The sequence below is a fragment of the Heptranchias perlo genome, chromosome 27 (genome assembly GCF_035084215.1).
Source record: "Heptranchias perlo isolate sHepPer1 chromosome 27, sHepPer1.hap1, whole genome shotgun sequence".
In the NCBI taxonomy this organism is placed as follows: Eukaryota; Metazoa; Chordata; class Chondrichthyes; order Hexanchiformes; family Hexanchidae; genus Heptranchias; species Heptranchias perlo.
The window spans coordinates 29977116-30049204 of record NC_090351.1 but is presented as its reverse complement, the minus strand read 5'-3'; the positions used below and the strand labels follow the sequence as shown (position 1 = coordinate 30049204).

General features: G+C 41.4%; 2 protein-coding genes across 2 annotated transcripts; one reads left to right on the top strand and one right to left on the bottom strand.

The window, feature by feature from the left end:
- Window positions 1–23450: 23450 nt before the first annotated feature.
- Window positions 23451–37908, top strand: LOC137344515 (acidic mammalian chitinase-like). Its single transcript, XM_068007551.1, has 12 exons — window positions 23451–23547; window positions 23690–23797; window positions 24414–24446; window positions 26221–26425; window positions 26654–26710; window positions 28823–28988; window positions 29465–29589; window positions 32029–32152; window positions 32288–32470; window positions 34043–34159; window positions 35922–36057; window positions 37269–37908. Exons 2-12 carry the CDS (start codon window positions 23773–23775, stop codon window positions 37523–37525), a joined length of 1428 nt encoding a protein of 475 aa, XP_067863652.1. The 5' UTR covers window positions 23451–23547; window positions 23690–23772; the 3' UTR covers window positions 37526–37908.
- Window positions 37909–44423: 6515 nt separating this feature from the next.
- Window positions 44424–63922, bottom strand: LOC137344651 (acidic mammalian chitinase-like). Its single transcript, XM_068007775.1, has 11 exons — window positions 63898–63922; window positions 62164–62193; window positions 61876–62077; window positions 60766–60822; window positions 59913–60063; window positions 59243–59367; window positions 57098–57224; window positions 56787–56969; window positions 47272–47388; window positions 46375–46513; window positions 44424–44653 (listed from the first exon to the last, which is right to left on the bottom strand). Exons 1-11 carry the CDS (start codon window positions 63920–63922, stop codon window positions 44424–44426), a joined length of 1386 nt encoding a protein of 461 aa, XP_067863876.1.
- Between the last annotated feature and the right edge of the window lie 8167 nt (window positions 63923–72089).

Sequence of the window (72089 nt, the reverse complement as noted above, 5' to 3'; positions counted from 1 at the left end):
TTCTTGAACCGCTTTTCATTTCCCAAAATATCCCATTACATTGTGCCTGAGTCCCTTCCATTATTTCACAATTATCCCAATTCGAAAGCAGCATTGTTGGACTGACAGGACATGTCAATGTACAATTTTATTCCCTCCCAAAAAGAATTCTTCCTTGATGCACAGCATTGGATAGGAACCATTTAGACTGGACTTCTTTTATTTTAAAATATAATGTGATTATCCCCTTAAACAACAGGCAACTTTTCCCTTCTCGAGTGCTTGAACAGCAACTCATATCAATTTTTCTTATTCCAATTTCAGAAACAAATTATATCCAGGCTTTGTGGTTTTATAGTAGAGACAGAAGTGCTTTTGGATGTAACTCCCATATCTCCCCACCTCGAGCACTCCGTCTCGGAAGACAATAAATAACCCTGAATGGGTTAAAGCCGAGCCTTTGAGAGGCAACGTCTTGGTCCAAATCGTCACCACGCTGTGTTATTGGATATCTGCCAATGTCTGCAGATAAGGCCTTAAATTCTTCACACCACTGGATCATTTCCTGCACCAACATTCCTCCAGCAAAGGATGCTCCGTAACTTTATAAGGCCATTTTATGTCAAAGAGCTACTCTCGGTAATCCTGCACCATCAACACTCAAGCAGTCATGAAAACCATGATCCCCTGTTTTAAAAGAAACACAGAAAATTCATTGTGGCTCTTCTTTGTCAATTCATGATTTTATTATTTCATTCTGTCACCGAGGGGAAATAGCCAATTAAATTATGTCAATTAGTTTAAATAAATGCAAAGGTTGTTGCTTGGTGAATTAAAAACAGATATCAGTGTCCTTGGAATGGGTTAACATTTTTTGCAGAAGAAAACTACCATGCCAGATATCAGATGCACGCAGCATTCTCAGCGTACGTCAACGTAGCTTACACGTAAATTTTTTTTAAAATTTGTGTCGGGAGATGGCATTTCCCTTCATTCATTTTGGTTTTTAGTTAGTCCAACATTTCCAGATTGTTGTGATCAACTTTTTATTGAGGTCCCCCTCAATTTATAATTGTTTCTTAACATTTATAATTTGCTGTCCTTGCCTTAACACAACTATAGCTTTCCAATTCATTTTTCTCCACATACTTTTTGTGGGTATGATCTTTTGTTTAATCTTTCCTATTTTTTTGCTCACTTTTTTGTTCCCTGACCACAGTCAATCACAAGGTAAAAAGGGGGTGTGCTGTCAGAGCTAACAGCTATCACATTTTAGTACAACCAAGAGGATTATCCCAAAATTATCAAAATTGATGCCCCCTACCAGATAATAAGATACCGCTCTTCAATTTAAAGTTAGGCACATTAACTCCTTACACATCAATTCACATTCACCAATACCCACCACAAATTCAAATCACTCGACATTTACTTCAATTCATTAAGCATTTAAGAAATTCAAAATGCCAATTTTTATGCGATGGTCTCATGTCCGGCATTTGAGGCACTCACATTTTGTAAGAACCAGAATTTTACTTGGCCACAGTAAAAGTCTGGTTTTGACAATTTAATAGGTCAGTTAACCTCAATAACTCCAATTTTAATTCAGCAATATCAGAATTAAACACAAGACAAAACAGATATTGAACACAAGACAAAACAGATACATTACACAAATGAGGAAAACACATAACAAGCAGTAAGAAGGGGGCATAGCTCGCAACACGAACAGAAAGCACTCACAATGAGGACAGGCTTTTTAAAGACAGTACACTGAAAACAAAAGAATACATTGTGTAGCTTATTATCTCTCCCTTTTTAAATCATTTATCCTTCATCTCTGCACCCCATTTCCAATCTCCAATTTTTTCCACTTAACTTAATTCTAAACTGATTTAAAATCTCATGTGGGGAAGCCCTTTTACCAGGCTTGTTTTTACTCCTATGTTTAAAAGCTTTCGCCTTCTCCTCCATTGCTGGAAGGAAGGGGTATAATAACATTGTGCCAAGTTCTCTGGCCAGAGCCTGCACAATGTCTGGCCGTATCGGCTGTGATTCTACCACGGTGGGCCCCCTGCCCTCCCTTGGCTCCCGTTGTCATTCTGGTTGTTATCACATTTAGGGGCATTGGCTCTTTTCCCTTAAACCACTGGTCAGTATCGGGGTAGGGATAGGGGGCCGTTGTCATCCTCTGTCTCCTGGTTACAGCTGAAACAATGGCTTTCTGGCATCCCAGTCTGCCCTTCAGCTCAGCTATCCTGAGGTGCCGGCGTGGACTCGATGGGCCGAATGGCCTCCTTCTGTGCTGTAACCTTTCTATGATTCTATGATTCTATGACATGTGAAATGGCCGGCCTCCCTTCCTGGCTTAGCTATTTCTTCTCACAGAGCCCCTCGTGCATCCCCCAATTCCTGGGTCAAACCCCTAATTACTCCCTCCATTTCCCGAATTCTCTCTTTCATCTCCTGCGACCTGACTGCTAGCGTGGTGGACACACACCCCTGAGCTTGCTGCTGCTGCAGTAGACTTGTGAGGTCCTGTGTCCTATTCCGCTGCAGTTCTAGGTCCCACTTTATTTCCGTGATCTCTTTCCCATCTGGGTCTTTTCTCTGTCTAGCTTGAGGGCCCGCTCTTTAACCTGGCTCAGTTCATTCTCCAGATCAGATCTTAACTGCTCGCTCCTCTTCGCACAGAAGAGGACGGCATTGCTTAGTAGGTGACAGCCTCTTTTAAGCTTGATGGTGCCCTCATCCACCTATTTCTGGATGAAAGCCATAACGGCAGGGAGGCTGTCTCCCGCTATCACTCATGACTGTCTTAATTGTTTCAATACCGTTTAATTTTGCCCATTCTGCCCGTAGGACCGACTCCACATTTTTCGCGTGACTAGCCATCCCCTTAGACACAGATACCACTCGCAAAAGCACTCCCTTTCGGTTCTCCCTCCTAAACCGATGTACCACCCAAATAGGTCAGTCTTAGGACCTTCTGTGAAGCCAAATGAGCACCAATTTTAGTCAGGTCCCAGCGGAGTCGCCAATTCTGTGAGATTTTACTCTCAGTTGCCGGTAATTGACCTGACTCCAATTTGGTAAAAAGGTATTTTATTGAAATTCACAAAAGGACCAACACACGCATTGTTGGGGCAATGGTTTACAATGCAGAGCAAGAAATTATATCATTTGGTCCGGACTGGGTAGAGTTGTGTCCACCTCAGGGGTCCTGAAGAAAGCTTGCTTTCCACCCCGCCTGGGGTATCCGCATCGATTCACCCATCTTCTGCCCCGCCTGGGGTGACCTCTTGGACTCCTCGTCCTCAGTCCTGCTCCGCCCGGAGCCTCTTCTCGCTGTTTGGTGGGCCTCCAAAGTCAGCCGTAGTTACCTTACTCCTGCTAAGTCTCTACAGCCTGATATCAGTGTAGAGCACTCCTTTTATGCCACTTTTGGGGGTGGACCCAGGGCTAGCTATTGACACGGGCCCTTGCCCTATTGAGGTCTCCCAAAAGGGCAAGGTGTCTAATGGTGCCTCAAGTTCTTTGTTTCTTTGTTTCCCCTGTTATCTTCCACCTTTCGGGGGACTACAAAAGCAGCTTGTGTCCCACTTCTGGCCTTAACCAATCATGACTTTACACAGTGGCTTGAGACTGTTTTTGCCTCACCTTATCGGGTCTTGCCTCCGTGACAAGGCTGGGAATCAGTGGTGCGCCCGGCCTCCCCTGACTCCCTCAGATTCCAGGCCAGGTCCTCCCTTGACTCCTTCAAATTCCAGGCCAGAGCCTATGGACCAGTCTGTAAGATTCCATTATTCACGACTACCCAGTATCTGGTAAGGGTCCCAGCCCTAACTAAGTCAGGAATGTGAATGTTGTTTCATCCATTAATTTGTTCGTGTAACCAGGCCTTTCTTGCAAGTTAATAGTTTTAAAAGCTCCTTGCTCTGATATCAGCCCCACGAGGTTTGTACATCCAGCACCATAGCATTTAGTCACACAAAATTATATAAAAGTTCATATAAAAACAAGATACACACACAGACATCATTATATACACTTGGAATACTGTGTACAGTTCTGGTCACTCTATTATAGAAAGGATATTATTAAACTAGAAAGAGTGCAGAAAAGATTTACTAGGATGCTACCGGGACTTGATGGTTTGACTTATAGGGAGAGGTTGGATAGACTGAGACTTTTTTCCCTGGAGAGTAGGAGGTTTAGGGGTGATCTTATAGAAGTCTATAAAATAATGAGGGGCATAGATAAGGTAGATAGTCAAAATCTTTTCCCAAAGGTAGGGGAGTCTATAACGAGGGGGCATAGATTTAAGGTGAGAGGGGAGAGATACAAAAGGGTCCAGAGGGGCAATTTTTTCACTCAAAGGGTGGTGAATGTCTGGAACGAGCTGCCAGAGGCAGTAGTAGAGGCGGGTACAATTTTGTCTTTTAAAAAGCATTTGGACAGTTACATGGATAAGATGGGTATAGAGGGATATGGGCCAAGTGCAGGCAATTGAGACTAGCGTAGTGGTATAAACTGGGCGACATGGACATGTTGGGCCGAAGGGCCTGTTTCCATGTTGTAAACTTCTATGATTCTAGAGTAACTCCACTTGCCCGCTATACTACTGGGCAAAAAACGGTACAATCTTTCAGGGGTTATCCAATATAACCCCCATATCCAGTTGTGCTAAAACCATCTTGTGCAGGAAATCTTTGGAACCTATTCAACAGTGCACCGTTAGTGAGTCAGGGCTAAATTAATCGCCTCCCTGTACTCTTCCAGGGATGCACCATTTTCCTGTGGCTGCCCCATCCAGTGATGATGGGTGTCGATGGCTTCAATTACTTCAAGATATTTCATTGTTTCAGGGAAGTCACAAGGGTTAAGATGTAATGTCAGTAGATGCTAGCTCAATCAATAATTTAAATCTGAGATCGATAGATTTCTGCTAGCCAAGGGTGTTCAGGGATACGGAGCCAAGGCGGGTAAATGGAGTTAGGCTACAGATCAGCCGTAATCTCATTGAATGGCGGAACAGACTCGAGGGGCTGAATGGCCTACTCCTGCTCCTATCTGCCTATGTTCCTATGTCCTTTTCTGATTAGCAGCAGGAAGTACAATATCTGTCATTATGTAAAATACATTGGCAAGAAAAGGAAAGGTTCATGACGATGCAGCAGTATCCTCGCTTCCTCTGTTTTCTAAACTGGACCGAGACGATGTCCATTTGTGCTTCTGTGGTTACAAATTAGTTTGGAGACAGGCCTGAGAGAATACCTGGTTTAAAGGCTAGAAATGACTACCAGCGATGTTCTTGTACGTGTGCTTATACTAAATCTCACCCCCCACCTCGTATTACTTAACCCAGATTAATGCCTCTTTTAAGCTCATAGAATAACAACACATCCAGGCCAATATTAAAGCTATGGAAAACATTGTGGATCCATGAGCTGTTAACGGTTCAGTACATGGTCTAATCTGTAAAGCAAGTGAACAAATCTACTTTCCACACGTTTACATAAAACGGCTTTTGTTTCTACTACAAACATGTGGTGTGCTCCACCCAAACCTTGGAATAGGTTATGCAGAGCACAGAGGTCAACAAAGTCAGACTTTGAAGGACTTCCAGTTCACTAACACTGGTTGCAAACACTGGAAGTATTTTCCATTCTTAGTAAAAGAAAGACTTGCATTTATATAGTGCCTTTCACAACCTCAGGAGGTCCCAAAGCACTTTACAGCCAATGAAGTATTTTTGAAGTGTAGTCATTGTTGTAATGTAGGAAACATGACAGCCAATGTGCGCACAGCAAGGTCTCACAAACAGCAATTAAATAATGACCAGATAATCTGTTTTTTGGTGTTGGTTGAGTGATAAATATTGGCCAGGACACTGGGGAGAACTCCCCTGCTCTTCTTTGAAATAGCACTATAGGATCTTTTACATCCACCTGAGAGGGCAGACAGGGCCTCAGTTTAACATCTCATCTGAAAGACAGCACCTCCGACAGAGAAGCACTCCCTCAGTACTGCACTGGGGTATCAGCCTAGATTTTGTGCTTGAGTCTCTGGAGTAGGATTTGAACTCACAACCTTCTGGCTCAGAGGTGGTACACTGAGCTGCAGCTGACAATGATAGCAACCCGCACAAAACTCACTAAAAGTTCTATTTGGAAAATATCATGCAGACTATCCGTCTACCACACCATGCAAAATACAGTTTCCATTGTAACCTCAGTCACCCTTTTATCAGCCACTCACCATCATGGTAAAACATCTCCTCACCCCTAGTCCTGGGGCAGATGGTAGACATCAGATTAAGGATATCTCCTTAAGTGGGGCCTGGATTCTAACATCGAGACAGGAACTCAGCGGGTGGGTGGATTTGCGCTTGGAGAACCCAGAATCAAAGTGAGCGTATTTAAATCTGTGATCGCATCTCGATTGCGGTCAACTATCATAAAGATGTTGACTTTATTTAATCGATGCCTGAAGTATGAGAAGCCTGAGTATGGAGATTGATTGGCAAGGTTGTTATTGTGGCAAGACTAAGTCGTTTCGCTTTCGTTCATCTTCCAGGGCCTTTATGCCTACAAGAAGATTCTGCTAACATGGATGATTTCAATTCCTCAGAGAACATCATTCTTTCTGAGGGTGCACCGTCGCAGGACGTACAGCCGTGCACCAGCGCAGATACTCGCACTTCGGTGGGTCCTGTTAGGCAGAGGGTTGGGTCGCCACCTGGTGAATCACAAGTCACAAGTGAGTACAAGCAGACACTGGTGGCAGGAGCAGCTGTGGAGAGACCGTGTCAGAGGACGTACCCCTCTCCAAGCTCTGCTCAACTGGACACAAATGCTGAACACTCTCCATAATAGCTGAGCAGATGGAGGAGTCTGCACTGGAGAGAGTAGCCACCTCCATTGTGTTTCAAGCACGGCTCACAAATGAGTCTATGCAGGCCATGACCACGGCCATGCAGGAGATGTCTGCCTTCTTCAACAGGGTGACAGGTACCTTATCAGTGGCCTTACAACGCATCACTGAGGATGAGGTGTGCATTTTACCATCATACCTCAACTGTCATACTTTGGGCATCTTATTCTCCTGTTGAAGTATGACCGTGTGCTACTCGGTCCATTGTGTGCAATAGCTGTGCCTTGCTCTGGTCAATTAGATGCTGATTAGTCTTAACAGATTTTTGAGTTAATTAGAATCCAGAGTGGCTTTCTTTATCTTTTATATATTTTAAGTGTGACACAGAAACTTGTACATGCGATTATATGTATATAAAATTCCCGCAATTGATTGGTTCAAATTTTGTATTCGTAAAACGCCATCAAATCAGAACTGAACAGGTAGGGAGCACACAAATCAAAGTGTACGTCATGAACGTTAAGAGGATTTAAATATGTTCCGCAATATTCAGAATGTTTGATGTTATTATTCTACGATCCACAAGAAGAATCCTTTAACATTGTTGCAGTTTTAATGTAATTCCTGAGATAATGACAGATACAGTAACGGATGCTTGATTAAAACATTGTCAAAAGTAAAAAATCCTGAATCTATACATTAATCATTATTAACAAAAACAATGCTGCTCTCTGTTCTCTGTGTCTGCTGTGCCATGAGTTGAACACAGTGCAAGGAATGTGATAGAGATTCAGCTCATGGTGTTCTGGATGGAACAATCTGCTGTAAATGAGTGCAACATAAATCTGACCATTGAACTAAACGTCTGTATTCATGAATTTAAAAACTACGGACATTATAAGTGATCCATTAGTTAACATAACTGAAAAGTTCAGAAAATTGTTTTAACCGTTTAAATACAAATGGGTAACTTTATCCAAAGGCCATCCAAGAATATTCAACAAAACCGTGCAGCAAAGGGTCCCGATATTATTCAATATGTTCTGATATTGTGTCAGCAAGACATCCGTCAAAATAACATTAAAAAGGGAAGAAAATCCACGTTATTTCTGAATCATATAATACATTGCTCAAGACCAGAACCACATTCTGCTCAGTCACTTCTAACTACTTCTGTTTTTTTTTTCCTTTAAATTCAGAATTTCTCAATTTTATGTAGCAACAGGGTACGGTATAAAAACAGGAATTTAAAAATATCCGTAGACTTCAAATCAGACTGTTGTGTAATCAATTGAGGAAAACATTGAACATGCAAACAAACTGAGTATATAAATAATACATGTTTCTTTAACAAGTACAAACTCATTCTAATAATTTCACTTAAGACACTGTGGGCGCTAAATTGGGCCGTGTAACGCCTGTTGTTTCGGCGCTACGCGGCCCCCTGAAGTGCCAAGACAGCATCTTGGCTGCGCACGCACGTTTCCAGCGTGACATGTGCCGGACACCATTTTGTATAGGATTTAGCGCAGGCGCAGATAACGAACGCCGGAAGCATGTAAAGTAAGGAGAAAATGGATACAATCAGTGTGCAACGCAGATTTAAAGTGATAGACACCATTTTGGCAATTAATGCTCAACTCAACGCACAGACTTAACCCCGACCATCTGAACGTGTCTTAGAGTGCCTGGAGGACCCCTACCAGTGCTATTTAAAGGGACCATGCAGGATTTATGGGTTAGTGGCTAGGATATTGCTTCTGGCTGCTGAGACATTTGTAACTGTTTTTGGAGGTCTCCTATACTTGAATACTAGGACTAGGGGACATAGCCTAACACTTAGAGCCAGGACAGGCAGAAGTGAATTTAGGAAATGCTTCTACACGCAAAGGATGGGAGAAGTTTGGAACGCTCTTCTGCAAACGGCAGTTGATGCTAGCTCAATTGTGAATTCTACATCTGAGATTAATAGATTTCTGTGAACCAAGGGTATTAAGGGATATGGGGCAAAGGCGGGTATATGGTGTTAGGTCACAGGTCCACCATGATCTCACTGAATGGTGGAATAGGCTTGAGGGGCTAAATGCCACTGCCATTTCCACTTGCTGGCTCTTGATATACGCCACCTTCTCCTGCAAGAAAGTGCGACTTGTGTTTGGATGATGTGCCTGTCATGGTTGAATAGCTGCCTGTGTATGTGGCCTGTGAGTTGTGAGTGGGCGGCTTGCAACAGTGGTAATGTGTAAGGGTGAGAGGAAGCATCTGATTGGAAGAGTGGATGTGGCTAGTGGTGCAGTTGGTAGGAGACGCCACTTGACAGTTGACCTCGCTTACCTTGACCACTCGTGTTAAAGCATTGAACTTCTTCCTGCACTGCATCGATGTTCATGATGCTTTATGCCTGGCATTGACTTTGTCTCCCGCTGCCTCCCACTGCCTTTTGGGTATATGTTTGAAGGGCCTCATGACCCCCCTCCCGTGGATATAGGATGTCCCTCCTTCTGTCCACCTCTTGCACCAAGGCCTCTGGTGCATCAACAGAGAATCTTGGTGCACTCTCGCAGGCCTGGTACAAACTCAGATCAACAGATTGGTGAGGTCTGGCATGCAAATTGAGGATGTAGATTTAGTAGGGCGCAACCTTTATTCAATGTTTTAACATAACTCATCAGTTTGTAAACATAGGGACTGGAGCTGCATTTTGTTTTACTGTTTGCACTGTGTTTTACGTGTGTGATCTCCGTTCAGACTCTGTGCATACAGCAGGCTGTTATTTTCAGCAAATAACAGGAACCAGCTACCTTTAAGAGAATTTTAAGAGATAGCCTGCCTTTAAGAGATTGGTGCTCCCCCTGCTGGTGCAATGTGCAAATTGCATGTATTCCTCATTTAATGCTCATTTCCAAAGCAGATTGCAGGTCCTCAGGCCCGATGAAAGTCTTGTTCTACCTGTGAAGGAGCCACTGGGTGCGGCATAATAGCAGACCGCGCTACCCCTGCCCAAAAACAGGCCCTTTCCAATTTTTCCCTCTGTGGATTTTAAGTAACAATGTACAGTACTGTGATGCATTTTGGAGAAAGAATGAAGAGAAGCAATATATACTAAATGATAAAATTTTAAATGGGGTGCAGGAACAGAGAGACCTAGGGATTCACTTTCACAAATCTTTGAAGGTGGCAGGACAAGTTGATAAAGCTGTTAAAAAAGCATACAGGATCCTTGGCTTTAAAAATAGAGGCATAGAGTACAAAGGCAAGGAGGTTATGCCAAACCTTTATAAATTATTGGTTAGTCCTCAGCTAGAGTATTGTGTCCCATTCTGGGCATCACATCTTAGGAAAGATGTCAAGGCCTTGGAGAGGGTGCAGAAGAGAATTACCAGAATAATATGTAACGATAAAGGACCTCAGTTATATGGTGAGACTAGAGAATCTGGGATTGTTCTCCTTACAGCAGAGAAGGTTAAGGGGAGATTTAATAGAAGTGTTCAAAACTATGAGGGTTTTTGATACAGTAAATAAGGAGAAACTGTTTCCACTGGCAGGAGGGTCAGTAACCAGAAGGCACAAATTTAAGATAATTGGCAAAAGAACCAGAGAGAAGATGAGGGGAAATATTTTTATGCAGCGAGTTGTTGTGATCTAGAATTCCCTGCCTAAAAGGATGGTGGAAGCAGATTCAATAGTAACTTTCAAAAAGGGAATTGGATATATACTTGAAAAGGAAAATGAATAGGGCTGTGGAGAATGAGCAGGGGAGTGGGACTAATTAGATAGCTCTTTCAAAGACCTAGCACAGGCACGATTGGCCAAACGGCCTCCTTCTATGCTATAAGATTCTATGATTCACTCTGCATTTTTCAACAGAGATGATACATATTGATGTTTTTATCTATATATTACTAAAACTCTTGCACTCTTTCTTTGTCACACTTACTTCCTGTGTCACAATTTTGTCACACCTGACAGATACGCCTGGAAGTAGCACCAGGAATTGCCATTAAACTGTACACAAGGATTGTTTTCTATTGGTGCACCAACCTTTCAATTCCCCAGATGCTAGATGAAACTGTGGCGAGGGTAGAGAAAGCAAAGAGAAGGGTTATGTGATAAGGCACCACATTAGAGGCTTGTTGAAAAAATCATGGCACATGACATTAAGGGGAATGTAGCCACATGGATAGAAAAATGGCTAGGGTACAGGAAGAATAGCGGTAAATGGATGTCTTTCACATTGGTGGGATGTGGATAGTGCTGTGCCCCAGACATCTGTGCTGTCACATTATATAAAGGATTTGGACTTAGGCATGATATCTAAGTTTGCCGACGATACCAAATTAGAGGTATGGCATCCTGTGACTAAGAATGCAAAAAAATTGCAGGAGGATACGGACAGTTTAGCAAAGGGGCAGATAGGTGGCAAATGCAGTTCATTCACAGAATCATAGAATCATTGAAATTTACAGCACAGAAGGAGGCCATTCGGCCCATCGTGTCTATGCCAGTCGAAACAGAGCTATCCAGCCTAATCCCACTTTCCAGCACTTGGTCCGTAGCCTTGTAGGCTATGGGAACTTCAAGTGCATATCCAAGTACTTTTTAAATGCGATGAGGGTTTCTGCCTCTACCACCCTTTCAGGCAGTGAGTTCCAGATGCCCACCACCCTCTGGGTGAAAAAACATTTCCTCAGCTCCCTCCTACCAATTACTTTAAATCTAAGCCCCCTGGTTATTGACCACTCTGCTAAGGGAAATAGGTCCTTCCTATCCACTCTATCTAGGCCCCTCATAATTTTATCCACCTCAATTAAATCTCCCCTCAGCCTCCTCTGTTACAAAGCAAACAACCCCAGCCTATCCAATCTTTCCTCATAGCTAAAATTCTCCAGTCCTGGCAACATCCTTGTAAATCTCCTTTGTACCCTCTCTAGTGCAATCACATCTTTCCTGTAATGTGGTGACCAGAACTGTACACAGTACTCAAGCTGTGGCCTAACTAGTGTTATATACAGTGCTGGCATAACCTCCCTGCTCTTATATTCTATGCCTCAGTTAATAAAGGAAAGTATCCCATCTGCCTCCTTAACCACCTTATCTACCTGTCCTTCTACCTTCAGGAATCTGTGGACAAGCATTCCAAAGTCCCTCTGTTCCTCAACACCTTTCAGTTTCGTCCCATTTATTGTTTATTCCCCTTCCTTGCTTGCCCTCCCCAAATGCATTACTTCACACTTCTCTGGATTGAATTCCATTTGCCACTTTTCTGCCCACATGACCAGTCCATTGAAATCTTCCTGCAGTCTACAGCTTTCCTCCTCACTATCAACCACACTGCCAATTTTTGTATCATTCACAAATTTCTTAATCATGACCCTTACATTTAAGTCTAAATCATTAATATATACCACAAAAAGCAAAGGACCTGGTACTGAGCCCTATGGAACCCACTGGAAACAGCCTTCCAGCACAAAAACCCCCATCGACCATTACCCTTTGCTTCCTGCCACTGAGTCAGTTTTGGATCCACCTTGCCTCTTTCCCTTGGATCCCATGGGCTTTTACTTCTTTGACCAGTCTGCCATGTGGGACATTGTCAAAAGCCTTGTAAAATCTATGCAGTCTACATCAAACACGCTATCCTCATCAGCACTCCTTGTTACCTCCTCAAAAAATTCAATCAAGTTAGTCAGACACGACCTTCCTTTAACAAATCCATGCTGACTGTCCTTGATTAGTCCAAGCCTTTCTAAATGACTATTAATACTGGCCCTCAGAATTGTTTCCAATTATTTGCCCACCACCGAGGTTAGGTTGACTGGCCTGTAATTACTTGGTCTATCCCTTTTTCCCTTTTTAAACAACGGTACAACATTAGCAGTCCATCAATCTTCCATTGCAGAGAAATGTGTAGTGCACTTTGAAGACAAGAACAGGGAAAAAAAGTCTACTGTAAATGGTAAGACTCTTAACAGAGTGAAGAAGAAGAGAGATCTAGCTGTTCAGATGCACAGATCTTAAAGGTGTGAGTACAGGTAGAAAAGGCCATAAAAGGCAAATGGGATTCTGGGTTTCACACACGGGCATAAAAACAAGTAAGTCATGTTGAATTTGCACAAGATATTGGTAAGGCCACAAACAGAGTATTGCATGCAGTTTTGGGAGCCACATCATATAAAGCTTAGAGCAATGGAAAGGATTCAGTAAAGATTCACTAGAATGGTGCTAGGAATTAAAGGTTATGGCTATAAAGAATGGCTCAAAAACTACCTTTTTTCCTGGACCAAAGAGGGTTGAATGGGGATCAAGCAGAGGTTTTCAGAGAGTAAATATTTAAAGATTGGTGAATTGGTTCCAAGGGGACAAAGATCCAAGATTATCATTAGAAGAACAAAGGGGAAGTTGGAAGAACTGTGTTTTCACATAGACGATTATTAGAAGATGGAATACTTTATCACAAGTGACTATTGAGGTAGAGACTACACGATCACCGGAAAGGGAATGGGAAAAGTATTTGAAAAGAGACAATATAAAAGGATGCAGGGAACGGGAAGGGAAATGGGTTCCAATAGATAGGAGGAAATAAAATTAATTAATTGATTGCTTGCTTAACAATTGATATCAACTGAAGCTAAGGATTTCAAATTAAAGGGATGTGGCTGCATTAAAAATCTCCAGTTAGAATTCAATTCCTCGTGTTATCAGGAACAAGCTGCTTTGGAAATTCAGATCAATAAGGGCCACTGAGGAAAACTTGTGATGTAGTAGATTGCCTGTCTGGAGTGTATTTGTTGCCAATTCTAGCCTCTTGACTATCCCCGATTTTAATCACCCCACCATTGGTAGCAATGCCTTCAGCTGCCTAGGCCCAAAGCTCTGGAAATTCCTCCCTAAACCTCTCTGCCCCTCTACTTCTCACTACTCCTTTAAGATGCTTCTTAAAACCTACCTCTTTGACCAAGCTTTTGTTCACCTGCTCTAATATCTCCTTATGTGGCCTGGTGTCAAATTTTGTTTGATAACGCTTCTGTAGGATTTTTTACTACATTAAAGGCGCTATATAAGTGCAAGTTGTTGTTGTAGTGCAAACTTTGAAGTGTGATTTAATTATAGTTTTATTTTAAGTGAAGTTACAAAACATTTGTGGCAGATGTTACTGAACTCCCTCTGATTAAGAATTTAGCAAAATGTCACAAGGCATTTTATCAGAATACAATGTCCCTTTAAATGACACAATGGTAAAACACATATCTTCAAGGTTTTTAAGTCCCATTACGTACTGGATGCAACATTCATCACCAATTTATGATCTACACTATTAACACATATACATGTTTCAGTATTTTACTACATTATTCCTCCTGTTTTAGTAATTTTATGCTCATAGTCACTCAGCAATATGAAATTTTTATTAAAAATGTTGAATTTGAAATACATTTTGGTACTCCAAACAGGTTTCACGTTAAAAGAGCAATTTCACTTCCAGGTGTATATTTCAGGTATAGCTGCAGTGGGATATAGTTATTTATGTCAGATTGAACTAAATCTTAGCAATGCCTCCACCCCAAACTACGCTGAAGCGGAAAGGACTTGTGAGACACATGTGGGTGCTTCGGCTGTCCCTGGGAATACCCCTTTAAAAATGGCGGTGGCTAGAGTGTCAGTGTTAACTAGGCAGTAGGTCAGCCGACCCCATTTTAAGGCCATTATCACCCCGTTAATGCCGAATTTGGCAAGTTAAAATTGGCCCCTTTTTGTGAAGAAGAACTTCCTGAAATCAGCTCTAAATACGCCTTTTACTAATTTGAACCTGTGTCCGCTTATTCTACTTTTGTAATTTAGTTCAAAGTAATTATTCAGATCTACCTTTTTCATCCATTAACTTTCCTTTAATCATCAATACATCTGAAAAGCCCAATTTCTCCAATATTTCCTCATAACTCAGATATTTGACATTAGGGATCAACTTCATGACTCTTTTCTGCATTGCCTCCAATGCTTGAACATCTTCCATGTGTCCTGGTGACCAGTGCTGGATATAATACTCAAGGTACAGTCTGCCCAGAACACTGTACAACTTGATCTGCGCCATGTGACTTTTATATCATGGCCCAACACATCTTTACCTTCATGGAATCTAAATGAGAATACAATATCAAAGAACTATAGACCGTAAGATGATTGAAGAGGGAATCTTAACATTGGGACAACTCCTATTTTATCTGGACACATCTTTAAATCCAATGTTATGGTACTTTCGAACTAAAGCATAATTTCCTTATTATCAAAACCTGTTCATCATGTGACAGAATTATTCTTAATAGCCTTTTCCATTCTTCACTCAGTGTAATTGCAGTTTTGTTTTTAACATTCTGCTTTACTGAGAAAATGAAATGACATTCCTCCTGTCAATAATGGGCCATAACTTGATGGAGCAGGGCATCTAACGGCATCTGTCGTTATTTAGAGTAATTTAAAGCAATTTCCCACTATTTACATTAGGCATGTAATTACCTGGTCTGTGTGTTACTTTTTTGAAAATTGGAATGTATCTGCTATCCTTCATTCCTCAGATACTACTCCAGCTCCCAAAATTATCAACCATTGCATCACTAATTTCCTCTTTCAATTCTTTGACAGTTCTAGGATGTGATTCATCTGGCCTACGTCCCTTTAACCTTTCAAGTTTTTTGTAAAACACATTGAAAATTTTCCTGCAGCTGCTTCTTCTCCATCACCGTAGCTTCACCATAGGAGCAGTGGAATCCCCAGTCATGGTTTGCCACCCTCCACATGTTACAGATTTCATACCTACCTTTACTGTGTCTGGGATTTGTTTATTGACCTCCTTTACAAAGACTGATGTGAAGAATCCATTTAATATATGGAAGTTGAAGGAGTTGATGAGATGTGTTCTCGACTCTGATATTCAACACTACAGGAGAAAGATGTAGAAAGTGTCCAACTGACAATATAATGAACAAAATTGTGTGTATGCTCTATGAGAGCCCTACTGGCCCTAAGCAGTTTTCCAAATCACGGATTTCTCTTTCAGCAATATCCTTTTCCTTCCTCTAACCTAGGTACTTATTCCTGACACAGTACCATGGTTTATTTGATAGTTTATAAGAGTGTATGTCTTTTAGCAAGTTTCCTCAGAGTTACATATTGATGTCTTCCAAGGTCAGCTACTTGTCCCTCTGCCTTAAAGTCATATTGGTGCCTCTCATGTTTAACCTGGAGAACTAAATATATTTTATTGTTCTTATCTTAATTAAGATCTAATTCCTTGTGTGGCTCCTTAATATTGTGGAAACCTATATTTGGTCTATTAGTAATTTTATCGCCCAACTGCAGCTTTGCTGGTTAGGGGACCTTTAGCAATATCATTGTCATGCCCCGATTTCTGATCTGAGTTTAAGAGGTGAACGGTTACCTCCCCTTAACTAAAAGTATCAATGTTAGCCGATACGCAGTTGCTTACGTAAGTCCAACAATTTCAATATTTCAAACCCCTGTACAGCACCAATGCGATAAGTGAAATTGAGCCATGGTTTATTACCACCAACAAACTTGAGTCCGGAAATTGCACAGAGTGCCGAACAAACATTGCCCGCCACTCATTAGTTTTAAACTCACCCACAAACTATTTGTGAGCTTTTGGGCATCAACTTGCTTCAGTGGGGAGCTGTGAAAAGTGTCGCGTCCTTTCCTGGGCTTCTGTGAGTTATGAGAGTGGGGAAAGGATCTCTCTCTCCCATCAATCAATCAGCTTGAAGCATCCTTGACAAGCCACGCAGAGTCCGAACCAAGAAGTGAAAGCTACAACAGTGAATTCAACGTAAAATCAGTTAGAGAAAGCAAAATAAAAAGAGTGTAAGAAATATCGAATTAAAAGACAGAGACAGACAGAAAAAGTAAAACAAAAAAAGTTCTTACTTTTAAAATTTTTTTATAAATGTCCAATAACAATTAAAATCAGAAGTAATGAGACGCCACATTTTTAAAAGTTAATTCTCAGTGCCAGAGAGGTTATTTGGCAGTCATTAAGACTGACCACACCTTTAAACGTTAGTTTAGACCTAAAAAATCCAGCTTGCCATTTTTATGGAGAGATTAGTTTGTTTCCAGCTGGGCAGGAGAGCAAGATCGGCTGATCCATTCATTCAGTCGGCAAGCTGTCCTTTTCATTTAACTTTTGGAGGAGCAGGGCAAATGGTAGAGCAATTTCTGGATTTCCACGTTTGACTGCGCATGTGAGCTCACCAGAACTTGCTCTTCCACTTGCCCTGAAATGACGGTAAGCTTTGTTAGCATCGGCATTATTTTATGAGCAATTTACGGGCCAATATGTTTAATTCTTTCCCCTCTGCACCCTCCCCCCCCACACTGTGGTGAATTATCTGGGACATGACAGCCGTCCTGGAGATGAATCAGCCTGTGGTAGTGCTGCAAAGGTGGATGAAATTGTAAAGAACATTTGAGTATATTAATACCGAAGATAAATGGGGGGGGGCTGACTTTCGACCTCTTTTTCAGGTGGGAATGGGGCCAAAAATCACAGCACTGGTCTTTAAGATTATGAATGTCTTTAAGATTCTGAAAGGGTTTGATAGGTTGGATATAGAGAAGATATTTCCACTTGTGGGGGGAGACCAGAACTAGGGGCCATAAATATAAGACAGTCACTAACAAATCCAATGGGAAATTTACCCAGAGAGTGGGAAGAATGTGGAACTCGCTACCACAAGAGGTAGTTGAGGGGAATAGCATAGATGCATTTAAGGGGAAGCAAGATAAGTACATGTGGGAGAAAGGAAAAGAAGAGTATGCTGATAGGGTTAGATGAGGAAGCTCGTGTGGAACGTAAACACTGGCATAGACCAGCTGGGCCAAGTGGCCTGTTTCTGTGCTGTACATTTTATGTATTTCTATGTAATTTTATGTAGCTCTGCATTTACCGACCTGTTCCCGCTGCCGCCCTGCCCACTGTGATTTTGTAACGGGCCTGGAAAGGAGCGAACAGAGCACCCACCTAAAACTGGTGGGAGCCTACTTAAATATGCAAACAAGAGTTCCTACGCTGTCTGCAGGACCCTGATGCAATTTTGGTGTTTCACTGGCCGAAGCGCGCACACCAAACTGGTAGAACTGAGCTGATGAATGGTACCACTGCAGGCCATTCAGAAAACAGGGCAATAACCACTGTGGCTCTAGTTTCTGTGGGGCTAGGAGGAGCATGAATGCTTCCCAGCCGCTGCTCGTCCCTCTATGCATCCTCCCTCCCCCCCTTTAAGTTCTGACTTCCAGCTCGCCTCTGCGGAGGAGCTGCTGGATTTCCAGACCTCCCCCCTCTTCCCCCCACCCCCCACCCCCCCACCCATCTGATGGAATCAGACACATGAAGATTTACCCCATGGATATAATCAAATGTATTTACAGTACTACCACACTGATAGGCACAGATGTATAGCCTGAAGAAAACATCGTCAGAACTGTGCCTGGTTGTGGAAGAATAAAGCTCTCCAGGGGCCCAGGGCAATCAAACCAGGCTTTCAAATGTGCTTCTTCTTGCATATAAATTGTCTCTGCTTAAGACAATTCTATTTGCCCAGAAAATCTGCAGCCCTCCCAATGTACCTCTGCTGTAGTTTAACAGGTAATCAGTAAGGGCCATAAATCGTGCCATGACGAGACATGCTGGATCCCAGCCTTGCACTGGTGTTCTTGTGATGGCCTATTGGGGGCAAAGCCTTCCCATGCCCCAAATATGGGGATACGAGGGGGTTGGGACTCCCTACATAGGGAATACCTCAACAGACTCAGCATAGGGTTGGCAGATGCCAACAGTGGGCTGGTCTCCCTCTCAAGAGGAAGAGCAATTAAAAAATAAATAAATAAAAGCCACCCCCTTACAAAACTGGCCGCTAGAGGCAGCTGAGTTATTTTTGGGAAGGTTGGGAGACCCAGCACCCCTCTTCGACAAGCCGCTCTTCTGCCAGACTGTCCAGTCTCTTTGGTGGACGGGTGCCTCAGATGAATCCCAAGTGGCATGTGTGCCTGCCATTGCTATTTAAATGAAGGGACTTTTCCCCCGACCCTGTGAGCTTTGGTGGGATCAGCAGTGACGGTTCCAAGTGGGCACATCTCAGCACTTAAGGCAAGATGTGCTCCTCCCCCTACCCCATGGAAATTTGGGCCGATAATGTTTCAGTGAGTTAGATTCTAGAGTAAACAGAGGTACTACACAGTAACAGTTAAACAGATATCTCCCACAGTTCTATATAACTATGTGCTCCTTGTATCACAAAATAGTGAACAACAATGGATTGGGCATTTTAATATGTAACATTGCTTAAACAGATTAAGACACCTTGATTTCAACTCTTTAACAGATGTAATAGGTCAATTGTTGGTCTTATGAAATTACATACTTTGTTACTCAATTTTATGTATCGCTTATGTAAGTTTATCTCACTGCAGTTTGAGTCTCATTGTACATCACTGCAATTTGAGTGAAAAACGCACCATTATCACTTAATTTCTTCATCTGCGTCTTGTGTATAAATATTGTAAAGCACTGGAAATATTTAGCAGTGCATTCTCAGCCGCAGCTTATTGATGAACTGCTTGAGCTCTGCTGTCATGATAGGCCATATGTATCTCACCACACACTTCTAGCTATTTGTTCCCTGAACCTCTCCAAGCCAGTGCCACCATACCAATCAAATCTGAGAAAAGCATGTATGTTCTATGGGGTGCAATTTCTCTTTTCAATAAACAGTAAACAGGGGAGAACAACTTGCTCACAAAGTTATGCAAATACATGACTTTGAAATGTGTAAGTTCTAAAAATGTGCAATACTGCTGACAATGAAAAGGTGACTCAATAATGGCCCTGATTATGACATCTGAAAGCTAACTGTTACATGGCACTTGTAACTTAAGTTGTAGATATACACAGCATCTGTTCACTGGTATTGGAGGGGGAAAAAACGTAAGTACATGAAAGCTTGAAGGAGAAATCCAAATGTTAAAGGTACAAAATCGATGGTGCATTCTAACGGGTCGAAGGGCAAGCTCCCCACAAAATGATGAATTTTTGCATTAAAATGATGCATTCTAGTTAATTTTAACCACTTTTATACTTCTCAATGGCACGCATGTCAACCTATAAATCGCAGAGAAGCTGGTGAACAACTTCAAAAAAGTTGACGCAACCCTAAAAAAGCTCAAAAAATAACTTGTAACTGAAAAACAACCCTGAATAAAAGTATAATACCAAGGCTTCAAGGTGACTAAATAAGTTAAATTATTTTTTATTACATTGGATTTCAGGATTTTTATTATTGTTTTGGGATCACAGTAAAGTTTGTTTTTTCATGAAAACGGAAACCCTGAGGTGGAGTCCTGTTTGCTGACAAGAATTTCAAAGCTCCTGACGGTTCAGATGAATCTCCTTTGAGCAGTTAAAACCTATTCAGAACAGCCTGCTCAAAGTCAGCCTGCAGAGTGCCAGCAGAAGTAGATCACCCAGGTGTAGCAAATCTCGACTGGACATACCGCACCCATAGCCCTTAATGTGCTGCTCGTGACTCTGTCAAACCAATACAAGTAACCAAATTCAGGCAAGTGTCACCATGCAGTCAAGATGAAGCATTTACACGCACTTTTAATCTCTGCATCACTTACGTCATGGTCTCTACGTCATGGTACCGTGCCGTAGTAACGAGGCTCCTATAAATGCTTGTTCCATAACGAAAGTCTGTGCACTATGACCTAAAATTTCCTTGGAGCTGCTCCCGCTCCAATGTTGTAACTTTGTCGGAAATCTCATTAATGTTCGTAAAAGGGCTTTCCGCTGCACTTCCCGTGAGCAGGAGCAGCTCCCAGGAAGCTCCCAGCATATGTATGAAAATATCTCTCGCAGCTGGATGTTGTTTGTCAGCGGTCTTTTTTTTATTCGTTCATGGGATGTGGGCGTTGCTGGCATGGCCAGCATTTACTACCCATCCCTAATTGCCCTTGAGAAGATGGTGGTGAGCCGCCCTCTTGAACCGCTGCAGTCCGTGTGGTGAAGGTTCTCCCACAGTGCTATTAGGTAGGGAGTTCCAGGATTTTGACTCAACGACGATGAAGGAACGGCGATAAATTTCCAAGTCGGGATGGTGTGTGACTTGGAGGGGAACGTGCAGGTGGTGTTGTTCCCATGTGCCTGCTGCCCTTGTCCATCTAGGTGGTAGAGGTCACGGATTTGGGAGGTTCTGTCGAAGAAGCCTTGGCGAGTTGCTGCAGTGCATCCTGTGGATGGTACACGCACTTTTAATCTCTGCATCACTTACGTCATGGTCTCTACGTCATGGTACCGTGCTGTAGTAACGAGGCTCCTATAAATACTTGTTCCATAACAGAAGTCTGCGCACTATGACCTAGAATTTCCTTGGAGCTGCTCCCGCTCCAACGTTGTAACTTTGTCGGAAATCTCATTAATGTTCGTAAACGGGCTTTCCGCTGCACCTCCCGTGAAGTTAGGTGCGCCGGTGGTGGAGGGACTGAATGGTTCAAGGTAGTGGATGGGGTGCCAATCAAGCGCCCTGCTTTGTCCTGGATGGCGTCAAGCTTCTTGAGTGTTGTTGGAGCTGCACTCATCCAGGTAAGTGGAGAGTATCCCATCACATCGTCAGGGCGATAAGCAATGAATGGATGACTAAGGTCCTTAAATTCTATAGGGTTCTTCTGGTCTTCTGGTGTCCTTCTTCCCTCAGTCTCTCTCCTACCTGATGCTGCATTAAGTGGCCAGAAGGGGCCACTCTGCCCTCAACGACACTATTAGTGCTAAAAGAGGTGAGTACATCCACTAAACACTGTAAGTAGGAACTCCTGTTTTTGTGAGCATTCCTGCATTACATCCTCCTTACATTAAAAATATTAGGCCAGAATTTGCTGTCAAAATAGCGGTGAGGCTAACTGCACTCTCCGTTATTTATGCGTAAATGGTACAGCAACTTCAGGCAAGGAGCAAATGGACGGTTAAATGTGAATATCCAAAAGTTGTTGTCTGAGTTGCGTCCTCCATTAGCTTCACAAAAACGGCATTTCACTGTCTGCCTCACCATTGAAATGCGTTGAATGTCATGAAGTTGCTGTATTTCCGCAGAAGATACAAACTAAACCTGCCACAGATATTTAGGGCTAGTAATTAGTAGTGTAAATACCTTTTAACAACGTGATATTTGTTAATTACTGCCAACCAACTTCTCTGGCACTGAAAATTAATTATTACAGATGTAGAGCCTCATACCTTCAGGTTTTGAATTTTTGGGGAGATTTTAAAAATATCAAATTTTAAATTTAATTTTTCCTTTCTGTCTCTTTTTTCACTCTCTGTTAATCCAATCTTTCTTTCCCTCTCTTTATTTCTCTTTCTGTGCCTGATACTTCATTGATTTCACCCCCTTTAATTTACCGTCCTTCTCTGTCCATCCTGTGTTTATTTCACAATCGTTAAGGAGATACCCTGTTGATTGCCCTGTTCACTCAGGTCCTAGATGCCCTGTTTCCCTCACTGCAATGGTATCAGCTTGTACTTTCAGCAACTTTGTGGGCAAAAATGTTTTGAGCTGAAGGGTGCAGGGGGCAAATCTAGCCCTGCTACAGCAAAATCTGACTCAATGCATTCTTGTTAATTATGAGCACTTATATACCTCACAATTAATGAATTTTTAACTAAAGCTACCTCAAAACTCATGCTCTCACATCCACCCCCTTCACTAAGCTCCGGTTCACAGATGCACTCTATCCCCTCTGAACCCAGTTATTGGAAAGAGTCCAACCCTCCCCACTCCCCAGCCTTTCACAGAGATTATGACACTGCTTCCCCTGCTCCCCTTCCAGCAGAAGAGGAAGAGCAAAACCTAGTTGATGCATTAGTCACTGGACTCAGGCGCAGGGTTGCTTGCACTGTTATGAGTCACCCCTACCCAGTTCACCGCACTGCTACTATTACAATTTTGGACTTTTACCTCAGATAATTTCCTCGTGCTCACTAGTCAAAGATCACTCCTATAAGCAAGCTTGCTTCTTAGAGACAAGAGTGTGTCTTTACGTGCTCAATAGTGGATAATTGTAATGAGTCCAGGAGTCAAACTGAAATACTTGGTACTTGGATTCAGCTCACTTAATATATCATATGTCCTCACATGATCTCCTTAACACCCTAGTACGAAGATGGGCATGGATGATGGTGGTTTTGAAAGGGAAGAGGACAGTACCTGAGGAGAGGGAACCATTTACAACCATTTTAAGGTTATGCCCCTTGTTCTGGATTCTCCCACCTCCTATTTTGCTAAATCTAATGCTCATCTGGTTTTTAGCCTAGTCAAAGGTTGGATAAGTTAAAAAATATTACAGTACAAAGAGTTACACAATACCTCAGAGTACACCCTTCATTGCAAGAATTGGGTAAATACTTTCCTAAGGAAACAGAAGTTAGCTTATGAAGTCCTGAAGTACTACAATTGTTCAAAACACATTGTATCATAGAAGTCAGATGCACAAGTATTTCAACACAACTCTTGCTTAATGCAAACTTCCATAAAATGCAAACATGTCTGTCTGAACTGTTATATGTGGATCAAACTATAAAAGGGTGTACCATGCGTTACTCAGTACAGACCTAAGCTGCTGCATGTTCAGGTGAACTTAAGTTACTTTACATTTAGGCTTAAGTATAACACAGAATAATTCTGAAAAGTATTAATCTGAATTAAATAGATTTCACTGATTTAAGATATTACTTCCTTGCAAATTACTTATTTGTCTATGATTTATTCTACAGGTCCTTTTTTAAGTGTTGTACACACACTATCAAAAGCATCACTGAATACAAGACCAGTGACAGACCTGCTTCAAAGCATCAGGATGGGGAAGGCATTTTTCTTGACTCGTAAGCACTGTATATTTTGTGTAATAGTTTCTTTATTTCAAACGTACTGAAATGGCAAATGCAGCCATCTCCCAGGGGTAATTTTCAATGGCTGGCCACCCGTTTCTCGATGTCTGCCATGAACAGTGGACGTTGTTCGAATGGTGCCATGGGATTCTTTGCACCCACAGAAACAAGCAGACGGCAGCTCAGTTTAACATCTCATCCAAAAGGTGGTACCACCAACTACGTGGACACCATCTGTGATTTTCCAACGTGCGCTGGGAGAGGGCCGGTTTTCTCAACCCCAGCACACGTTCAGAAAATTATCCCTCCTGTCTGGATCAATGAGATTTTTCACGAACTGTCAGCTGACATAATGTGCTCAAGTCCCGGAGTCTCTTTATCTTTAAAAAACACAATCACTATCTAGACATAGAAAGTAGATTATACAGTACAGCAATTGACTTAAGATGTAGATGTTAGAATATACTTTTACTTCAGAGAATAATCAAATTAAAATATTAATTGAAATTAGTTTGTAATGTATCCTTTTAACACTAAAGTTATGCTGGTATTTAATACAATTTTTACAATTATGATATGAAGTAAAAATATGTATTTATTTTTATTTTAGTGAGTTTGGTCTTCTTGCTGTATTTCTCGCTGGGTAAGTTATTCCACATTTATAGTTTATATATATATATAGTGGTATAGTTCATTGGTCCAAGGGATGGTAGTGCAATGGTTAGGTTACTGGAGTAGTAATCCAGTCGAACGTGAGTTCATAATCCCACCATGACAGTTTGAGAATTTGAATTTGGTTTAAACATTGAAATTAATAGAAATCAGGAGAGATATATAATGGGCAGCTGAATTTGATATTGCCTGTTTTACATTATCGCCCAAAGTCAAAATGATCCCCTTAGCTCTCCTAAGCAGCAGTAAAACAGATTGACTCAAAGCCAACTTGAAGACCTTGGATAAGCGAGATTTCCTGACAGTAAGGTCTGTTGTGCTATTGGTGCAGTGGAGATAGTGGGAAATCCTGCCTAATAACACCCCTTAAAGTGAAAGGTTCTGTGAAAAGTCTTTTACTGCAACTAAGAAAGAATGCGCCAAAGTCAATATCATAATTCACTTGAAAAAATTTGTGCTAAATACTAGAGTAGAAGATGTGGTTATTTCACTGCACTCTGTCAAATCCTATGACTTACCATACTGGAACTACTGTGTGTTATGCTCAGGTCAATAATCCTCCTCAGTATATCTACGATTCATCCGCTCTAAGCAAAGCTCACCTGTTCATATTTGATATTGCCTCAGTGCAGTTCCAAAGTAGGTGTCCAGGATTTTTTTCCCGAGCTTTGTGCAATCAGTTTTCAGCTTCGAGATGGAGCATTAGCTTCTCCAGCTTACATGGGTCCATTCTTTCTTATTTTATTAGAACCTTTTAAGAGGCGTCGAGGAGGTTATCTGCCAGATCTGTTTGGTTAGTTATGCACAAAATAATGACAGTATTGTCCTTGAAAGTGTATAGACAAGAACAATGAAGATGATCCTGGCGCTCAACAATTCAAGCTATGAAGAAAGGGTATAGAAGCCTGGTTTGTTTTCTTTGGCCTAATTGGAATTTTCTAGGTTATAACAAGAGTGACTGGCAGAGCAGGCTCGAGGGGCCGAATGGCCTACTCCTGCTCTTAATTCATATGTTCGTATGTTCGTAAAATTAATCCAAGCAAATTGTTCACTATAATGAAAGTTTCAAACACTAGGAGACACAAATGTAAATTAAGAATGTTTGCAGTAAAGAGAAGTCAGACCAAACTTTTTCATCTAAAGCATAATAGAGTTGTGAAATAAATGACATGGGGAATCCATTGAAGTGGACAAAGTACGTGGACTTGAGAGACAATTAAATGTGTTTACAGAGAGACGAGATTGAGTGGGATGATAAGAAGGTGCATAGGTGGGGTTGATTTAATCCCGGTGACTTTTCCAGTTCCCAAATATGTTTGTATTCTTGGCCATCAGCTCCTGGGATTTCCTCCCTATTTCCTGAAAAATGGTAACAGCTTTTCACGTTTCTGTCTGTTGATCAGATTCCTCTAAAAATGGTTGGGGGAAGGGGAGGGGTAATTTTTTGTCTTCAATGCTCCCAATGCTGAACGTGCAAATTAAAATGAATTGACAACAATTTTTGGAAGGTGTGAGCCCAAATTCCCTTTAATGTGCAAAGTTCCTGCAGCAGGAGCACTTAAGACGAACAGTTTACCCTGAGGATAAATGTGAAAATTTCCCTGTAAACAAAAGTAAAAAAAGATACCCTTAGAACCCCATCAAAAGATAAGGATTCAACAAAGTGTGATATGTGTTGTCCTTTTTTAGTTATGCCACATTGTGTTTAATATTTGAAATAATTGCTAATTTTCTTCACACTTTAGCCTCCTCCTACAACCTGGTTTGTTACTACACAAACTGGTCTCAGTACAGACCAGAAGGTGCGAAATTTTTCCCAGAAAATATTGACCCCTGCCTTTGCACCCACCTGACCTATGCCTTCGCCAGCATGACAAACAACCACGAACTCACCACCTATGAATGGAATGATGACGCTATCTACAAGAGATTCAATGAACTGAAAAATAAGTAAGTCATATCATTCCCTCTGAGCTACATTAGTTACAATCTTCAGATCCATTTCACAATTTACAATTATTCTCACGTTAAGTTACTTAAAAATTCGGTAACCAAATGATCACTGACATAATTGGCCTGTATTCTTTATATGGATAGAGAAAGTAAACGTTGATGTGATTTGCTCTTCACTTATTCACTGCAATAGTGACTTTTATGGTGTCTTCTTTTTCTTAACAGAAATAATAATCTGAAAACACTTCTGGCCATAGGAGGTTGGAATTTTGGCACCAGCAGGTAAAATTTGTAATATTTTCATTTTTGCAAAATAGAAAACGTCCCAAACTTCAATGAGTTGAAAAATATCAATGTCGGCATTTCTCCAATTACCTAGTAAAGTGAAATTGGCAATTTTCAACTATGAAACAACTATGGCAACACGTACCCAGCTTAAGGAATCCTAGGCTTCCTATAAAATTTCTCATTTAGTTGCTGAGAAATGTAGATTGCTCAGTCAGACAGATAACCCAAATAATGGGGCCATTTTAGCAGGAATTTAACTCTAAGTCATTGGTTTTCAAACGGGCGTCTGCAGAACAGGGAGGATGGTGGGTTTGATCCTAAGGGGCATTATGAAAAATTATAAATTTCTAACATCGAAGATTCTGTGTATACAGCGCACCACTGACCATGATGATGGGAGGGGGAGAACCATTTGTCCTGATTGCTATTCCAGTTAGCCAATAGAGATAATGTTCCCACCTATTTTCTTTGTATTTCACAACTGCACAAGATCATTAAAGGTGAGGAAGGCCATTCGGCCCATCTTAGCTCATTCATACAGAAAGGCCTTGCAACATCTTAAATGATTTCAGGATTTTCATGTCCACTACAAGAAGTAGTCCATACCTTGGTTACTGCTTGTGCGAAGAAGAATTTCCTTACATCAGTCCAACATTTGTCTTTTACTAGTTTGAACCTGTGCTCTTGTTCCCTCACTAACATTAATTTCTGTTGCCAAGATCAATTAATAAGGCCTTTTCCATGATTGTAATTCCTGTTTTTTTAGTTTTACTTTGGGTAACTGACATTGCCTTTCAGACGTTAGAACCAGGGGTTCGAGGGAATTGTCAATATTTGCACAGTGTCACACCTACAGAAAAGTTTGAAAACTGCTATTCGAAGCTGCTGGTGATAAGCATGAATGGATGGTGTTTCTGTTCCTTAATAGTCCTCTGCAACAGTGTGACATTTGAAGAACACGTACTGATCTGAAAATGTGCAATTACTGACTTTAATAATACATGAAAAGAGAATAGCAGGAGTAAAGTGTTCTCCACAAAAGAACTTGCATTTATATAGCACCTTTCACGCCCTCAGGACATCCCAAAATGCTTTATAGCCAATGAAGTACTTTTGAACTGTAGTCAGTGTTGTAATGTAGGAAACGCAGCATCTAATTTGCACATAGCAGATTGACCAGATAATTTATTTTAGTGATGTTGGTTGAGGGATATATATTGGCCAGGACACTGGAGAGAACTCCTCTGTTCTTCTTCGAAATAGTGCCATTGGACCTTTTAAGTCCACTTGAGAGGTCAGACGGGGCCTCGGTTTAATGTCTCATCAGAAAGCTGGCACCTCCCTCAGTGTCAGCCTAAATTTTGTGCTGAGGTTACTAGAGTTGGACTTGAACCCATAACCTTCTGACTCAGAGGCGAGTCCTTTTTTTCTGAACTTACAGATATATCTTACTGTAATCCACTAGAAAATACAGTCAACACTAAATTGCCACCATTTTGAATTTTGCTTAAAAAAAAACCCCTTCTGTACAAATCACCCCATAGCCATAAGTTCCCCAATTCCGTTCATGAGCAACAAACAAATGACTACAAAATCAGAGAGTAGAAGTCCATTACCGATAGCAATTAAAATTCAACAATTTTAAGAAGCCATTTTATCATTTCTTGTTGGAACTAGAGTATCCGAGTAAATTTGGGTTTCAATCAGTGCCAGAAATTTAACCCAAAAACATAGGAATGTAAAATAAATCCCAGGTACAGACTTACCATTGTACAATATCACTAATGTAAATTTTTGTATATTTAAGTAGAAAATTATTCAGGAAGAATCCGTTGACATATTTTTGTGACAATGACGGAAATGTCAGAATATAGGGGATGGTTTCCAACAGGCACTGTTGCCATGTGAAGCTTTAACACTCTTGTGCTAAATTTTTCTGTGCTCTTTTTTAAAATGCAGGCATTAAACTGTTAAACAGGGGAGTTTAATATGACCGTGTTAAGTGCTCAAAGGAACAATACTGGTCAGAAAAATACCCCATCGTTAATCAAAAGGATACTTTTGAATGTAATGCTTTCTCTATTTCCAATTTGTTCCCGTGGTTAGATTTACCAACATGGTCGCTACACAGCAAAATCGAGCAACATTCATCAGTTCCGCAGTTGCCTTTCTGCGGAAGCACAGATTTGACGGTTTAGACCTGGACTGGGAGTATCCTGGCTCTCGGGACAGTCCAGCAGAAGATAAAAAGCACTTCACAACCTTGGTCAAGGTGAAGGTCTAAGGCTATCATCTTTAATGTAACGCTTATGGGAACATTGCAGAAAAACAGCTCTGTATCTATTTCAGCAACAATATATCTCACATCTCATTCCTTTTGGTCAATATGTTAGTTCTGCTAAAAGCCTTAGACTGTCTGGAACAACAAAACAAAGCTAAAGTGCAAATGAGCTTTCGAGACCCTAAAACCAATAATCCACCACCATAGCCAGTGAAGGCCACGTCTTCATGAAAATGTTTGAAAGACAAGCACTGAAAATGACCCTAGCATATTTAGTTTAACCAGGATCTCAGGGAGGTACACGCAGTATCACATAAAATAAATCCTATGCACATCCAATGTCAGCAGTTTAAGATAGACAGAATACCCATGAATGGTACACTATCAACAGGAGCTGTGACTACAGTAATTATGTTCTGAAGAGTGTTTATCATCATTAAAAATCGAAATGTACTCATCTTTTGCAGGAATTGCTAAACGCCTTTAATACAGAGGCGGACTCTACTGGGAACAGCAGACTCCTGCTTACAGCCGCAGTTGCTGCTGGTAAAGAGACCATCGATGCCGGATATGAGATAGCTGAGGTTTCACAGTAAGTGAAACTTATAGAAAGATTGAAACTTTCAACCTTTAGGAAAAAGCTTTCATAATGGACCATTTAAAACATAATAAATAAACCAATTTAAGGAGTTTTATTAATCATGTGAAGATTAGCTAAAGATTTTGAAAGATGTTCCTCACTTTTTGTGGCCAAGGGTTCAAGCAAGTGTCCTGTTCTAATGATACTTCCTATATTAATCTAGCTGGCAACCAGCAGCTGTGTGAGGTCAGGTCCCAGTGACATATCTCTAACTAAAGTTTAGCATAAAGCAGCTGTAGAAATAACACAACATTCTGTCCACTACAAGGAATAATATTTGTTATTTTTATTTTGGTTCTTTCTTTCTGCTCAGCCTCCCAATTTCACGCCCTCTGCTTCGGCTATAACTGATGGACAGTTTTCCCGTACTTCTCTGATTTAAACGAACTGGGGTTGACTTTGTGGAGCATGAGACCACTTGATGTTTCCCATTGCCTGAGATAATGGGCTATAAATTTGGTTGTGAAGCGTCCGTTGTTTCGGCGCTACGCGATCTCCCGAAGTTCCAAAATGGAGTCCGGGATACGCGTGCACACTTCTAGCATTATGTGCGCTGGATGCCATCTTGGTAAAGGGTTTCGCACACACTCAGATAACGAACACTGGCAGCATGTAAAGTAGGGAGAATATGTGTTAGATCAGTGTGCAACGCTGAATTAAAGTGATAGACACCATTTTGGCACTTAACGCTCCACTCAATGCATTATCTTAACCACGAATACCTAAAGATGTCTTAGACAACCTGGAGGATACCCCTCCAGCACTATTTAAAGGGACCATGCAGGATTTACAGGTTAGTTGATGGATTATTGCTTTTGGCTGTAGATGCATTTAGGCCTGTTTTTGGAGGTCTCCTATACTTGAATACTGGGACGAGGGGACAGAGCGCAAAATTTAGAGCCAGGACGTGCAGGCATGAAGTTAGGAAATGCTTCTACATTCAAAGGGTGGTAGAAGTTTGGAATGCTCTTCTGCAAACAGCAGTTGATGCTAGCTCAATTGTGAATTTTAAATCTGAGATTGATAGATTTCTGTGTACCAAGGGTATTAAGGGATATCGGGCTAAGGCAGGTATATGGAGTTATGTCACAGATCAATCATGATCTCACTGAATGGCAAAACAGGCTTGAGGGGCTAAATGCCACTGCCACTTGCTGCCTCCTGTTCTGTGCACCACCTTCTCCTGCAAGAAAGCAAGAAATGTGTCGGTGAATGTCCTGTAGGATGTCTAGGTGATGTGCCTGTCATGGTTGAATAGGTGCCAATGTGTGTGGCCTGTGAGTCATGGGTGTGCAGTTTGCAACAATAGTAATGTGTGAGGGTGAGAGGAAGCATCTGATTGGAAGAATTGAGTACTGATTGAAAGAGTTTGTTGGTATGTGGGTGATGGGAGTGTAGTGTGTGGAGCAGTGGATGTGGCTATTGGTGCAGTTGGTAGGAGATGCCACTTGGCAGTTGCCTTCACTCACCTTGACCACTTGTGTCAAAGCATTGAACTCTTCTTGCTCTGCATCCATGTTCGTGGTGCTATGCACCTGGCATTGACTGCATCCCTACTGCCTCTTGAGCATATGTCTGGAGGTCCTCTTGCACCCCCCCCCCCCCCACCCCCAGATATAGAATGCCCCTCCTTCTGTCCATCTCTTGCACCAAGGCCTCTAGTGCATTGGCAGAGAACCTTGGTGCACGCTCTCTCGCAGGCCTGGTGCAAACTCAGATCGGCAGATTGGTAACGTCTGGCATGCAGATTAGAGGATGTGGGATTTAGTAGTGTGCAACCTTCATTCAATGTTTTAACTCATTAGTTTGTAAACATAGGGATGGGACCTGCATCTGTGTTTTACGTGTGTGATGTCTGATCTCCGTTCAGACTCCGTGCGGACCCGTATCTTATATTTTGCAAATAAGAAGTGCAGGCTGCCTTTAAGAGGTGCAGCATGCTTTTAAGAGGTGCAGCCTGCCTTTAAGAGGTGCAAGAAAATCACGTGATATTTGGGCCCCTCCTGATGGTGAGGAGTGCAATCACTGTGGATAGGCCTGATTGCTGTGCTTGGATGAGGTAAGTGACATTCGTGCTGCCTGCATCGGAACCACCGGGCGTGGGTTAATCGCACACCGCGATGCCCGCGCCCAGATTCGGGCCTTATTCAATTTAACCCCTGCTGTTCTCCAACCTAATGAGAACTGCCATCTAGTGGCTTGGCTGAGAAATAAAGAAACTCCATTATCAAGAGTTGCTATACTTGGACTGTTCTATTCTAGGTAGTCTACTATTAGAACCATTGGCCCACCAGTAATAATTACAATGATTATTATAATTAACTCTTAAAAAAAACTATTTAAAAAAATGTTGAATTGTAATGCTTCATGTAGTAACTTTTTTTTAAACAGATATCTAGATTTTATCTCTGTGATGGCATATGATTTTCATGGTTCCTGGGAGAAAGTCACTGGACACAATAGCCCTCTGTATCGTGGCTCTGCTGACCAAGGCAAATTTGCTTACTTTAATATTGTAAGTCTATTTGAAAAAAATGACATCTATATTTATCTTTTTCATTACCGCTCTAATATTTTACCAATATGTTATAGCAAAACATTTTTAGTTTGTAAAACTTCATTAAAGATATGAAGCTAAATTATCTTGCAGGACTATGCTGTAAAATACTGGAGAGACAATGGTGCCCCTGCAGAGAAACTAATTGTTGGATTCCCAACATATGGACGTAGCTTCACCCTTAGCACCTCTGACACATCTGTTGGTGCTCCAATTTCTGGTCCTGGCCAAGCTGGCCAATTAACCAGGGAGCCTGGATTCTGGGCTTACTATGAGGTAATTATGCTGAAAATGTTATTAATTTATCACATGATAAATTTTCTAAAGTTTATCTTAAACAGAAAGTGATCAGGATTACATTGTTTAAACACATTGGGGTAGAATTTTCTTGGTGGTTCCCCGACCTACCACCATAACTTCGATGGAAACCCCGACGAAATGGAATAAACGGCCGTTTATGCTGTTTCTCCAGGATTTCTGTAAACCTTCCATCGAAACTATGGCCAGAGATCAGAGGAACCTTCATGGAAATTCCAGGCAATAGTACTTACCTTTTATTGATTTTGTTTGTTATTAATTACTGTTAACTATTCATTAAAGGAACATTCAATTAATATGCAAAATACTACACAATATCTACAATGATACTACAACTACAAAGATACTGCACTGTATCTTTATCTTACCCTAGTTAGCTTATCTTTAGGGGAGATTTAAAAAAAGAAAGACTTGTGCTTATATAGTACCTTATAACAGCTCTCAGAGACATCTCAATGTGCTTCATATACAGTGAATAATCGCAGCAGTCATTTAGCATACAGCAAGATCCTACAAAAAGCAATGACATGAACGCTCAGGTTTCAGTGACATTGTTCATAGGAATGTCGGGCCACGACATGACAATAACTCCCTGCTCTTTTTTAACCTTTGCCATATGATCTATACCAACAGAACAGGCAGATGGGAATTTAGTTTAGCATCTCATCAAAGGGCAGCACTTCCAGCAACATTGCACTCCCTCAGTAATGCATGAGAGTTTCAACCTGCATTATGTGCTTAAGTCCAGACATGGAACCCACAGCCTGCTGGCTCTGGGCTCAGAATATCACCAATGGAGCCAAGCTGACACCCGAAGGATAGCTCAATCATAGATGTTATGAAAATAGGAGTAGACTAAATACTAATTATAAATGGGACTGCAACTATGGGAAAACAGAATTTATTCTGCGGCGAGTTACTCACCTCCGGACTCCCCAAAGCCTTTCCGCCATCTACAAGACACAAGTCAGGAGTGTGATGGAATACTCTCCACTTGCCTGGCTGAGTGCAGCTCCAACAACACTCAAGAAGCTCGACACCATCTAGGACAAAGCAGCCCGCTTGATTGGCACCCCATCCACCACCTTAAACATTCACTCCCTCCACCATTGGCGCACCATGGCTGCAGTGTGTACCATCTACTAGATGCACTGCAGCAACTCGCCAAGGTTTCTTCGACAGCATCTCCCAAACCCGCGACCTCTACCACCTCGAAGGACAAGGGCAGCAGGCGCATGGGAACAACACCACCACCTGCATGTTCCCCTCCAAGTCACACACCATCCTGACTTGGAAATATATCGCCGTCCCTTCATCGTCGCTGGGTCAAAATCCCTTCCTAACAGCACCGTGGGAGAACCTTCACCACACGGACTGTGGCGGTTCAAGAAGGCGGCTCACCACCACCTTCTCAAGGGCAATTAGGGATGGGCAATAAATGCTGGTTTTGCCAGCGACGCCCACATCCCATGAATGAATTTTAAAAAATTGTTTGCATGCTAACAATATTGATTTGATTTTGATTGACAGATCTGCAGTTTTTTGAAAAGTGCTACCACAAAACTTATTGAAGACCAGCAGGTTCCTTATGCATTCAAGGAAAACCAATGGGTTGGATTTGACAATCAGCAGAGCTTTAAGACCAAAGTATGTGTTATAAATGTATTTCCATAATTTCACACATATGCCATATGTATTCACTTTACAGTTCAATAACAGCAGATATCTGCACAGGTCACTAAGATAATTTTATTAATAAATGTAAATTAAGGGAGATTTTTCAATCGTTGGCTTAGAAACTGGTAAAGTAATATTGTTCAGTCAAAAACTAACTAGTTGCATTATATAATTTTGGCACTGCAAAATAGGGAGCAAAGATAATAGTCCCAGGTTATAGTAGAAGTCAGGAGAAAAGGATGGTCCAGTGATTCCTCACACAACTCTGAATGTTGTCTAATTCTGACTGATCACACTCTGTATGGGAATATGTGCCACAGTCTGTTATGATAGTATTTCTCCTAACACAGGACAAGGTCGCATATTTTAAACATGATCTAAATATGAAAACTTAACAGTTGTCCTTCGCTTAGTCAGTGTAATTTACATCTGACGATCTGTTCTGATCATGGCTAGTTAAAGTAAATTCAAATTAAAGTTTCAATACTAGCAGATATGCGTACAAAAGGGGTCGCTGTAGCATCAGCACCACAAGTAAAGAACATCCAGGATTTGGTAACTCTTGTAGATATACACATTTATTTCAAGTCCTATGACTGATCCGTTCCATACCCCATGTAATGTGATAGACCCATTCCATATTTCGTGTTCTGTGATGAATCCATTTTATATTTTGAATTGGATACAAAAATAAGTTTTGCAGATCATTATTGTGACAGGTTATGAGCAATAGGATATTATACAGGGTGATTGACAGAAACACTAAGGATGTAACAGTTGGCGCACATGTGTAAAGAAGACTATGTAATTGAGATTAAGCACAATATAATGGACTTGTTACGAACAGGAGAATGCCCTCTGCCATTATTCACTGGAGTAACAATAGATATAGTCAAGTCAAGGGAAAAACCTTATTTCAAGGTATTATACGAATCCTGATAGAAAACAACATGGTACAATACAATTGAGGTGCAATAATCTTGGGAAAGCATGCTGATGTAAAAGAATAAGTCTGATGACAATGGCAGCAATATTCCTCTTCCTGCTGCTATCCAGACCACAATGCACCCAAAGTGCACTGTACCTCACCCAACCTGAATTGAAGGTTCAGGGGTTTAGCATGGCCCCAATGTGCCCCGAGCACAGACCCACCTCTGGCAGAGGTCTGCACCCAGGATCCAGGACAGGACAGCCAGTTGCTGCTGCAGCCTTAAGAGGCAGGGCCTTCTCGCTGTTGTCCAAAAACAGCAGCTAGAAGGAATCCAGCCCCAACAATCCAATGGGCCTGCATTAGAAAGAAAGGCAACTTACCTTTTTAGGCTTTCCTCGCCTGGCTGCCTGCCCTCTCAGACCCTCCAATCTGATGGGGACCAGATATGAGGGCTAGTGACAGTTTCTTCAGGCACCCCAATAAACAGCCATCATTCCCAAGAGAAAATGAGGTAGGAGGCATCGATGGGCTCCTCCCATCTCAATTCCATGGCACTATGATGCCTGCACCTGTTGTTTCCACAGGGGAAGCCCCAGAAATCCCAAAGGTGCCTCCTTCCTTTTACCTCTCCTATATGTTTGGGAACTGAGTATTCCTCAGAGGTATAGGAGAGGACTATCAGAGCCAATATATCCAGTGGAATATTTTTTAGAAGGAAAAGCATTAAGTCTTGAACAAAATGTCAATTTTATTTAACAAAACACATTTTTTAATTGTATTTTTATATCTTTTTAACTCTAGGGTCAGTGGCTGAAGGATAACAACTTTGGAGGTGGCATGGTGTGGGCTTTGGATCTGGATGATTTCAGTGGAACTCAATGCGATGAAGGAATTTACCCTTTGATCAAAACATTGAAGACCCTCCTCGGCATTACTGGTTTGGATAAATTATTATATGTAACCCAACTAAAATTGAACTGCATCCTATTGCTACAATCTATAATATGTTAACAAATCTTATGTCTGCATGCACTTCTTGTGTACAAAACCTCACTTCCTGTTGTCATACTTTTGTCACATTGTTGTGCCTATATTTTCCATTCTAAATTCCTATGTCCACTTTTATAATGGAAACTGCCTCTATAACTTTCTCACACTGTAATGACATGATCCCATCAGTGTCTTGCCCCAGTTCTGCATCTTTGTGCACCTATACTACAGAGAAACTCTTAAGCACCAACCAACTCTACACCTCTGCTTCCCAAATTGCTGTAGGTTTTGCTATTTTACTGTAAGTAATAATATAAATCAAAAGTATTTCATACAAATAATGAAATAATGTATGATTTTTAATGAGAACAGCATTACATCAGTGGCCCTGGTCCAATTATCCCCCACCCACTAACGCAGCTCCCACCTAAAGTCTTGACTGCCTGTGTGGAATGCCATGGGAGATTGAGCAGTGTTATTGTAAACAGTTAAATGTTACACAGATAATGGCAATGTCAAGCTGTTTAAATATGTAGAGATTTAAAATGACAAATGATGCTTTAAATTATCTTGGGAGAAGGTGTTAGCAGGTCAAACGCAAAAACAAAGTTCTCAACCTGATTTATACATCCCTCCATGGCCTCAACCTATTCTTCCTCTGCAACTTCCTTTGGTTCTAGGTGCTCACATGCATGCTCTACCCTTCCAACTCTAATCTCCGTTTTATCCCTTCCTCCACTCCACCTACAGTGGCAGAGCCTTCAACTGTCTTGGCCCCACACACTGAACCTCTCTTCCTAAAGCTGCCTTCACCCCGCCCCCACCCTCCCCTCCCCCTTCAGAGCCTCCTCAAACCCTTTCTCTTCAGCCATGGCTTCAGTCACCTCCCCAATTTGTTTGCTACTGCTACTCAATATCCTTTGCCATCTTTGTGCAGCGCTTTTTACGAATAAGGTGCTGTATAAGTGCGAGTTGTTGTGAAGGAGAGCTTCCTGATAACAGGCCTGAATTTGCATTCTCATACTTTGTGTCCCCTTGTCCTGTTGTCACAATTTTTAATTGTGTATTGAGGCAACTGAGTATGTCAAGAGAATGAAAATCCAAATCAGAATAATAGAATTCGAATCATTAAAATACCGTTTACATTTTGTTTTACAGAATGTAATCCTTCAACAAGTTCAACATTGCTACCTGTAACTGATACTGTCAATGCCACTACTACAGAAAGCTTTACTACAATTATTATTGCTGACATCGATTTGAGTGAAGGGTGCAAAGACAAACCCGATGGGTTATATGTTGACCTAAGTGATCGTCAAAAATATTACCAGTGTGACAGTGGACAAACCTTTCATCAGACTTGTCCCGATAATTTGGTCTTTGATAATAATTGTCGTTGTTGCAATTGGCCTTAATTAACACAATGGTAATAAACAGATTTGATTGCACCATAGTACATCAAAACTTAAATGAAAAATTAAAGCACTAAAATGAAAATGAATTTGATAGTGCGCTAGTCTGTCATTGTATTTACCAGAATTCATTACGGTAATATAAGATTGTGCCTTGGGTAACCACAGCTCTACTTTCATTTTATTAAATTGATTGTTGTGATAAATTAATTGTTTATGAGAAAGATGTTTTATGATTTAAAAATAAATAGCAGAGAATCACACAAAAAAATAATAGTTTTACTACTTGTCAGTGGAAACAGGTGCAATGGTGTCAACAAAGTACTTGATCATGATATTTGTATGATTTTATAGTCAGCATCTGGACACAATAAACAATGACCCTGCTTGATTTGTTAAAGCTATCTTATTTTCTCTGTTTTCCTTTCGTCTCTGTATTTTTTTTTCCTTTCAGCACAATAACAATAAAAACTGAGAAAGCAAGTAAAGAGAACTTGGATTGATTTTTTTTTGTTATTTTGTTTTGGATTTTTAATTCCCTTTGTCTCATATTTACTTGCACCCACACAGGTGCAGGGGTGGATAAATACACAGCACTACACTCTGTAGCTTGTGCCTATGATACGTCCTACACAGTCAGGACGAAGCAGCATCTACAGAATGTAAGATCTCCAACTCTCCGAGCCAGTCCACCTGGTACATCTTACAATTGGTACATTGGTAACTGGTTTGAATCTCAGAGACCCATGCGAGAATTGAAATGTATGAAAAGAAAAACTCAAAAAATAAGTACAAGATAAATTTGAAATCTGTAATATTTGAGCAATTAGGCAGAGAAATTAATGCTGAGGAGTAATGGATAGTCTTTAAAACCATTCCAAAGCAAAACAAAACAATATACTTTCCACGGGTTAAGAAAAGGGCACATGGCAAAACAAAACCAAAAGTGGCTAACTAGTTATATTCAAGGACAAATTAGACTCAAGCAAAAATACGTTTACAGATTAAAGGAATATAATTCACAGGAGAATAGAGACAAATATTGGGCACAATTAAGGGAAAGGAAAGCCGCTAGCATAACAACCAAGACATTAATGGAGAAGGAGATAGACAATTGCAGTAGCAATAGCAAAAGATTTTTTAGTTATGTTACGAGTCAGGGGACCAGTAACGACTGCATAGGGCCATTTAAATACACCTCAGGTCAGAAGCATATGGACTCCCAAGGAATAGGGGGAGTTTGTAAGTTGTAACTTAAGCTGTAGGTATACCCAACATTGTTCACTTGCATTTGAGGAAAAGAACACAAAAGTACATAAAAGCTTGAAGGGGAAAACTGCTAAAGGGGAAAGGGGAAAATGCACAAAATTGATGATACTGTTCTTGGGGGTCCATAGGCATGCTCCCCACATAAAATGTTGAATTTTTAAATTATAAATGATGCATTCTGGTTGATTTTAAGCACTTTTATATTTCACAATGGCCAACCTATAAAACACAGAAAAGCTGGCGAACAACTTCGAAAAAATTAATACAGGCCGAAAGAAAAGCTGACAGCCCTGACCTTGCCTGAAAAACGGTGGAATCCTCATTTATGTGCATGAAAGGAGTTTCTGCCGCACCTCTGGCAAAGTTATGGCAGCAGAGCAGGAGCAGCTCTGAGGAAATTCCTGGCCTATGTATCAATATACAACTCACAGCTGGGGGTTGCCTGTCAGCACAAAACTTCAGTCAGGGTGGAGAGCAATTAGTGGATGACTAAAGCTCCAAAATTCCAGGGAAGGAGGGAAGGAAGTAGAGTTTCCTTCTCTGCCTCTCCCCTCAGTCTCACTCCGATATGACTGTTGCGCTCATGGGCCAGACAGGGTCCTCTGCCCTCAGCCCCATTCCTACTGTGAATAGAAGTGATTCCAGCCACTGTATACCACAGGTAGGAGCTCCTGTTATTGTGATCATTCCTGCCGTGAATTTTCACGTTAAAAGTAATACATTCCAGTTAATTTTAAGCACTCTCATACTTCACAATTAATATTTTTTCTTTCAAAAAGAGAAAAACAAAATTACATTTTGATTTTCAATCGACCAATCAGGTCATCACTTACCCAAACCTACTTCTGAATACTGCAAGCAGGAACTCCCATTCTCACCAGAATTCCCACCTACAGTATACAGAAGCAGCAATCTGGGCTATTAGCGCTGGAAGCAGCATGAAGAGGAGGAACAAAACTGCCTGGTGCACTAATCACCGGACTCGGGGGCAGGGCTAGTTGCACTGGTTTGTGTCAGCAAAGGTACAAGCAATGGAGATGATTTCCATGCATATAGTTGAGCGGATGGGCCAATAGGAGGATTCCACTACCCACATCAGCAATGCACTGCAGGAACATTCCAACAGCCGACAGAACACCTGGGAGAGACTGACAGGAGATTCCTGTGGCATCAAGAAGCCAGCAACAGTTTCTAAGAACATTGGTCGCTTCTAGAATGGCCGCAAACAGTGCCACAGTAGATGCTTTGAACAGGATACTTTCACAGTGCTTCCAAGCACTGGTTAGGACTAGTTGGTTTATACTGACCAGTAGCTCCTCTAAGTATCTGCCCATCACCAGTAGTCTGCAAAGACTGGATGCAGATGTCACCATCTCTCCAGAGAGTTGTAAACAATTTTACAACACCAAGTTATAGTCCAACAATTTTATTTGAAATTCACAAGCTTTCGGAGGCTTCCTCCTTCCTCAGGTGAATGTTGTGGAAATGGATTTCCACAACATTCACCTGAGGAAGGAGGAAGCCTCCGAATGCTTGTGAATTTCAAATAAAATTGTTGGACTATAACCTGGTGTTGTAAAATTGTTTACAATTGTCAACCCCAGTCCATCACCGGCATCTCCACATCATCTCCAGAGAGTGACATTAAGTCTGTTGCCTTAAGACCCCCTCCAATGGTTACACAGGAGGGAGCTTTCTGGGCATCTGGTATTGACATGCAGGATAAGGTCATTGGCATTACATACTAGCTGGACATAAATAGAATGAAAACTTTTCCTATTCACAAAATTGAGGGGTTCTCATATTAGGCTTTAAGTGCCACATGCCTTACTCCTTGCCAGCCTATAGAACTGTGTAACTCACTCCCTTTGCTTGTCTGCTTCCATTGGGAAGGATATGAATTGCTCAGCCCTTCTGAATAGAGCATCAGTGACCTTCTTGATGCAACGGTGAGCAGCTGCCTGACTAATGTGGCCTGGAAGGATCCAGATGCAAATAAGGCAGTGATGACATTGACTGATACAGAGAATGCTGCTCTCTTGGTGGAAGTGAGCTGGAGGTCTTCAACCAGCAGTTGAGATATTTCTCCAATAACCTTTCAATGGGTGGGGGGTGGGGGGTGGGGGGGGAGTGTAGCCTCCTGAGACACCGGTGGCCAGAGAAATCTAAGTGAGGCCCTTTGGTCTGCAGACCCTGATGAGTGGATGTGTGTGTTTAGGACAGAGATGCCTTCTGTGCAGCCTGTCACTGAGAGCACCCAATTTAGCCTCTTCTGTATCCTCATTCTCCTCTTTATAGCTCGAATAGAGGTATTCCGAATGGAAAATCCATTTCCCAATGCAAAGCAGTACTTTGAGCAGAGCTGCGTAAATGAGCAGCAAAAATCCAAACTGAATGTCCAAAGTACTAAAGAGATTGATATGCAGGCAAAGAAAGCACCAACCTTCAGTAGCAGCAAGCCAAATGACCTCCTCAATGTGATGTCAGCCTCAAAGACATTTTGCTGCTGCTCCTTCGGTCACTTATATAGTGCCGGTTATTATTTGGGGCAAGTTTGGGGCAGACGTTGGGAAAAATAGGTTGGAGGGGTTAGCCACACCCCCTTGACCTCATTTGAATGATGCAGATCAGGCTCCTGGTGAGTCTTAAAGGGAACTGGTACTTCCTGGGAGGATATTTCAAGTGTCGATTTGAGGTGGTAGCCTCTAAATATCCATTTTTCTCCATTTACCACCCCAACTCTGTCCCAAAACGGGCAGTAATTCAAAGGAAAATCCAGACCCTGCTCTTTATCTGAGCCAACATGAAACCAATGCCCAGCTATGGGTTTTATTGAGTTCACATCTAATTTGACTTAAGTGACCAAACAGGTCACCAGTTGGGCTTCTAAATAGGCATTGCCCATTGGCGGAAGGAAACAATTGACCAAACAAGTAGTCATTTATAGCTTCACCTCACCGTTTGTTTGTAAGTCACTTCAAGTGTCTGGCGGGCCTCATTATTGGCAATTACTGCTCAGGCCTGCAGCCCTCTTACCGGATAACCACTAGTGCCAGTGGTCACGTCAACAAGCTTCACTGGAAAACCACTGGTTGGGCTGTGGGTCAAACCAATAGGTCTCTCTATGAACGATTGCTACTTTGATCATTGCTATCCTCTATGTGCTGGGAATGATGAGGCATATATCCTGAATTTAGCTTTTCTTAATAGAAATGAGGCATTCTGTCATTGATCATAATTATAAGATCTGTGACAGCGGTGTTGCTGACTCTGTATTTCTGCACAACCCATCCACTCGACTCTCAGTCATCTTGGCCCCACACTCTGCAGATTTCATCCCAAATCATTCCACCTTGCTACTTCTTTGTCCACCTTCAGATGCCTCATACAAACCTACCTCTTTGACCCTGTCTTTGGTTACCTCCAATAATTCTCCTCTTATTAGAAATTTGCATCAGTTTTTCCTTTTGTGAAGCTATGTGTTACTATGTGTTAAAGGAGCTATGTAAATGCATGTTGTTGTTTTGTCATGTCAGGGTTGTAACTCCTTTCTTCAACTTGAAGGAAAGTTCTTTTTAGCCACCCAGCGCCTTGTTCCTGATCATGTACCATGTAATCAAAAAGTTGTTGATGCAAGTACCTTGTAAATGTAGAGAAACAACACCAGAAGCGATTTGTGTTCAACAGAATTGGACCTTGTGCCCATGTGTTTTGAATGAGGTATTGAGTTTTTGTATTTAATGTACGTTGATATTTTTTGGGTCCAGCATTTTGGACCACTCCTGTAGATTACCCTTCTGACTGACGCCTACAAAGTGTTTGGGAGCTGAATTGGAGGGAGAGGAGGTGGGGAATGGTGAAGGAGGTTGGATGGGAGGGAAATGGGTTGGGAAACCAGGCCGTGCCCTTACACCCTGCTCACATTTACATGCAGCAGGCAAGGAAGGGGCAGTCAACAGTAATCCCAGCGGGTAGTGAGAACTGGAGTTGGAGGCAGATAGGCAGCAGGAAGCCTCACCCCCAATTTTGCTGTTTTCTGTTGCTGTGCCACCTGATTTTGGGTGGGATCAAGGAAGAAAATCTCTCCTAGAAATGATAGGATGGCAGTGAACCCATACTGATTATAACTAAATAACCGCACCAGTTAGCTTAGGGACAGCTAGCTTAAAAGTGAACTTTTAACTGGATCACCAGCAAAGGTGCACTTTATTATCTTGTATAAGGAGTGGTAGGAAATTTATGACTATCGGATTCTTTTCTCTGATGTCATTCATGTAAAATAAAGCAGACTGTTGGTTTGCAATTCTGCCTTGTCTTACCAGTCTACTTTTCAGTCTGCCTTCTGCAAAGACAGGAGAAGATACATGGCAGCACATGGTAGATTCGGTTGGCCAAATTCCCATTGGCTAACAGCCACTCCCCACAAACTTCCCACCCATTCCAGGCCTCGTTCCACCACAGATGGGTGGGAATCTAACTGAAACAAACCTCCTGGCAATTAATCCTCCTCAATATCTGTGTAACAAACACTTATTCATCAACTAAATGACTGATTGGTGTCATTTTATATTGTGGAAACAGGATTAAAGTTGGTAGAAATCAGGATACCAAAACCCAGTTGAGTTCAGTTTTCATTCCTGTGTCCAACTCAAAAACATTTTCCCTGTGAAATGCAGGAATCCCTGTAGATATCGGAGTGCCGTGATTTGAGTTTGTGTAAAGGATTGAAATAAATGCTTCTGCCTTGAACTGTTATATCAGAAGTGGATTCATTCAGGTGAATTCTTTTTAACTGAAATTGTTATATTTCATTTATAAAAAAAAACACAAAGTAAACTGTTATCTGCATGAATTGATGATTTTATTTTGCTGTTTTCAATTGAGACAAATTAGACGCGGTGCATTAATGGTCTTTATCCATGAAGTGGTGACATTTCAGTGATTAAACAGAAGGCCAGTTACAGCTTCATCGATATCCAATGAAGATTAATGGCAGGCTGGAAAAATAAAGAGCATCTTAGTGCTCTCTTACCAAAAAAAAATTTAATATCACATCAGTAGTGTAAAAATCATCATGTGTTGTGTCTATTTTTTAATTTTAAATTATTTTGTTTTTTGCTCTACTCCATCAATAACACATCTTCATCGCCCAACAGGACTGACCAGAAACTCTCTCACAGACGTCCCCCAATTCCAATTTACAACCAGTTTCTGGTACATGTGCAAAAGCAGCTTGGGCTGAAATGAAAGTTAGTAACCCTGTATTATGAACATGTGTCACTGCAGAAGTCTATGAAACCACAGCACTGCAGTGCAAAGCCTCTGCGCCAACTGCAGGAGCATACCATCCATTTCAACCCAATTGAACTTAGGAAAATAAGTCTATAAATCAATGGCATGCGCACAATGTGCTGCTACATTGTCAGGATTTGTTGAAATTGTACACCCAGGAAACTGCATTTTGTGTGATTTTTTTTTACCTGTCTACTTTAAACTCCAGCCGTATTCCATTAGGGCTTCTAATGAAGACTACACTGGTATTTTACAGCACCTGAACTTTACTGTTTTACGCAAGATGTCTGCTTTGATCTGCTGCTTAAGTTAGTAAACATACCTACCTTCTGCTTTCTCATTAGGCCCAGTTGTAACATTTACAGGATGTATCAAAGACTAATCCAGCAGCGCAATTTTTCAGGTAGGTCATTCCACCGGAACATTGATAAAACTTGCTCTTATCTTTTGGATCAGCGTAGACACCGTTGGATTTGTTAGCACAAAACCCACTGCCACCACTGCCACCACCATTTGGGGCATAAGTGGGAGGAACAGCTGGTCGCAGGGTTGTTTTGGATGGAACACAAGCTAGAAGGAAATAAAATTAATTGATCCATTGCTTGCTTAAAAATTGGTATAAACTGAAGCTAAGGTTTGCAAATGAATCTGATGTTGCTGTATTAAAAATCTTCATGTAGAGCTCAATTCCTTGCATTATCAGGAACAAGCTGCTCTGGAAAACTTGTGATGTAGCAGAATCTGTGCCTGGAAGTGTATTTGTTGTAGTGCAAACTTTGAAGTGTGATTTAATTATAGTTTTATTTTAAGTCAAGTTATAAGTTATTTGTGACAGATGTTACTGAACTCCATCTGATTAAAAACTTGGTAACATTTTATCACGAAATCATGGAAGCAGAGAGTAGTGATGAATGGTTATTTTTCGGAACGGAGGAAGGTATACAGTGGTGTTCCCTAGGGGTCGGTACTAGGGCCACTGCTTTTTTTGATATATATTAATGACTTGGACTTGGATATACAGGGCAAAATTTCAAAATTTGCAGATGACACAAAACTTGGAAGAGTAGTAAACAGTGAGGAGGATAGTAATAGACTTCAAGAGGACATGAAAGGGTTGGTGGAATGGGCGTACACATGGCAGATTAAATTTACGCAGAGAAGTGCAAAGTGATACATTTTGGCAGGGAGAACGAGGAGAGGCAATATAAACTAAATGGTACAATTCTAAAGGGTCGCAGGAACAGAGAGACCTGGGGTTATATGTGCACAAATCCTTGAAGGTGGCAGAACAGGTTGAGAAACCAGTTAAAAAAGCATATGGGATCCTGGGCTTTATAAATAGAGGCATAAAGTACAAAAGCAAGGAAGTTATGTTGAACCTTTATAAATCACTGGTTCGGCTACAACTGGAGTATTGTGTCCAATTCTGGGCACTGCACTTTGGGAAGGATGTGAAGGCCTAAGAGATGGTGCAGAAAAGTTTTACTGGAATGGTTCCAGGAATGACGGATTTCAGTTATGTGGATAAACTGGAGAAGCTGGGTTTGTTCTCCTTAGAGCAGAGAAGGTTGAGAGGAGATTTGATGGAAGTGTTCAAAATCATGAAGAGTTTAGACAAAGTAAATAAAGAGAAACTGTTCCCATTGGCAGAAGGGTCGAGAACCAGGGGACACAGATTTAAGGTGATTGACGAAAGAACCAAAGGCGACATGAGGAAAAACTTTTTTACGCAGCAAATAGATATGATCTGGAATGCATTGCCTGAAAGGATGGTGGAGTCAGATTCAATTGTGGTTTTCAAAAACGAATTGGATAAATATTTGAAGGAAAAAAATATGCAGGGCTACGGGGAAAGAGGGGGGGAATGGGACTAACTGGGTTGCTCTTACAAAGAACCAGCATTAGCTTGATGGGTAGAATGGCCTCCTTCTGTGCTTTAACCATTCTATGATTCTATGATAATACATTGTCCCTTTAAATGACACAATGATACTAAGCATATCTTCAATGTTTTTAGTAGATGCAACATCCAGTGTGGATTTATCATCTACACTGTTAACACATATACATGTTTCAGTATTTTACTGCACTGCTCCTCCTGTTTTAGGAATTTTATGCTCCTAGTCGCTCAGCAATATTCCAGTAATCAGGCTTTTGCAAGTCTAGAAAGACTGAATTTGAAATACATTTAGGTACTCCAAACAATTCCTGAATTATTCTAGTCATTAATGGCCATCCATGTGGTAAGCAACAAGTAATCAGCTCCAAGTATAAAGAATTCTGACATTTACCTGAAGAAATTCCAAGCCCCTTGTGCAGTGTGCTAATGAGAGGATAACGTCCCTGGTGGCAGAAATCACCAGTGAAATCATCCATAGCAATAGTCCACACCATAGCTCCTCCATAGTTGTTTTGTGTCAGCCACTCGACCTGGAAGACATTGTTCACATATTTATTTTGCAAATCCTTGTTTGCAAGCAATCTTTACCCCAAATAAACCTAAGATTTACAAAACACCACAGCTAAATATAAAAACATTCTTCTAAAATTGTGGAAATGCCCAAAGGTCCACTGATACCTCCGTGTGAATATTGCTTCATTTGAGTTTTGTAATAGACAGGGAAATATTTTCTGTAATGACTATGAAAGAAGATATTCCAAATATCATTGATATTGCTGTATTAGTATCTCTGAAGTGAGTCATTTCAGAAACTGTCTCTGTTTCTATCATTGATTGTATTTTGGCTACAAAGAGGTGAGTTGACAGAAATATGAACTACTCCCAATATTTGTGTCTAAGAGACTAAATCAGAAATAAAAGCTGTGGTAAAAACATTTCAAAAAAGACATCTCATCCATCCTAAATTAAAAGCCACTCAAACAGATAATTCAGCAGGCATTTGGTACTTCAGTTTACTGTATGATTTTTACGGCCTCATCACCTAACTTGAGGCTCAGGATATAAGACCAATGTTAGATACTTTTTACAAAAATCCAAAAGTCTTGTGATCACAGAATCCTGTGTGAAATGGTGTAACCACGGGGAATGTGTGTTCCAGTTATTCTATTGATCAATATAAACATGATTCTAATGCTTATTGTCACAAGCTAGTTGTTGTATATCACAAGAAATATTGCATCAAAGCAACAAATAAAAAATTTAGCATATCGAAGTTTATAGAAGATACCTTGTCTGCAAAGCTTCGCGGATTGTCATATGCAACCCATTCACTACCTTTATAGGCATATGGAACCTTCTGTGGAGCATCCCATTTTGCGGTGGCCCCTTCCAAAAATGTGCAGATCTGTCAGAAGAGGGAGACATTAGGGTACAAGCCATTGTGGTCACAAATCATGAGTGGTTTGTAGTGCTGTATATGTACGTGGACGACCTTTTACACATCATTTGTGATTTGTTTGTTTTATTCAGCTATCATTTTCTCTCAAATGCAATCCTGAAACATGAAGTACTGTTCTTTTCTTTTGCTGCTGAAAAATATTTTAATTCATATACTGAATATGGTAATAGCAAAAACTGACCAATATATCCTCGGATTTTCATTAAGTGGCACTACTTTTTATTAAAAATATTCAATGATTCCTCACAATGCAAGTTCCCTTTGGAGGAGCCAATAAGGCATCTGGATTTTACGCACAGGTGTGGTGAAGAGACTGGCTGAAGAGGTGGCATCAGCACCAGCTTCCTTACCCATTCCGTCAGTGAGGAAATAGTGCAAGAGGTTGGGAAACAAACTGGTAATGATGGAGGAGGTGCCAATATGTCTCTGTTTATCAGAGTTTGATGACAAACGTTTGAGTCCCTGTTCCTTCGACACCTAAGCTGAGCCCTGCGATGCGTTAAGGTGCTGGCAGAGGCAGTAGTATCTCCATGCATGAGAAAGATAATCAGATGATGGTATCTTTGATAAGGATATCAAAAGGCATTGCCAGTGTTTTAAATAGGGCCATTCCAGATTCTTCCATCACTTAAACAGCACAAGGATAGCACAGGCTTTTAAGATGCAATAATGCCGATATTCTCACAGTAAAGCTTGAGGGTTTTTTTTGTTGGTAAAATTCAGTATTTGATTATTTAGTATTTGCAAATATATGACATTAAGGAATAAAGAAACTGCATCAGTATCAATACCTCATAATAGGCCAAAGTTCCACTCGATCTGGTGTACTTCCCAGGGGGTCCAGGGCCTCCTGCTGGTGCTCCAACCCCAGTTTCAGATGAGGTCAGAGTGAAGGTGTGGCCATATGTAGCAAATCCAATATTCAGTTTATCTGCTGGAGCTCCCTGATCTTTCCAGAATTTCATGATATAGTCCTACAGAGAAAGCATTCACGTTCATGTTCACGCTAGAAGGACTTTGCAAAACATCTGGTAAAAAAGAGTTGCCTATTTAGCAATGGAAATAATGAGTATTCTGGGATTCTATTTTCTTTAATACTTACAATATTAAAGTGCACATTAGTATAGCTTTTGTCATTTGGGAGAGCATAAAGAGGGCTATTTTCTCCAGTGAAGGGACTCCCGGAAGAAACGATATCATACGTCATCACATTGAAAAAGTCCACGACTCTGTATGACAAAAGATCTGAGTTACACTGATACCTTGTTTACTAAAACGAATGTTAATTATCTGAATCAGTACAGAACGGTACTCTGATAATTCAAAATATAGAAAAAAACAAAGAAAGAACTTGCAAGCACTTGCAATGAGATAAATGACCAATTAGTGATTTAGTGATGTTGGCTGAGGGATAAATGTTGGCCAGAACACTGGAGAACTCTTCTTCGAATAGTGCCTTGGAAACTTTTACATCCATCTGAGAGGGCAGACAGTGCCTCAGTTTAACGTCTCATCCTAAAGAAGGCAGTGCGGTGCTCCCTTAGTACTGCACTGGAGTGTCAGTTGGGATTATGTGCTGAAGTCCTTGAGTGGGGCTTGAACCCACAACCATCTGACTCAGAGGTTGTTCTACCACTGAACCACAGCTGAGGCCTATGTATGTTTCTGGAGTATATAACAAATTTGGTGTCAATTTTTTAAGCCTGCCACCCTGTTTAGGCTGGGAAAGGGGTGATAGGCAAATGAAAAGTCCCGGCCACTGACTGCCCGAAGCCCACCCAACTCAATTTTCAAGCAGGCCTCGAAACACGTGGCCAGCACTCCTACCTGAAACAAGCAAGAGCCTTATTTAGATTCTTAAATTGGGGTCCTACCCCCGTTGTAGAACCACAGTGCAATTTTCATGGACCAATGGGAGGGGCCTTTTACACTAGGGAGCAACCTCATGACTCTTTTCTGCACTGGCCCCATTGCTGGAATGTCCCCTGTGTGCCACGGTGATCAGAGCTGGATATAGTACTCACGGTACGGTCTGCCCAGAGCACTGTACAACTTGATCTGTACCATATCATTTTTATATCATGGCCCAACTTCAAGGGATGTAAATGAGAATACAATATCAAAGAACTATAGACTGTAAGATGATTGAAGAGGGAGTCCTAATGTGTGGACAATTGCTACATCATTTAGACATACCTTTAAATCCATTATTATGGTGCTTTCAAACCATAAAATAATTTCCTGATTATCAAAACACGTTATTCATATGTCGAAATTATTCCTAATAACCTTTCCCATTCTTCACTCAGTGTAATTGCAGTTCTGTTTTTATCAGTCATCAACAATTCAATTCCTGACATTATCAGGAACATGCTGCTCTGGAATTTTAGTTCAATGAGGACCGCTGAGGCAAACTTGTGATGTAGCAGGTTCTGTGTCTGGAGTGTATTTGTTGTAGTGCAAACTTTGAAGTGTGATTTAATTATTGTTTTATTTTAAGTCAAGTTACAAAACATTTGTGGGCAGATGTTACTGAACTCTCTCTGATTAAAAACTTGGTAAAATTTTATCACAATGCTTTGTCCCTTTAAATGACACAATGATACAACGCATAACTTCAATGTTTTCAGTGCCATTACAGACTGGATGCAACATCCAGCACGGATTTATCCCTTATACAGTTGACGCATATAGATGTTTCGGTATTTTACTGCACTGCTCGTCCTGTTTTAGGAATTTTATGCTCATAGTCGCTCAGCAATACTCTAGTAGTCAGGTTTTTGCAAATTTAAAAATGTTGAATTTGAAATACATTTAGGTATTCCTGTTGAGACACGGGAAGGAAGGAGTTAAGTTGAAGATGAGCAGAATGGACAGTTGGGACATATGATAATGTGTGCATGATTAAATTAGCAGATGACAAAGACCCTGATTGCCTCAGCAATTGATTAAATTAGCAGAAGACAAGGGCCCTGATCACCTCAGCAATTAATTAAATTCGCAGTTTGAAAACTCATTTACCACAGGCCGAAACTGGGAGCAACTGAGACTGCTGAGGGTAGCATAAACAGAAAAGAGGGTGATGCACCATATAAGGCAATGCACAAACTTATAACCAATCACGGAGTTAAGGGAAATAAGCGGGAGATTTGAATGTATAAAAAGAGATGATTCGATTAAAGCTATGGTGCTGTCTGAAGAGTTCATGCAGGGCCGTCTGCGAGCGCCGTGTCTGTGGAGGGCGATTCCTCAGAGGACATGCCGGTCTCTGAGGGTTCATCGTCACATATGAGCCAAGCATCCACCAGCGCAGATACACACACCTCGGTGGGTCCCCCTCCTCAATTAGTTGGAATTGCACATGGTGAGTCACCGCGCACATGTGAGCATGAGCAGACCCTGGTGGCAGGGGCAGCCGCGGAGGGTCCGCGTCGGTGGGAGCACTCTTCTCCAGGCTCTGCTCAGCCGGACCCAGATGCTGAACCCAGGGGGCCACCAGTCAAAAGGAGAGTCGTCGAGGGGCACCAGCATATTGCCGAGGTACTGGAAGAGGTGCCACGCGCACTGTCCACAATCGCGCAGGTGATGGAGGAGTCCAACTGCTGCATGAGGGCAATGGTGGCACAAGTACAGGAGGGTATCCGCGAGATAGTGTCGCGGGTAGGTGCGCGAACATCTGCGGTGGAGGAAAGGCTAGCCTCCCTCGAGCGTCACGCACAGCTCAACATTGAGTCCATTCAGGCCCTGACAACGGCTGTTCGGATTCAGGGTGAGCAACATTCTGCCGCCATAAACAGGCTAACCCTAATCCTCCTCGCTCTCCCCACCATGCCTCCTCGCCTTTTCGCTAGCTCCCGGGACCCACCGAGGGACATCTCCTGAGGGGTAATTAAAAAGGAGACTGATCACCTCCAAATAAGCCAAATCCAAGAAGGAAATGGCAACGACATCAGGATGACTGACAGAAACATAGAAAGGGTAGAGAAGGAGAATAGCCATGGCTGGATGTCATTGGCTAAAGAATGGCCCAAAAAGATTTGTAGGGACAATCGGTTTGATAATGACAAAACGAACAGCCCATATGAGGAATTCACAGTAAAATGTGAGGATAGAAAGATAAAACAGAAAAAGCAAAAAACTAGACAGGTGAACTGTGTGATGGCTATGATGCAAATTGATGTAAATTTAAACGATCGATAGGCCAAATGTAAAGAACAGCATGGTAAGCAGGCTGAACAGAATAAGCAACAAAAGGGTGAAATAGAGAGCCTGCACAAAGCGTTAGGGACTGTCCAAACAGAAAGGAAATTAGCAGCCACCCAACAGCTGAAGATGCGCCAGGAAATGACCCAATTGAGGGCCCAACTACATAACTCTACGGAAACATTGATCAAAACACAGGGGGGGAATTGAATGATATTAAAAAGCTTATCGAGAGTTGTGGGATATATCCCAGGAAAATAAGGATAGAGAAATAGGGCCCGATGTTAGCAGGCCTGCGGGTTCCCGGTGGGGGGGGGGGCTATCGGGCGCGTGGGTAACGCGCCCGGTGAAATGAGTGCGTCCCCCGTGCGATCACAGAATAATTGAAGTCATTTACCTGTGGTTACGGGTTTTCCGCTGCTCAGCTGCGCGCCGGCGGCCTGCGCATGCGCAGTGACGTCTGAGTGATGGTGGAGCTCTATTTAAAGGGGCAGTCCACCAAGGCTTTGGAGTCCAATTAATGTCCAATTAATTGTACTTGTAATATGACTGGCAACAACAAAAGCATAGAATGGTTTAGATTGGATGATAAACTGTCAATGAAACACCCCCTCGGAATTCTGGGGGTCCCATTCCTTGGCAATTTGGAAACCCTCAGAGGGGAGACTAACAACACCGTTTTAATACTGAACTACCCAAGGATTTGGCAACGGAACGTGGAAAAGAGTAAAAAGGGAATACTCTGCGAAACTACGGGAAGAGGGCAAAAAGGGGGCAGTGTCATGACCCTAGACATGAAGGAAGAAATGAGAGGAGGAAAAGAAGAAGCCTGTGTGCAGCATTTGTGAGGAACATAGTCCAGAAAGGCCTAGACGACATAGAGAGCAACCGGATTCCATCATTCATCCATGAAGAACAATTAAGGAAGTGGTTCTAAGGGACTGGGGAGTTTGATTATGACATGATGCGTCAAATTGGGATGGTATTCTTGGCCCCCCGAATAGAGGCCGAAAAGAATATAATCTCGTTGGTACTGTCCTTGCCCCTGCTGGAGAAGAATGGAAGCCAATCCTGGAAGATGTACCAGGTAGAATCAATAGGAGTAATTCAGGATTCAGGAATTGGGCCGGTACATAAGCAATATGAGGAGTATCCATAACATTTGATAAAGAACGATGGAGCATGGATCGCATCAGACGTGGAGTTTACCCTGAAAGAGATGACCTGGAACTGCAGCTGCTGGAAGATGAAGCTATGCGGGCCATCCTACACATCGGACATTACATATATCCATTGTCACTTTGTCTGAAATCCATAATCTACAGAACTATAAACTCTCAGAAACATATCATGCATATGTTACAAGATAATAAGACGATTGAGGCAGGGATTAAGGAGTTGGGAAATCATAAATGGTGGGAGATCGCCACCAATGTAGAACTACATCCTGAGCAAGGCTGTTCCAGATGGGGCTAGTAGTTGCTCAGCTAGTAGTGTTAGTAACATTGGTGATAGCCCTATACATTGTAAGGAAAAAGATCAAAGAGGTAGAAAAAATGAGGAAGGAGGAAAGGATAACAAGAGCAGTAAAGCAAGCTTGGCAGAAGAAGGGAGAGAATATATAGGAGGAGATGTAGTATATTTGGATTTTCAAAAGGCAGTCAATAAGGTGCCACATAAAAGGTTTGTTACACAAGATAAGAGCTCATGGGAGTAGGGTAATACAATAGCATGGATAGAGGATTTGTTAACAGACAGAAAACAGAGAGTAGGGATAAACGGGTCATTTTCAGGTTGACAGGCTGTAAGTAGTGGGGTACCGCAAGGATCGATGCTTGGGCCTCAGCTATTTACAATCTATATTAATGACTTAGATGAAGGGACCAAGTATAATGTATCCAAGTTTGCTGACAATACAAAGGTAGGTAGGAAAGTAAGCTGTGAGGAGGACACAAAGAGTCTGCAAAGGGATATACGCATGTTAACTGAGTGGGCAAGAAAGTGGCAGTTGGAATATAATGTGGGGAAATGTGAGGTTATTCACTTTGGTAGGAAGAATAGAAAAACAGAATTTTTTTTTAAATGGTGAGAAACTATTAAATGTTGACGTTCAAAGAGATTTGGGTATCCTCGTACAAGAAACACAGAAAGTTAGCATGCAGGTACAGCAAGCAATTAGGAAGGCAAATGGCACGTTGGCCTTTATTGCAAGGGGGTTGCAGTACAAGAGTAATAAAGTCTTGCTACAATTGTACAGGGCTTTGGTGAGACCACGCCTGGAGTACTGTGTACAGTTTTGGTGCCCTTAACTAAGGAAGGATATACTTGCCTTAGAGGCAGTGCAACGCAGGTTTACTAGATTGATTCCTGGGATGAGAGGGTTGTCCTATGAGAAGAGATTGAGTAGAATGGGCCTATACTCTCTAGAGTTTAAAAGAATGAGAGGGGATCTCACTGAAATATATAAGATTCTAAGAGGGCTTGACAGGGTAGATGCTGAGAGACTGTTTCCCCTGGCTAGAGGGTCTAGAACTAAGGGACATAGTCTCAGGATAAGGGGTCAGATATTTAGTACTGAGATGAGGAGGAATTTCTTCACTCAGAGGGTCGTGAATATTTGGAATTGTCTACCCCGGAGGGCTGTGGGTGCTTAGTCATTGAGTATATGCAACACTGAGATCGATAGATTTTTGGACTCTAAGGGAATCAAGAAATATGGGGATCGGGCGGGAAAGTGGAGTTGAGGTCAAAGATCAGCCATGATCTTATTGAATGGTTGAACAGGCGGAAGGGGCCGTATGGCCTACTCGTGCTCCTATTTCTCATGTTCTTATGTTCTTAAACAGAAAAGAGGGTGATGCACCATATAAGGCAATGCATAAACTTATAACCAATCACAGACTTAAGGCAAATAAGCAGGAGAATTGAATGCCTAAAAAGGGATGATTAAAGTAAAGCTATGGTATTGTCTGAAGAGCTCGTGCCTAGGCTTGACTGTATCCTGCTTATCGCACTATAACTTTGAAATAAAGGCAAGACAAGCTCATCATTTTACCCGACGGATTTAACTTCATTTAACTTCAACTCCAAATAATTCCTGAATTATTTTAGTCATTAATGGCTATCTATGATGACTCTGTGGTAAGCAACAAGTAATCAGCTCCAGGTATAAAGAATTCTGACTTTTACCTGCAGAAATCCTTGTGCAGTGTGTTAATGAGAGGATAAGGTCCCTCATTGCAGAAATCACCAGTGAAATCATCCATAGCAAGAGTCCACACCATAGCTCCTCCATAGTTGTTTTGTTTCAACCACTCGGCCTGGAAGACATTGTTCACAAAATCATTTTGCAAATCCTTGTTTGCAAGCTATTCTTACCCCAAATAAACCTAAGATTTACAACACACCACAGCTGAATATAAAAACATTCTTCTAAACTTGTGGAAATGCCCAAAAGTCCACTGATACCTCCGTGTGAATATTGCTTCATTCGAGTTTTGTAATAGACAGGGAAATATTTTCTGTAATGACTATAAAAGCAGGTATTCCAAATATCATTGATATTGCTGCCTTAGTATCTCTGAAGTGAGTCATTTCAGAAACTGTCACTGTTTTTGTCAATGATTGCATTTTGGGCACAAAGAGGTGAGTTAACAGAAATTTGAACTTCTCCCAATATTTGTGTCTAAGGGATTAAATCAGAAATAAAAGCTGTGGTAAAAACACTTCAAAAAAGATATCTCATCCATCTTAAATTAAAAGCCACTCGAACAGTTGATTCAGCAGGCATTTGGTACATGAATGAACTGTTTTCATTCTGTCATCTCACTGGCAGTTTTCTCTGTTTTTCTGGCCTCATCACCTAACTTGAGGCTCAGGATATAAGTCCAATGTTAGATACTTTTTACAAAACTGCAAAAGTCTTGTGATCACAGAATGCTCCAAGCATCCTGTGTGAAATGGTGTAATGAAAGAGAATGTGTTTTCCAGTTATTCAATTGATCAATATAACAACATGATTCTAATGCTTATTGTCACAAGCTAGTTGTATATTACAATAAATATTGCATCAAAGCAACAAATAAAAAATGGAGCATATCGAAGTCTACAGAAGATACCTTGTCTGCAAAGCTTCACGGATTGTCATATGCAACCCATTCACGTCCTTTATAGGCATATGGAACCTCCTGTGAAGCATCCCATTTCGCGGTGCCATCTTTCAAAAATGTGCAAATCTGTCTGAAGAGGGAGACATTAGGGTACAAGCCATTGTGGTCACAAATTATCAGTGGTTTGTTGTTTTCTATATGTACGTTAACGACCTTTTCCAAATCATTTGTGGTTTGTTTGTTTTATTCAGCTATCATTTTCTCTCAAATACAATCCTGAAACATGAAGCACTGTTCTTTTCTTTCGCTGCTAAAAACTATTTTAATTCATATTCTGAATATGGCAACAGCAAATGATGACCAATACGTCCTCAGATTTTCATTAAGTGGCACTACCTTTTGTTAAAAGATATTCAATGATTCCTCACAATGCAAGTTCCCAATCTGAGGCATTGGAGGAGCCAATAAGGCATCTGGATTTTACTCATAGGTGTAAAGAGAGTGGCTGAAGAGGTGGCATCAGCACCAGCTTCCTTACCCATTCCGTCAGTGAGAAATTAGTGCGACGCTTGTGCTGTTTAATTGATGGAAGAATCTGGAATGGCCCTATTTAAAATTAGTTGGGGTAATGATGGAGTGGGTGCCATCATGTTTGAGCCCCTGTTCCTTCGGCACCTAAGCTGAACCTTGCCATGCGTTGAGGTACTGGCAGAGGCAGTAGTATCTCCATTCATGGGAGAGATAATCAGATGAGGGTATCTTTGCCAAGGATATCAAAAGGCATTGCCAGTATTTTAAATAGGGCCATTCCAGATTCTTCCATCAATTAAACAGCACAAGCGTCGCACAGGCTTTCAGGATACATTATAACATGTTATATAATCTACCTCAGGAAGTTCCTATGATTGCAATAATGCTGATGTTCTCACAGTAAAGCTTGAGGTTTTTTTTTGTTAGAATTCAGTACTTGGTTATTTAGTATTTGCAGATATAAGATATTAAGGAATAAAGAAACTGTATCGGTATCAATACCTCATAATAGGCTAAAGTTCCCTCCGCTCTGGTGTACTTCCCAGGGGGTCCAGGGCCTCCTGCCGGTGCTCCAACCCCAGTTTCTGATGAGGTCAGAGTGAAAGTGTGGCCATATGTAGCGAATCCAATATTCAGTTTATCTGCTGGAGCTCCCTGATCTTTCCAGTATTTCATTACATAGTCCTACAGAGAAAGCATTCACGTTCATGTTCACACCAGAAGGACTATATAAAACATCTGGTAAAAGAGAGTTACCTATTTATCAATGGAAATAATAAGTATTATGGGATTTTATTTTCTTGAATACTTACAATATTAAAGTGCTTGTTAGCATAGCTTTTGTCATTTGGGAGAGCATAAAGAGGGCTATTTTCTCCAGTTGTAGGACTCCCGGAAGAATGGAAATCGTACGTCATCACATTCAAAAAGTCCACGGTTCTGTATGACAAAAGGTCTGAGTTACACTGATATCTTGTTCACAAAAGTGAATGTTAGTTATCTGAGTCATTACACAAAGGCACTCTGACCATTGAAACTATAGAAAAAATGAAAGAAAGAACTTGCATTTATATAGTGCCTTTCACGGCCTCAGGTAATCCTAAGTGCCTCACACCTGATGAGTTACTTCTGAAGTGTGGTAGCGGTCGCAATGAAATAAATGACCAATTAAACTGATTCAGTGATGTTGGCTGAAGGATAAATCTTGGCCAGAACACTGGGAGAACTCTTCTTCAAATAGTGCCATGGGACCTTTCAAACCCATCCGAGAGGACAGACGGGACCTCAGTTTAACGTCTGATTCGAAAGACGGCAGTGCGGCACTCCCTCAGTTCTACACTGGAGTGGAAGCTGAGATTATGGGCTCAAGTCCTCGAGTGGGGCTTGAACCCACAACCATCTGACTCAGAGGTTGTTCTACCACTGAACCACAGCTGAGGCCTATGCATGTTTCTAGAGTAGATAACAAATTTGCGGCCAATTTATTAAGCCTGCCACCCTGTTTAGGCTGGGAAAGGGGTGATAGGCAAATAAAAAGTCCCAGCCACTGACTGCCCGAAGCCCACCCGACTCAATTTTCGAGCAGGCCTCGAAACACGTGGCCAGCACCCCTACCTGAAACAAGAAGGAGCCTTATTTAGATTCTTAAATTGGGGTCCTACCCCCGTTGTAGAACACTGATGCAATTTTCATGGACCAATGGAAGGGGCCTTTGACACTAGGGATTAACCTCATGACTCTTTTCTGCACTGCCCCCATTGCTGGAATGTCCCCTGTGTGCCACGGTGACCAGAGCTGGATATAGTACTCAAGGTACGGTCTGCCCAGAGCACTGTACAACTTGATCTGTACCATATCATTTTTATATCATGGCCCAACAGCTCAGACCTTCATGGGATCTGAATGAGAAGGCAATATCAAAGAACTAGAGACCATAAGGTGATTGAGGTGGGAATCTTAATTAGGGACAATTCCGACGTCATTTAGACATACCTTTATTATAGTGCTTTCAAACCATAAAATAATTTCCTTATTATCAAAACCCGTTACTCATGTGTCGGGATTATTCTTGACAATCCTAATAACCTTTTCCATTCTTCGTTCAGTGTAATTGCAGTTCTGTTTTCAACTGCCATTAACATCATTTTTGCTTCACTGAGAATATGAGGTGATATTCCTCCTGTCAATAATATTAACACAAAGGTGAACATGAATACAAAACGGGAAATTACATTCTGTATTCACATCAATTTTTCAATGAAATTATTGACAGAAGGAATGTCAATCCGATGTGACATGTTTAAAAACTCTGAGATGCAAAAATAAATAATAAAGTAGTGAATTAATTTTTTATTTTTAATCATTGGTCAAGTCTATAGATAGAAAAAATGGAGAAACTCAGTTAGAATTTATGCAAGAACTCCTTCAACATCCAGGAACCACTTAAGCTTCACTCTTGTGGTTTACAACATGAATTAAGCTGTTCAACAGAATTTAACTCAATGTTTTGACTCAGTGGTAGCACTCGTGCCTCAGAGTCAGAAAGTTATTGGTTCAAGCCCTACTCCAGAGGCTTCAGTACGTAATGTAGGCTAACACTTCAGTGCAAGTCTGAAGGAGTGTTGCACTTTTAGAGGTTGACCGTAAACACTGATAGGCAGCTCAACTGTGTCCGAGATTCACAGCTGAGCCCAATCCTAACTTCACCTGATGTCCAGATGCATGCACTTCCAGTCATGGGTTACTGGATAGCAATCAGGAATCAGAACAGCAATACCGAGGCCAATTTTGGCACCTCTAACATTGCCCATTAGGTTCAGCCAACTCATCACTAACTGGGCCTTTCCAGATCTGTACGGCTCAGTTGCTAACTAGTTAAACTTGCTGAACTATTGAGGAAGTATGACAAATTGATTTTTCCACATAGAAAGTCCTGTAGGACTGACGAGGATACTCACTTTCCAAGCTGAGGAACATCATAGCCAGAATCAATGATACTCATCCCAGCAGGAACTGCAAGTGAGAGCAACAGTCTTGGTCTTCCGGAACTTTTCCCTTCGGCTTCGAAGGCTGCCACCATTTCCTAGAAGTTGAAATAAAGTTTCTCTTACCAACTGATCCACTCAAATAGAGGCTTTCAAACACTGACTAAAGAACTTTTAGTCTTTATAAAATGTTCCCATGGCCAAGTGTAGCCCAATAATGTGTCTAATACAAGAGTATAGCCAGATATAGAACCAGGCTTAAGTGGAGCCTAGATGGATAGCAGTTATTACATAGAGTCCGAACAAACATATGTATCACAATGTTTAATGAAGCTGCTATTAAACTATTTTGCTAACTAAATTCATAAATGTCTCGTTTGAACATTCCATCTTCATGTTGCACGAAATCTGCAAAACCGTATTTTAAATCTGTCTTTGGTCAGGACCTTGAAAGGAGTTTTAAAGTGATGGAAAGGAACAAATTGCAGATTGGCTATCTAATACGGTCTTTCAGAAGTTAGGACAGATAGTCCCCGAGACTGCGTCAATATTTGCAAGGTGTGGTCTCCAAACAGGAAGAGTTTGAAAGTTGTTTTATTTTAGCCAGTAGATTAAGCATCTTATTAAATGTATTTGGTCCTACCTGTGCCAATTTAGCGAAGAGCGGCTTTTGTCTTGAATAGGGATACTCCCAATCTATATCCAAACCATCAAACCCATAACCGCGCAAGAAGCTAATCACAGACTTTATGAATGTTTGGCGATTTGCTTCCGTAGAAACCATGTTGCTGAACCTGGAGCAGAGCAGAAAGTTGAACAAAAATCATCAGAAAAGATGTATTTTGGTTTTAATAATTTCAGCCTGTACCTTTAAGATTTTCATATCTTTTAAAATTTCAACATATACCCAGAGACCACTCATAATTTACATAAATATTATTGATATATGCTGCATTGTTGCTGCACTCAATAATCAGTTCTATCAATCTTCACTGGGAGTATTAACTGGAAATGATTCTTTCTGAAAATGATGCGACCTTTCCTTTCAGACAGATCTTTCCTTTCTACCCCAGAGGGCTGTGGATGCTGAGTCGTTGAGTATATTCAAGGCTGAGATCGATAGATTTTTGGACTCTAGGGGAATCAAGGGATATGGGGATCGGGCGGGAAAGAGGAGTTGAGTTCGAAGATCAGCCATGATCTTATGTAATGGCGGAGCAGGCTCAAGGAGCTATATGACCTACTCCTGCTCCTATTTCTTATGTTCTTATATCAGCCCATAAATATTGCCTCAATTAAATTTTACAGAAAGCTCAGCTTAGACACAGTACACTCATTAAAACAAATGCTATAAGTTAATCTCTTAGATATTTATCAAAAACTACAGGATTATCATTTCCAAAAATATATGTTTGTCCCCAGTTCATTTTATATCAAAAGCAATTTGAAAAGAGCCACTTTTAACCCAATACCCAAATAAAACGTTTCCATCTTACTTCTGAGTTCCAAAGTTCCAACCTCCGATGGACAGAAGGGTCTTAAGGTTTCCATTTCTGTTGCAAAATTGAACAATTTTTTTTTAGAATAAGTAACATAAGCAAATGCATTTTATAAGACTTCAGTAATTGCTGAAAATCATTACTGTCCTAATCTTTTTCTGTTTTCTCCTTTTGGTGCTCAATTTAATTGAGGAAAATTACCTCAGTGCAGAACACACATTTATTAACATGATGTGCTACAGGAAGTAGGATGTGAGTTCATGCAGTGATGTCTCAAAGCAATAATCCAGTCTCACTTGGGTCATTATTTTGCAAATGAAACACTTTTCTCACAAAACCTCCTGGGCAATATTCATACAACTTCCAGCAGAGCCCTGGGAGTAGATCAACTGTTTATTCTCTAAGGCAGAGAAGGGTAAGTGGCAAAGGAGGAGTCCAAAAGCAGGGGGACAAAATCACTAATAATAATGGATACAATAATGGGGAGCAATGTCTTTTTGTGAATATATTTAACATGCACAAACATGAGTTCATCTGCACTTTTGTAGCTGACTGGAACAATTAAATAATGTCATCTAACTCATCCTGTGCTGGTGAACAAAGTGGAGGTTCCAGCTCTCTCTTAAACCCAGTGTTGCTGTACAGATACAGATGTGTACACACTGAAACTTGTAGGGTACACATGTCTGCATGTGCACCAGTGTTCTCCGAAATTCAGATACAAATAAAACATTTCATGCATGTGGCAAGTATAATCTAGCTGCACACTCATTAAAACAACTTGTTAGTTTGATCTGCCAGCTCTAGGGTTTTGAATTGCGTTGCTAAGTGAATATAATGTTTTTTTTTACATGACATGGTGATATCATGATATGCATCAGTCTGCGACAGGCATTGTCAGACCCATTGGGCATTGACTCATCTCTGCCTGTGAGACTCAAATCAACATATCCCAATTCGACCCAATACCACCTCTCTGGCTGGGTCAGCCAAGTCACATTATACATAAATGGGCAGAATTTTGGTATATAAAACAAAATATAATAAAGGTGTAAAACAATGCTTAGCATTTCAGATACATTATCAATATTTATAGTATAATTATACTTGTTTTTAAGGGAGTTAAATGAGTGGTAGAGAGTCACATCGTTCCATTCAATGGTTGTGATTTCATTGTCCTTCATCCCAGCAAACGCGTAGAGCAGATGCGTGCACAAGCAAGGGTCCACATTCTCCGGCATGTATTTCCCCAGTCCTGGTCTGTACTGAGACCAGTTTGTAAAGTAACAAACCAGTCTGTAGGCAGAGCCTGTGAGTGGAGTGAAATGGAAATCAGGACAGTGCTTCTACTCATTACATTAAATAAAGAAAAGCTTGAAATGCACAAAGTCTCACCCAGTTCCAGGCACGCCAGTAAGACCACCACTGCAATAAAGAATATTAAATAAGTTTTAGAATTATGATCAAAATACACTTAAAGCTTCAAGGATACACAATGATGATATTATATGAGTGGTTCGGAACCCCTAAGGATCTATCCTTGGCCCAATCCTTTTCCTCACCTTTATGCTGCCCTTTAGCGACATCATCCACAGATATGAGGTCAGCTTCCACATGTACATTGATGAAACCTGGCCTTACCTCACCACCACCTTTCTTGACCCCTCCACTGCCTCTGCATTGTCAGATTACTTAGTCAACAACCAGTCTTGGATGAGCCGCAAGTTTTCCAGCTAAACATTGGGAAGGCAGAAATCATCGTCTATGGCCCCGTGTCCCCAACTTTGCCACCAACTCCTTCCCAGCTGAGGTGTCTCAGGCTACCAGACTGCTCGCAACCCCATGCCTAATCAATCCCAAGATGAGCTTCCAACCCCATATCCTCTCCATCACAAAGACAGCTTTACTTCCACCTCTGTAACATCATCCAACTCCGTCCCAACCCCTCACCTCATCTTCTGCTGAAGCCCTCATCCATGCCTTTGTCATCTCCAGACTCACTGGGGCAGAAGTTAGCCTGGGACATCCCGAAATTGGGCCTTGGGCCTCATCTACATCTTAGGGGCAAACTGACAGTGCCATACCTGCCTCCACAGTCAGCTCGCCCAAGGAGAGAAATGAATGTTGGTCACCGGCAGTGCCCTCAGGTAACTTTCGGGAGGGAGGGTGGTTGGACCAGGCAATGGAGGGAAGGGGAGGGGTACGATCACCAGGTCTGTGGAGTTGGGGGGAGCATTCCTGCTCCTCCTAGTGCTACAGAAAGGGAGTGTTTTTCTAGATTAAAGGCGCAATATAAACACAAAGTGTTCTTGTTCTTGGTTATGTTTTGAGGTTGACATGGTGCACTGATATATTAACATGATACACTTGATACGAGTTACATAACAGGAATAAGCAGGCAGCATGAGAAAGAAACAACAATTCATGACAACAGTTATCCATGGACAAATAGTTGATTCTGTTTGAAAACTTATATGGAAATATTTCAGGCAAATGAACAGAAATTGAAATCACAAACTACTTTCTGACTGCACTCCAGGAAATGAAATCTTCTGGGTGAAATTACACTACACATGCCAAGCCGTTTGTATGACATTCCTTTGTCTGCTATTTTAACCCATATTTTAAATGGGTTAATGGGATTGCTAAAATGCCAGGTGGAGGAATTTCATGCAGTTGCACTGCTATCACTCAATACAATTTAACCCCATTTGTTTTCATTAACCTCACAATTAGTTAAAAATTGAAGCAGCTAGACCCGAGAATAGACACAGAGCCACTTTTATTCATCTGCAAGCTCGTATCATGATATTATTTTGCATCCCGACACAAGCGTAGAGATGCATGGTACAGTCACAGAGCATTTAGTGGAGGAACAGGAGGTGGATAATCCAATGGGAATGGGTCACTTGGAGTGTCGTTGATTTTGGTCAAAACATGCATTTGACATTGTTTTATCAATGAAAAAGTATCTTCAGATAAGACAGAAAAAAATCACTTTCTTTTTAATTAGTCTTGAATTTGAGAAAGGAATCTTCACTTTGTTCTATTCCCCATTTAATTCCTGTCGCTGAATCTTTTGAAAAATCCGACAATATCAAATGTAATTAAATTGAAAAACACGCTTACCTGTTCCAAGTAGAAGCTTTGCCATCTTGTACCTGGTGTTTTGTGGGCATCAACGCTCTCTTTTATACGTTGAGCTTATCAGTACGGATAAAAACTCCATACATTAATAGCTTTATGACTAGAAAGGGAGCAGTCATAGTAGTCCTTCTAATATTCACAATGGAAAAATAATAGTTCTTATCTTAAGAGAGTGAAAACGCAACACACAGGAGAAATTCAACATTGTTGGACCCATTTTTTGGACGTAAGATCAACGTTGAGGGGACCAATTTCGAGTTGCAATCTCCCACGCCCAATCTCCCCTGGAAGTACGCCAGTTGCCAAATTGGAAGCCGCGACTTCTAGGTCTGGAGGGCACCTGCCTGAAACAGGCGATGGGCACCCTGCAAATGCAAATCAGGGTGCTAACGCTAGTTGTAGGATCCCAATCAAAATTGAGCTGTAAATGGGAGGACAGTTGTTTCATGTCTCAAGTGGCCGAGCGTGCCAGAAAACCTTTTAATAGTTTCTGTGGAGCCTGGAGGAAGAGGCGCTGCTCCTGACTCCACAAAACTACTGCCAATCCAGTCCGGCATCCGTCTGATTCACTCCCTCTCCTACTCACTCCCCTGGATATACCTGCAGCCCAGCTCAGCATCACAGCCAGTGTGTTGTACTCGCGCCAGCGCAGTTGAATTTCTCCCCCAGAGAGTCACTCAAGTCAATCCATCCTCAATAATTCTTACGTTGTTTCTCTTCTTTATTTTGACTGGAAGTGGTCAACAATTTTCTGACATATAGAGGAAACGATCTGGACAGGAATTGATGAAAAATCATTTTTCATTAAAGATATTCAATAAAAGCATGAATGAACACTACTTAGGTCTTTACATGGTATATTTTTAAATTCCATGTTGCCTATATATAGAAGTAAACTTACAGACTACTTGAAATCTAACTTTGGAATGAACCATCAGTACGAGGATCCTCCACAGGACTGGTCTTTGAGGGAATTGACACATCAGCCACAGTGATGATGAGACAGGCACAACAGTCAGTATACTCAAAAGAGGTCGATTGGCAGCATGACCGAGATGCATGGAACTGGTGGTAGCTGGCAAGTGGTGAGCAAATTCATAAAAAAAGATAATCTACTTAGCTAAATGTGCCCAGCAGCTTACTGTAATACAAGGGATTTAATGTACCAAACAATGGCTTGAAGCCAGTCTGCACTGCCTCAAATATATTTTGAGCCTTTGTTGCTGTCTCCTGCTGTTTCGAGATGCTACAAAATCTTAATGGGGCAATTAACCATTGAGAAACCCCTTAACTTAACCTATGACAATACAGCACTTCCCCAGTACTGCATTGGAGTGTCAGCCTAGTTTACTCACTCAAGTCCTGTTGTGCGGCTTTAACCGACAATCTTCTGACCCAGAGTGCCATCAACTGAACGGATAAAACCAAGTGGACAAACGTTTATTATAAATTTGTAAATTTAAGACAGATATTAGAACTGCTTTATTTAAAGAGTGATAAATGTTTGGAATATTTTGTCAGAGTGCTGAAGAAAAAAAATATTAGCAATGTCCAAAATGCTGTTAGACACTAAAATCAGGGAGGTAAGGTACTAGAGGGATACTTTTATTTGATCTTTTGGACAACACAGCAAGGTCACTTTTATTGCCCAACCCTAGTTGCCCTGAGAAGACGGTGCACTTTTAGATCTGAATGGCTTACTAACCACATCAGAGGGCATTAATAGCCAACCACATAGTATGGGGCTGGAGTCACATTAGGCCAGCCCAAGTAGGCTTGAATCATTACCTTCCCTGAAGGATATTAATGGATCAATTGGGTTTTTAAAGACAATCTAACAGCTTCCACCATTATTTTGCTGGCCCTAGCACACAAATGACCAGATTTATTGAATTTAGTTCCATAACTTGCCATATTTTACATTTGAACTCACAGCCCCTGGATTGTTAGTCCAGTACCATAATCACTAGGCGACTGTACCCAATGCACTGCAAAGGGATGAATAACCTTTTCTTGCCCTTGACTTCTCTTAAGTTATGGTTATGGACGTTCTCTTAGGGTATATTGGAGACAGCAGACTTCTTCGCAGTGACACAAAAATAGCTGTATAACTCTGGAATCAGATCATAGGAACATAAGAACATTAGGAACAGGAGTAGGTCATTCAGACCCTTGTGCCTACTCCGCCATTCAACGGGATGATGGCTGATCTGCACCTAGCTCGATTTACCAGTCATTGCTTCATATCCCTTGATACCGTTAGCTAACAAAAATCCATCTATCTGAGTCTTGAAAGCTCCAATTGTCCAAGCATGCACAGTCTTTTGGGGGAAGAGAGCTCCAGATTTCTACTACCCTTTGTGTGAAAAAGTACCCCTGATTTTGCTTATGAATCACCTAGCTCTAATTTTAGGATTATGTCCCTTGTTCTTGATTCCCACATCAAAGGAAGTAGATTCTCTGTATCTGCCCTATCAAACACTTCAATCAGATCAACCCTCAATCTTCTATGCTCAAGGGAATACAAGCCAAGTTTATGCAACCTGTCTTCATAATATAACCTCTAAGCCCCAGTACCATTCCGGTGAATCTGCGCTGCACCCCCTCCAAGGCCAATAGATCCTTCCTTAGGTGCGGTGACCAAATCTAAACAGGGTACTGCAGATAGGGTCCGATCAACAGTCAGACACTAGCATTGAAACACTCTAAGTAGGGGCTTCAAACTGGCAGGGTAAGCCACAGGCTACAACTTCAGTTTCTTAAAGCTTGGCGAATAGAAGGACATCTGTTAAACACACTGCATCATGAAATGTTGAAGTATTGAGGCCAAGACCACAAACTGCAGTACCCTGGAAGATAAGTTTAATTATTTCCCCTCACACAGCACGGGAAAAAAATTCTACACATGGCCATCCGCTTTGCGCCTGAAAAATGGGCGACCAGGAGTGGTAAATCGGAGGCACCTCAACTCCTACTGCTTAATGCCAACCTGATACCATTCCATTTAGTCTGTGTATTGAAAGTCAACTAAAAATACTATTTACGAGAACAACAGTTTGATCTTATCAGGAGCTCAGATTGATTACAATCAGTGGAGAAATATGTATATACAGGAAACTTGTTCTTAAGTGCTACTAGTTCTTATCAGGATTTCTGTTATTTGGTTTAGCCTTTAAATATAATATTAAATAAACAAATGCAATATTCTGGTTTGTATGTAAAGTAGGATAAGTTTGCATAAGATTAAAAAAGAGCCCTTGGGGTCGATTTTTGTCTTCACCGCCTGGGTGGTGATCTGGCCAGGCAGATCACATGCCCTTTTCAGAACCCGCCTGATTTTCTTCCCAAGTAATGAAATGGAAAGCAATGGCAGTGGCAGCTTGAAAGAAACAGGCCTGATTTTTTTTGTCCATTGACTATGAATGGGTGAAAACATGTAGCCTATGGAAAGAATTACAAAATCAGCAAAATCATTGGCCCTACTCTTTGGCGTACAAATTCACTAGGGCTAATGTAAGGGACATTTCAGAAGATGCGACACCAACTCAAAATTGATGAGAATGCATATCTTTGACCAGAGTCCGGTCTAGTTCACTGTGCTGGAAACAAGCTCAACCAGGCACATAATTAGGCCTATTTCAACAGGTTTCAATTTCAACTCAAACAAGCAAGACAACTTAGCTCTTTTTTACATGCTGCTGTTTCATGCACAGTATGTACTATTTTACTGTCAGGTATACTATTGTATTACAAGGGGTGCACATTGGCAAAGCTGCTTGTAATACTAATATCAAACTGTCAGCTTGACTCAGTTAGTAGCGTTTTTGCCTGTGAGTCAGAAAGTTACATCGAGTTACATCAAAACTACAGCTGAAACAGGCCATTTGGCCCAACTGGTCCATGCCGGCGTTCATGCTCCACACGAGCCTGCTCCCTCCCTACTTCATCCGGCCCTAAAAGGATACCCTTCTATTCCTTTCCCCCTCATCTGCTTATCTAGCTTCCCCTTAAATGCATTTATGCTATTTGCCTCAACTACTTCTTGTGGAAGCGTGTTCCATATTCTTACCACTCTTTGGGTAAAGAAGTTTCTCTTGAATTCCCTATTGGATTTATTAGCAACTATTTTATATTTATGATCTCTAGTTTTGAACTCCCCCACAAGTGAATACATTTTCTCTACGTCTACCCTATCATTATCCTAAAGACCTCTATCAGGTCACCACCCCAGAAAAGGAAGGGTGACCTATGGAGAAAAGAGTCCCAACCTTTTCAGCCTTTCCTGATAAAGATATCCTCTCAATTCTAATATTATTCCTGTGAATCTTTTTTGCACCCTCTCCAATACCTCTATATCCTTTCTATAATATGGAGACCAGAACTGTGCACAATACTCCAAATGTGGTCTAACCAAAGTTCGATGCAAGTTTAATATAACTTCTTTGCTTTTCAGTTTTATCCCTTTAGAAATGAACCCTAGTGCATTATTTGCCTTTTTTATGGCCATATTAACTTGCATCGCTACTTTTAGTGATTTGTGTCTCTGTATCCCTAGGTCCCTGTGCTCCTCTATCCCATTTAGACTCTAATTATCCAAGCAGTATGTGGTCTCCTTATTCTTCCTACCAAAATGCACCATCTCACACTTATCTATATTGAAATTCATTTGCCAATTACACACCCATTCTGCAAGTTTATTAATGTCCTCTTGCATTTTGACACATTCTTCCTTTGTATTAACTACACCCTCCAATTTGGTGTCATCCGCAAATTTTGAAATTGTACTTTCAATTCCCGAATCCAAATTGTTAATGTAAATTATGAACAACAGTGGTCCCAGCACCGATCCCTGTGGAACACTACTTCCCACTTTTTACCAATCTGAGTAGCTACCCTTAACATCTACTCTCTTTTCTGTTTTGTAGCCAACTTGCTATCCATTCTGCTACCTGTTGCCTGACTCCACATGCTCTGACCTTAGCCTTGAGTCTACAATGCGGTACCTTATCGAAGGTCTTTTGAAAATCCAAATATATTACATCTACTACATTACCCTTGTCTACTCTTTCTGTTACATCTTCAAAGAATTCAATAAGTTTGGTCAAGCATAACTTTCCCTTCTGAAATCCATGCTGACTATTCCTGATTATACTTTTGTTCTTTAGACGTCTTTCCATTAGATCTTTAAGTAAAGAATACATTATCTTTCCTATCACCAATGTTAAGCTAACTAACTGGTCTATAGTTCCCTAGACTTGTTCTACCTCCTTTTTTAAATATAGGAATAATATTAGCTGCCCGCCAGTCCTCTGGCACTATTCCCTTTACTATTCAATTTTTATATATATGCAATAACGCCTCTGTTATCTCCTCCTAACTTCTTTCAATATTTGCAGATGCAACCCATCCAGACCAGGGGTCTTATCCACCCTAAGTCTGATTAGTTTATCAAATATCTCCCCCTTTCTATCTTAAATGTCTTAATATCTTTTTTGATCTCTTCTTCTAATGTCCTGCCCATCTTGTTAGTCACCCTGGTAAATACAGAGGCAACGTAACTATTCAATATTTCTGCCATTTCGCTGTCATTACATGTGAGTTTATCTTGTGCATCCCTCAGTAGCCCTATCCCTGTCCTGATTTTTCTTTTGTTATTTATGTGTCTGTAGAATATTTCACTATTTCTTTTTATATTCCTTGATAATTTAATCTCATAGTTCCACTTTGCTTTCCTAATTGTTTTTTTTACTTCCTTCCTAATCTCTTTGTATTCCCTTTTGTCATCATTTCCTTTATTCTCTATGTACTTTTTCTTCAGTTTCAATTTTACCCTTATTTCTTTATTCATCCATGGTGTTTCATTTTTGGCTAGTTGGCTCTTGCTTTTTAGAGGAATATATTTCTCCTGAACTCCATTGACCACCATTTTTAATATTACCCACTGCTGTTCTATCTCTTTGTCTGTCATTTTTTTCCAGTTTACCTGCCCTAGTTCCATTCTCATCTCCTCAAAATCAACTTTTTTTTCCAATCTATTACTTTGGTCTTTGTAAATCATTATTTTAAACCTTATTATGTTATAATCACTATTGCCTGGATGTTCATAACAGACATCAGGAAGACATGGACTGGTGAAATCGGCAGACAGGTAGTGGTGTTCCCATGCGCCTGCTGCCCTTGTCCTTCCAGGTGGTAGAGGTCGCTGGTTTGGGAGGTGCTGTCGAAAAAGCCTTGTCGAAAACTCCATTCCCTTTTCTCCTTTCCCTACCTCTTATTGCCAATTTATTTGGGAGTAGTTGAAATCTCCCATGATTATTATTCAATGTTTTTTACTCATTTCAAAGATCGGTCTACATATTTTATCCTCCACTTCCCTTCCACCATTAGGTGGTCTGTAGAATATATTTATTAATGTGATCGATCCCTTCTTATCCTTTATCTCAATCCATACTGAGTTGCTGCAGTGCATCCTGTAGATGGTACACATTGCAGCCATGGTGCGCCAGTGGTGAAGGGAGTGAATGTTTAGGGTGGTGGATGGGGTGCCAATCAAGCTGACTGCTTTGTCCTGGATGGTGTTGAGCTTCTTGAGTGTTGTTGGAGTTGCACTCATCCAGGCAAGTGGAGAGCATTCCATCACACTCCTGACTTGTGCCTTGTAGATGGTGGAAAGGCTTTGGGGAGTCAGGAGGTGAGTCACTCGCCGCAGAATACCCAGCCTCTGACCTGTTCTTGTAGCCACAGTATTTATGTGGCTGGTCCAGTTAAATTTCTGGTCAATGATGAGCCCCAGGATGTTGATGGTGGGGGATTGTAATGGTAATGCTGTTGAATGTCAAGGGGAGGTGGTTAGACTATCCCCTGTTGGAGATGGTCATTGCCTGGCGCTTGTCTGATGCGAATATTACTTGCCACTTATCAGCCCAAGCCAGGTCTTGCTGCATGTGGGCACGGACTGCTTCATTATCTGAGGGGTGGCGAATGGAACTGAACATTCTGCAATCATCAACGAACATCCCCATTTCTGACCTTATGATGGAAGGAATGTCATTGATGAATCACCTGAAGATGGTTAGACCTAGAACACTGCCCTGAGGAACTCCTGCAGCAATGTCCTGGGGCTGAGATGATTGGCCTCCAACAACCACTACCATCTTCCTTTGTGCTAGGTACGACTCTAGCCACTGGAGAGTTTTCCCTCTGATTCCCATTGACTTCAATTTTACTAGGGCGCCTTGGTGCCACACTCGGTCAAATGCTGTCTTGATGTCAAGGGCAGTCACTCTCACCTCACCTCACCTCTGGAATTCAGCTCTTTTGTCCATGTTTGGACCAAGGCTGTAATGAGGTCTGGAGCCGAGTGGTCCTGGCGGAACCCAAACTGAGCATTGGTGAGCAGGTTATTGGTGAGTAAGTGCCACTTGATAGCACTGCTGACGACACCTTCCTTCACTTTGCTGATGATTGAGAGTGGACTGATGGGGCGATAATTGGCCGGATTGGATTTGTCCTGCTTTTTGTGAACAGGACATGCCTCGGCAAGTTTCCACATTGTCGGGTAGATGCCAGTGTTGTAGCTGTACTGGAACACTTTGGCTAGAGACAGGGCTAGTTCTGGAGCACAAGTCTTCAATACTACAGCCGGGATGTTGTCGGGGCCCATAGCCTTTGTTATATCTAGTTCACTCAGCTGTTTCTTGATATCACGTGGAGTGAATCAAATTGGCTGAAGACTGGCTTCTGTGATGGTGGGGATATCGGGAGGAGGCTGAGATGGATCATCTGATCGGCACTTCTGGCTGAAGATGGTTGCAAACGCTTCAGCCATGTCTTTTGCACTTACGTGCTGGACTCTGCCATCATTGAGGATGGGGATGTTTACAGAGCTTCCTCCTCCCGTTAGTTATTTAATTGTCCACCACCATTCATGACTGGATGTGGCAGGACTGCGGAGCTTTGATCTGGTCCGTTGGTTGTGGAATCGCTTAGCTCTGTCTATACCATGTTGCTTCAACTGTTTAGCATGCATGTAGTCCTGTGTTGTAACTTCAACAGGTTGGCACCTCAGCTTGGGTATGCCTGGTGCTGCTCATGGCATACTCTTCTGCACTCCTCATTGAACCAGGGTTGATCCCATGGCTTGTTGGTAATGGTAGAGTGAGGAATATGCCAGG

Bases quoted from the DNA above. Each gene is read 5' to 3' on its own strand.
- LOC137344515 (XM_068007551.1), top strand. From the start codon at position 23,773: ATGGGGAAGGCATTTTTCTTGACTC. The intron at 26,426-26,653 runs GTAAGTCATATC...TTTTCTTAACAG, and splicing joins TTCAATGAACTGAAAAATAA to AAATAATAATCTGAAAACAC. The intron at 34,160-35,921 runs GTATGTGTTATA...TTTTAACTCTAG, and splicing joins AGCAGAGCTTTAAGACCAAA to GGTCAGTGGCTGAAGGATAA.
- LOC137344651 (XM_068007775.1), bottom strand. From the start codon at position 63,922: ATGGCAAAGCTTCTACTTGGAACAG. The intron at 60,064-60,765 runs GTAAGATGGAAA...GCTCTGCTCCAG, and splicing joins TGGAACTTTGGAACTCAGAA to GTTCAGCAACATGGTTTCTA. The intron at 44,654-46,374 runs GTAAATGTCAGA...ATTTCCTTCTAG, and splicing joins GGGGCTTGGAATTTCTTCAG to CTTGTGTTCCATCCAAAACA.